This window comes from Molossus molossus, unplaced genomic scaffold (genome assembly GCF_014108415.1).
Source record: "Molossus molossus isolate mMolMol1 unplaced genomic scaffold, mMolMol1.p scaffold_m16_p_16, whole genome shotgun sequence".
In the NCBI taxonomy this organism is placed as follows: Eukaryota; Metazoa; Chordata; class Mammalia; order Chiroptera; family Molossidae; genus Molossus; species Molossus molossus.
This window is the reverse complement of record NW_023425351.1, coordinates 20,691,734-20,763,822: the sequence shown is the minus strand read 5'-3', so window position 1 is coordinate 20,763,822 and position 72,089 is coordinate 20,691,734. Positions and strand designations below refer to the sequence as shown.

General features: G+C 37.7%; 1 protein-coding gene across 12 annotated transcripts; it reads right to left on the bottom strand.

Annotated features, from left to right (window-relative positions):
- Positions 1-15,884: 15,884 nt before the first annotated feature.
- YTHDF3 (YTH N6-methyladenosine RNA binding protein 3) lies at positions 15,885-57,247 on the bottom strand. Of its 12 annotated transcripts, none has more exons than XM_036263637.1 (7): positions 56,899-57,247; positions 56,401-56,425; positions 50,131-50,216; positions 48,456-48,500; positions 37,892-39,490; positions 25,073-25,106; positions 15,887-18,983 (listed from the first exon to the last, which is right to left on the bottom strand). In XM_036263637.1, exons 1-7 carry the CDS (start codon positions 56,920-56,922, stop codon positions 18,973-18,975), a joined length of 1,824 nt encoding a protein of 607 aa, XP_036119530.1. In that variant the 5' UTR covers positions 56,923-57,247; the 3' UTR covers positions 15,887-18,972. The 12 variants fall into 12 exon arrangements, with proteins under 12 accessions (XP_036119536.1, XP_036119530.1, XP_036119528.1 ...); XM_036263635.1 differs by lacking the exon at positions 56,899-57,247 and adding an exon at positions 52,787-52,931 and having other exon boundaries at positions 56,401-56,418; XM_036263641.1 differs by lacking the exon at positions 48,456-48,500.
- Between the last annotated feature and the right edge of the window lie 14,842 nt (positions 57,248-72,089).

The window sequence follows — 72,089 nt, the reverse complement described above, 5'->3', positions numbered from 1 at the left end:
TTAAGACTATTTGATACTGATCAGAAACTCATTGTCCTGTGGGTTTAATGCTTAAGGGAGTGGTCGTGCAAGGGAGAAGGAGGCAGGTGAGTCAGGGTGCTCAGTGAGGCCAGGTTGAGTCAAAGGAAAGGAGAAAAGGTCATATTCAAGAAATAGTTTCGCCCTGGCCAGTTTGGCTCAGCGGTTGAGTGTCAGCCTGTGGACCAGAGAGTCCCGGGTTCGGTTCCTGCTAGGGGCACGTACCACAAAAAAAAAAAAAAAAAGAAAAGAAAAGAAAGAAATAGTTTCTAAGAGGTTACAAAGCAGAGAAAAGGAAGTGAGAGAAGCTGACTGGGAGTGTGGATTAGGGCAGACAAGGAAGACCAACAATAAAAGCAAACATTTCCCTTCAGATGCACAAAAAACTCTTACAAATAGAAATTAAAAACTAATCTCGAGTGTTAAACCATTCGTGTTCTTATTTTTATAGGCAATAAAGCACCAGATGAGGTAAGGAAATGATACAAAGTTTTTAAAAAGTTCAGTGACAACTAAAAGCTTTGAATCAATGGGTCCCTTGAAATGAATGTTACTCGAGATGTGTACTCGATTTTATGTGAATAGTGCAAGAAAGAAAGGATCTGGGTGGTCTGCAGGAAGGTGAGGGGCCGGCTGTGCGTATAGTGGAGAGTTGCTGAGCAGGACTGACTGCTCGTTCAAGAAGTGGCTCGAAACATCCCCTGGAGGACATCCCCTCACACAGCGTGCGCACCCAGCAGTCCGTGAGCAGCGCGTCCAGGGGAGAAGCCCCCGGCAGTCTGCAATGCCAAGTTTATATCGTAGTCGCACTAGGTCTAGGACTTCACTCACATTCTCCCCTGAGTGTGCAGTCCAGTTTTCCAGAGGATTACATGACAAGTGACATTGCAACAGATTGAACGAGAAGCATGAAAATCCAACTGCTCCTAAACGAAACCACAGGGCTTTACATTTTTAGTTTCCAATATGATAAATATAACTAAATTTAACCCACATGAATGAAAGCTCTTTGGGTTCCTGAATAATTTCTGTGGAACTGGGTCCTGAGAATTAAAAGCTTGAGAACCACAGCCCAACCTAATAAATTTGAGATTTTAATAGTACACATGTAATATTATATGTATATGTTAGGGGCGGGAGGGAGAAATAGAATAGTGGGGACTAGCTACCGTCATAAGACCTATTAACCATGATCTCTCTGTTCTGATTAAAGAAAGCACATTCTGCCCGGCTGATGTGGCTCACTGATTGAGCGTCGACCCATGCACTAAGAGGTCACCAGTTCGATTCCCAGTCAGGGCACATGCCCAGGTGGTGGGCCTGATCCCCAGTTGGGGGCATGCAGGAGGTGGCCAATCGATGTTCTCTCTCATCGATGTTTCTATCTCTCTCTCTTCCTCTCTCTCTAAAATCAATAAAGGCAAAATATTTTAAAAAATAAAATAAAGAAAGCACATTCTGGCCTGGGTGGAAATTGTACGCCCCGGGACCTGGGAGTTAACCTAGAAAAGCAGCCCACTCTCCTAACCCGAGAACTGCCCCCTTGTCATGGAAAGACTACCAACCTTGGCGTCCTGGAGGGGTGCCCTGGAGACAGCTAGGGCTTCATAGCTCCCAGGCTCAGGACTTCCCAGGCCTGTAATCTGTAGCGGGTTTACCCACTGCTATTCCTTTTGCCTACTTCCCCATGTAATCTTTGTCCTTCTAACCAATATTAGCAGTTGGCTGATGGGGAGGGGGGAGCAGATTTTTCAGGAATGACTCGTTGCTCTCCCACACTGCCAGCAATATTGGAATAAACACTTATACAATTCAACCTTGTTTCTGCTTAATTGGCTCAAGTAGTGACAGGCAGACCCATTTGTTGTCTGGTTTGTAACTACAGAACCAGTTCAAAATGGTCTTATCTGTTTAAAGAGATACTGAGTTAATTTTGAGAGACAGAGACAACAGACCAAAACCTCACATCATGCAGTTGAAGTACGTGCAGAGGAGAGAACTTTGACCTCCGGCTGTATCTGAAACCACCCACCCCCCGCCACACCCCAAACCAAAGGACCAGGACATAAACAGAACTTAAACATGAGAATCCTTTCAGAAGCCAAGGGTCCAGTGTCCAGGAAGATCAAGTGTTAACACCCTTTACCATAAAAGGCCAAATTCCAAGGTCTTCTCGTCAAAACTTTACCCACCAGCACTTCTGCAAACCTGTCCCCCTCCCCTAACCAGTTAAAAACCCTACCCTAGTCCAGCAAGCAAGATGGATTTGAGGTGCCCCGTAAAGTCCCCCATCTTCTTAGTTGGTACCTTCTCAATCAATAAACCTTTCCTTTCTCCAAACTCTGATGTTTTGAGTTTTGGCCTTTCAAAGCATCAGGCACTAGCATTTTGGTTCGGTAACAAATAAAACTTGATACTAATGTGTGTGTTTTTTAATTTGAGTCTTTTTTAGAAAGCTGTTCATAATCCTGTGAATTTTTTAAATCCAGCTGAAAATAAATACTGATACAAATAGTTTATGCCTACATATTTATGTTCGTATGCATTCCATTGGTTTTTCGTTCATTTTTAATGTGACCTTTCAAATATTGTCTGGAAAGCAGTAGAAAAAAAATTTTTTTTGTATTGATTTTAGAGAGAGGGAGAGAGAGAGAGAAACATCGATGAGAGAGAACATTCGATTGACTACCTCCTGCATGTCCCACACTGGGTATCGGGCCCACAACCTGGGCATGTGTCCTGACTGGGAATCAAACCGGCGACTTCTTGGTGCATGGGTCGATGCTCAACCACTGAGCCACACGGGCCGGACAGTAGAAAAATTTTTTTAAAGAAAAAAGCAAATGAAACAACCCAAAACCTATCTGTAAAGCTAGGCTAGTTAATTCCAAGATAGGGATTTAATAGCTAACTTCCCCTTTCTAGCACATTTTTTCCTTGTTAAAGGAAGTAACGGGGGGAGTTCACACAAGCTCAGGGAAGTGAGATATGTGCCTTTCCCAAAGAGGAAAGGTCGACTCAGAGCAATTCCCAAGACTTGACATGATTTCAGTGGCTTTAAATTTAGAAACCAGGAATTTATTACTGGGTACATTTCTTCTCTCCAACATTTTATACAGAAGACATTTTTTCCATAAGTTTAGATATTTGAAATATATATGTAAGTGCTAGCATTTTAGATTTTCTAAGTAGCTAAGGGGAGCAGAGGTAGTCACCCCAAAATATGCTTCTTTGTGATGTAATTTTAGGCTGGTTAATAAACAGCAGGACCTGGGAGAAACCCTGAAAACCAAGTGGAAGTTAACACTTGTAAAGGACACATACACTTGTAAGGGGAATCTCCATTTTTAGATTGTTTTCCTCACTGTACTGGCCTGCTCTCACTATCAACGGGAAAAGCAAGGGCTTAAATCCCCATAACCCTACCCTTGTTCACTGTCCTTTGTCTGGTAACCTCCCACACTGACTCTCCACCCCATCTTCAGCTGAAGGATTTATTTAAGGTGATGGCTTCCACCGTTTTGGTGAAGTACTCATTTCCTGAGTCTCTTCCATGTACACAGGAGCTATGCATGTTCTTAAAATTTAATTTTTCTCCTGCTAATCTGTCTTGTGTTAATTTGACTATTAGTGCAGCCAGAAGAACTTGAAGGGTAGAAGATAATTCTTCCTCCCCGACAGTGCCATGAATACCTCTCTTTATTACACATGGACACCCACAACCAATGCAGAAAATAGTTCATTTCTTTAATGCAGAGGGAGAACAATTTTTGGATTTGAGACTCATTTATGTTAAAATTTGAAAAATGAACAATGTTCAATAGTGGAGTAGTTGTTAGTTAAGCAGTAGACTTATAAAAAGTGATCTAAACAAAGCTTATACATTTTCATTGAAAATAGACATATAGCCCGGCCAATGCGGCGCAGTGGTTGAGCATCAATCCATGTACTAAGAGGTCACTGGTTCTGTTCCTGTGTCAGGGCACATGCCCAGGTTGTGGGCCGAGTCCCCAGTAGGGGGCATGCCAAAGGCGGCCAATTGGATGTTTTCTCTCATTGATGTTTCTATCTCTCTCTCCTTCTCCCTTCCTCTCTCTCTAAAATCAATAAAGAAATTAAAAAAAAAAAAAAATAGACGTATTTTCGTTCACCAGTTATTTGAGATAGGTCCACGACTTTATCTTTGAATAGGAATCTGTTGATTCTGTTGCTGGTGAAAATGGGTTCTTGCAATGTCACAAGAAAGGAATTTCAAAGGACACATGCATGGGAGAAGTTTAAGTGCACTGGCAGGATTTATTGGGGTGAAGAGAAATAATACACCCCAGGCGTGTAGAGGGCAGGCAGGCTCTGGTGGTAACTGCTCCAAGATCCCTGATAATCCTTCACCTATCGCCTTGGTTTTCAGGAATGAGCAGGCTTTCTTTCCAACTATCCAACCTACTTCCCGAGTTTTCCCAGACTGCTGCTGGGCCCTCCCCCTATTCCAATCTCTTTCTTGGATCTTCTGGAGTTCAGCACCTTCATCCAACATGATCCTTTTCCCAGGCTAGATTCCACCCCTTTTTGTCACCATTTTGGTTCCTACCAAAAAATTCTGCTGCACCATCTGGTTTCTACTGTGCATGTGCTTACCACCCCCCACCCACCCCACCCCCACACCACCTTGCTTCTCCTGCACATGTGCCTAGCACAAGGATTTCCCCTGTTCACACACACACACACACACACACACACACGGTAATCCCGGCTAATGGCCGTTTGTCTCCCTGGAGATTAGAAAACCATTCTCACTGCCCTTTTAGGGGATTAAGTTCCCTCTGCGAAGGATGCAGCTGTCCCCGGGGAGCCTGTAAACGCTGTGGCTTCCTAGTGAATGAGGCGTAATGCCCGATTCAGCTCCCTAGTTTATTAGGCTTAATGTCTGATTCCATTTGTTCCTTTTCTTTATTAATAACTAGCTAGCTACCTACGCTGACACTTCGAGTTCCCTGATGTCTTTATTCTACGAACCACACCTCATTTCTAATGTATCATCTGATTTCCCAGAGAGCTGAAAATTCACTTGCAAAGTATGTGCAAATGTCTATATTTTTATGGTTTTCCTGCCATATTTTTAGTTTTATGATCTATACATAATTAGAAAACTCACCTTTATTAGATCTTTCCAAAGCATTCAATTTAGTTTTCATAGAAACAGCTCTCACATGTAACCAGTTTAGGTATTTAAATCTCATAAGAGAAACAAGTACAACTGGAATAAACAGGTTTAGGAAGCACAGATGAATCTTGGTAAACATACAAACAAAGTAGAAAACAACTATGAGATGCTGCACTAATTGTGCCCTCAGCACTGAGTGCTTCACATAGGAAACCAGGCATTCGACACAGCAAGCCCAGGCAGAAGTAATGAGCTTAATAGTTGAGATGAAGACAAGTTTTAATGTTAGCATGCAACAATATATTGAAGTTTTGTTATTTTTATAAATATGTTTTCATTGACTTTAGAGAGAAAGGAAGGGAGAGGGAGAGAGAGAAACATCAATCAGCTGCCTCCTGAACGCCCCCTGCTGGAGATTGAGCCAGAAACCCGGGCATGTGCCTTGAATGGGAATTGAATCAGTGACATCTTGATTTGAGACTCAACCACTGAGCCACAGCAGTTGGGCAAAGCTATATTTGTAAACTTTTAACCTCAAGATATAACATTCCTTTTGAATATATACTAGAGAAGTTAGAACTGCCGTCTTCTTTTTATTTTATTTTATTTTATTTTTTTATCCTCACTCGAAGACATTTTTCCATTTTTTTGCTCAGATAGAGTGGGAGGGAGAGAGAGAAAAAGAGAAAGAGAGAGAAACATCGATGTGAAAGGGACACACCGAGTGGCTGCCACCCGCACGACCAACCAGGGCCGGGGACAAACTGCAACCGAGGTACGCGCCCTTAGCGGGAATCGAACCTGGGTCTCTCTGGACCGCAGGCCGTCTCTCTAACCACTGAGCAAAACTGGCCAGGGCTTCTTTTTAAAATGTTATTTATTGATTTGAGAGAGAGGAGAAAGGGAAAAGGAGAGAGAGAGAGAGAGAGAGAGAGAGAGAGATCAATTTGTTATTCCATACACATAAGCTTTCATTGGTTGATTCTTGTATGTGCCCTGACCGGAGATCACACTTGGCATGTTGGGACGACGCTCTAATCAACTGAGCTACCCGTCCAGGGCTACCAACTTCTTTTATGACAAATATCCTTTCCTTATAAAGTTGTACAGTATCACCGATGAAATATGGAGGTAACATTGGTGTTTCCATTTGTATTGTTACTAAATATTCATAATGGAGCTCTTACAATTTACTAATAATATACTTAAATGAAATCCCATCAACGGGCATTTGTAACCAACAAAACAAAAACATTTCTTCTTGACCTAATTTTTATCTTTTACTTGTTTTCCATTGTTTATATATTTTCTTAGTATTCCATTTTTGCTTTCCTTTTGGTCTAATTTGCCTTTAGTTCTGCCATCTGCTCTGCTCTAGTAGGATAAACTAACTGCATGTTGTTACATTTTACTTAACAAAAACATGGCTGACAATCACTGAAAACCCTGGAAATCAAATGTTGCAAAAACAAAGGTAAATAATAATTTAACTAAGCTTTATTCGGGCAGTGACTAGTCTCAGGATCTAAATGATGTAACATGAACTGAAAGAAGTCAACTTTCTACAACATTTAAACTGCATCAAAACAGTAAAGATTACCCTAAGAAATCTTCGATAGCCATGAATAAATTCCAAATTCTCCATAAGAAACGAGAGGATAGTTAACATTTAGGGCAGTGAACGCTGAAGGCCTTGCTTGCCACAGGGCCAGGGTTGTGCTAAGAACTTAATACTAGTTCATTTAATCTTTCTAAAATAGGCTCTATTATAATTCTTTTGTTATTATTATTACTATTTTTTAATCCTCATCTGTGAATATTTTTCCATCCATCATCAGATAGAGTGGGAGAAAGGGAAAGAGAAGAAGAGAGAGAGAGAGAGAGAGAGAGAGAGAGAGAAACATCGATGTGACAGACACATCGACTGGCTGCCTCCAGCATGACCTGACCAGGGCGGGGACGAAATGCAACTGAGGTGCGTGCCCTTGACCAGAATTGAACCCAGGACTCCTTGGTCCATGGGCCAACACGCTAACCGCTGAGCCAGACCAGCCACGACTATTATTATTTTTTAACCCATGAGGAAACCAAGGCTTCAAGCTGGACCAAGGCTTCCAAGACAGGTCCATAGGACTCCAAAATCTATGCTCTTGCCCAGAGCCTATGACATGTTTCCAAAGCATTCCATTAAAAGAAGTATGCCAAGCTATTTATTTTTGTTGTTGTTGTTAATCCTCATCAGAGGATATTTTTTTCATTGATTTTTTTTTTTTTTTTTAGAGAGATTGGGAAGGAGGGAGAAGGGAGAAGGAGAGAGAGTGAAAGAGAAACATCAATGTGATACACACTGATTGGTTGCCTCCCACACATCCCCCAACCCCCAACCTGGGCTGGGGATCAAACCTGAAATCCAGGTACATGCTCTTGACCAGGAATCAAACCTGTAACCCTTCAGTGCCTGCTCTAACCACTGAGAACACTGGCCAGGGCTATACCAAACTATTTAAATCACCTTTCTTTATAAAGGAATGCACCATTCTAACAATAATATACTGTTGAACTACTACCTCAGGTTTTTCATCCCAACCAAATTTGAATGACTATCCATTCTTACCTCTACACATTAAGATCCAGATATTTTGAAATAATCTACAATAGCCAAGGTCTGGGAGCAGCCCAGAAATCTTACCTCTTGCAACAGCATGAGTGGACCTGGAGAGTATTATGCTAAGTGAAATAAGACAGTCAGAGAAAGTCAAATACCATATGATCTCACTTATATGTGGAATCTAATGAACAAAATAAAATGACAAATGAAATAGAAACAGAGGCATATCGGATACATGGAACAGACTGACAGCTGTCAGAAGGGAGGGAGGTTGGGGCCTGGATGAAAGAAAAGTGAAGGGATTAAGCCAAAAAAAACCATATATATATATATATATATATATATATATATATATATAGAGAGAGAGAGAGAGAGAGAGAGAGAGAGAGAGACAAGAGTGCGGTGATAGCCAAAGGAAAGTGGGGTGGGAAGCAGGTGGAGGTTGGCCAAGGGGCGGGATGAGGACAGAAAGAGACTTTGCTTTGGGCAAAGGCACACGCTGCAGTGTGTAGATGACGTTTCGTTGAGTTGTACACTTGAAACCTGTATGGTTTTGTGAACCAATGTTACCCCCATAAATTCAATTAGAAAAATAAGACATCCCTGGATTATTAAAAAAAACAAATAAGATAAAAAAAGATGTTCAATTTTCTTTTTAATACATCTTCAATCCTTTATTAAAATAATCGCTCCACTATGCACACAATTAGAATTCAGGGAGTAGGTGTGAGTATCCATTACAATTCTTCCAATATACAATTGTTTTGCTAAAAAATGAGGAAGGGGAGAGTGGGTGGGAGTTCTAAAAAGACATAAAAGGAAAACGAGTTCACAGCAAGCCTTTGGAGACAAGGCCTAGTAGTAAAACAGATTCCCAGTTTCTCTTTAAAAATACAAGGATATGTGGGAGCACAATTATCCTCTCAGCTTGGACGGGGATTTCCTTCCAAAGAGTAGAGTATGAAGAGGAGGAGGGGAAAAAAGTAACTGTAGAATGGAGAATATGCTGCTATCTCAGCCAGGTGATCAAGGTCAATATCAACAGGCACATGACATGGTGGGATATAACCTTGATAATGATGTGATGGAAATGGCACTTTACTTATGTGATCTTCCTCCCCAAAACTCGTAATCAGTGTAAACTTAAGGAAAACACAATGTCCCTGGCAGGTAGCTCAGTCGATTAGAGTGTTGTCCCGATAAGCCAAGGTTTCAGGTTCAATCCCCATTAGGGCACATAAAGAATCAACCAATGAATATATAAATAAGTGGAATAATAAATCGATGTTTCTCTCTTTCTCACAACCATAGATATTTTTTAAATTAAAAAACAAAACAAAACAAGATAAATTCCAAAGGAGGAACAATCTATAAAATACCTAAACGGTACCCCTCAATACTGCCTTGGACATCAAAAACAAGTCTGAGAAACCATCAAAGCAAAGAACCCAACGAAACAACAACTAAAAGGAATGTGGCCTTCTTGATGGCATCCGGACCAGAAAAAGGACATTGGGTAAAAACTTTAAAAATCTTTATAAAGTGGTGATAACAGCCCGGCTGATGTGGCAAGAGGTTGTTGGTTTGATTCCCAGTCAGAGCACATGCCCAGGTGGTGGGCCTGATACCCAGTTGGGGACATGCAGGAGGCGACCAATCCATGTTCTCTCGCTGATGTTTCTCCCTCTCTCTCTAAAATCAATAAAGAAAAATTATTTCTTAAAAGAAAGTGGCGATGCCCTGGCCGATTTGGCTCAGCAGTTAGAGCGTTGGCCTGTGGTCCAGAGAGACCCGGGTTCGGTTCCCACTAAGGTCATGTACCTCGGTTGCAGTTTTTCCCCGGCCTTGGTTGGTTTGTGCGGGTGGCAGCCACTCAATGTGTCCCTTCACATCAATGTTTCTCTCTCTCTCCCTCCCACTCTATCTGAACAAAATATCAAAAAATGTCCTCTGGTGAGGATAAAAAAAAACAAAAAAGAAAGTGGTGATAACATATCAATATTGGTCCAATAATTATAACAAATGTAGAATACAAATGTAAGATGCTAATAATAGGGGAAGCTGGGTGCAAGGTATATAAAACTTCTGTACTGTTTTCCCAAATTTCTGTCAATCTGTTCTAAAAAATAGTTCATTTTTTAAAAATATGAGTATAGCCCTGGCCGGTTTGGCTAAGCAGTTAGAGCGTCAGCCCACGGACCAAAAAATTGCAGGTTCGATTCCTAGTCAAGGTCAAGTACCTTGGCTGTAGGTGATCCCCGGCCCCAGTTGGGGTCGTGCAGGAGGCAACCAATCGATGCATCTCTCTCACATCGATGTGTGTCTCTCCCTCCCTCCCTCCCTCCCATTCTTTCTACAGTAAAATAAAATAAATCAATGGAAAAATATCCTCTGTTGAGAATTTTAAAAAAGTACAGCCCTGGCCAGTTTGGCTCAGCAGTTAGAGCGTCGGCCCGTGGACCAGAGAGTCCAGGGTTCGGTTCCCACTAAGGGCACATGCCTCGGTTGCAGTTTGTCCCCGGCCCTGGTTGGGGTCGTGTGGGTGGCGACCACTTGATGTGTCTCTCTCACATGGATGTTTTTCTCTCTCTCTTCCTCCCTCTCTCCCTCCTGCTCTATCTGAAGATAAATGCAAAAATCTCCTTTGGTGAGGATAAAAAAAAAAAAAAAAAAAAAGACAAAAATAAAAAACAAAACAAAAAATACAAGTATAGTGTAAAATGGCAGAAGATAAAAAAGCTTGGGTTTTTGGGGACACATATACTCTTCTTTTTACCAGCACTGTGGGAAAAAATGGAGATTTTGTACTACTAAACTTCAAAATTCATTTAAGGAAAGTAGTGATCCTATTTTCTCAGATTCAATGAATAAAATACAATTTAAGGTATTCATTACTTACATTCTAAAAATAAACAACGGATGAATATTAAAAATTATATTGCCTTCCAAATTTACTTTCAAAAGATCAAGCATCTGCCATTGCTGGAGTAGGCCGTCGTCTTTCCAAACGTCAAGGACCTTACCTGCATTCTGTGCCAGCCTCCTCGAATTTACTCACCGCACTGACACAGGAGATGGTCAGTACATTCTACCAGTTAGAAGTAAACGAAAGTCTGGTCTTTCTACTCCCAATTCTAAGATTGCCCCCTACGCAGTAATTCCATTCTGGTTACTGATGTATCAGCAATAGCCATTTTTAAATTGTTTAAATTTATTTTTTATTATTTTTTAACTTTATTGTTGAATGCATTACAGATGTCCCCCCTTTTCCACCACTGACCCCTCCTCCCAAAACCCATCCCCCTCCCACTTTTCCCACACCATTGTCTGTGTCCACTGGTTATGCATATATGCATAGAAATTCTTTGGTTTACAGTGATTCCTCGGTTCTCGAACATAATTCGTTCCAGGAGGACGGTCGAGAACCAAATTGTTCGAGAACCGAAGCAATGAAACCCAATAGGAAATAATGGAAACTGGATTAATTCGTTCCAAGCCCCAGAGAATGCCTATTTACTGGCCTAATTTGTATATAATATGTAGAAAAACATAAGTCTCAACAAGAAATAAAAGTGTACAGTATGTCTAAGGGTTAAATTCAGTGTAAAGCGTGACTCTCTCCACAAAGCGTGACTCTCTCTCTGCACTCACACTGATGACGCGAGCAAGGCGCGCTGGGCCGAATGAACGCCATTCGGCTCAACTCGGCTCATCTCGGAAGTTCGCGTTCCAAATATTTGTTCGGATTCCAAGACAAAAGTTTCTCGAATCTCCTGGTCGAATACCGATTTGGTCGAAATCCGAGGCGTTCGAGAACCGAGGTATCACTGTATCTCTTCCTGCCCTCCCTCCCCCCTTCCCTTTGAGGTTCAGCAGTCTAACAACCAATTTGTAATTCTTATTTCCTTCATTGTTTTCACCCCCCCACCCAGTGCCCAACCATCCAGCATGCAACCAAAAGTTCTCTGTATCTGTGAGTTTGTTTCTGTTCTGCTTGCTCATTTGTTTGTAGATTCAATTGTTGAAAGATATGTATTAATTGCCATTTTATTGTTCATATTTTTATTCTATTCCTTTAAGAAGACCCTTCAACATTTTATATAATACTGGTTTGGGGGTGATGAATTCCTTTAGCTTTTTCTTGTCTGGGAAATTCTTGATATGTCCATCGATTCTAAATGATAGCTTTGCAGGATAGAGTAATCTTGGTTGTAGGTTGTTGCTTTTCATCACTTTGAATATCTCTTGCCACTCCCTTCTGGCCTGCAAAGTTTCTTTTGAGAAATCAGCTGACAGTCTTACGGGAGCTCCTTTGTAGGTAACAAACTGCTTTTAAGATTCTCCCTTTTTGTCTTTAACCTTTGGCATTTTGATGATGATGTGCCTTGGTATGGACCTCTTTGGGTTCATCTTGTTTGGAACTCTCTGTGCTTCCTGGACTTGTCTGTTTCCTTCACCAAGTTAAGAAAGTTTTCTATCATTCTTTTTTCCTTTAAATTTTGTTGTTGTTGTTTATTTATTTTTAGAGAGAGAGGAAGAGAGAAGGGGAGAGAGACAGAAACATCGATGAGAGATCCACTGGGGATCGGGCCCACAACCTAGGCGTGTGCCCTGACTGGGAATCAAACCAGCGATCTCCTTGTGCATGGATCGACACTCAACCACTGAGCCACATTGGCCAGGCTGCCATTATTTTTCAAATAGGTTTTCAATTTCTTGCTCTCTCTTCTCCTTCTGGCACCTCATGATGTGAATGTTGGTATGCTTGAAGTTGTCCCAGAGGCTCCTTACATTATTCTTATTTTTTTGGATTCTTTTTTCTTTTTGTTGTTCTGATTGGGTGTTTTTTGCTTCCTTATTTTTCAAATCAATGGTTTGCTTCTTGGCTGTACCTACTCTACTATTTATTCTCTGCAAATTATTCTTTATTTCAGTTAGTACAGCCTTTATTTCTGACTGGTTTTTTCTTACGTTGCTGATGTTCTCACTAAATTCCTTGGAGTTCTCCTTTAGTTCCTTTCAGTTCTCACCAAGTTTCTTGAGCATCCTTATAACCAGTGTTTTGAACTCTGCATCAGATTGACTGCTTATCTCCATTTTGTTTAGTTCTTTTCCTGGAGTTTTGTTCTTTTGTTTCATTTGGGACACAGTTGTCTCTTCATTTTGGCTGCTTCCCTGTGTTTGTTTCTGTATACTAGGTAGAGTTGCTACGTCTCATAGGCTTCCTAGAGTGGCCTAGTTTTGTAGGTGTCCTGTAGGATCCAGTGGCACAGCCTCCCTGATCACCCCAGCTGCGCCTTTGAGGTGCACCCCTAGAGTGGAGTGTACATCCTTCTGAGTCTTGATTGCTGTTGGCATGTCAATGGGAAGGAGAAGGGATTTACTCAGGCTGATGAGCTGCAAGGACTGGCTGTGGCCACTGACCACTGGCCTCTGACTACCTTGGAGGATCACCTGTGCAGGGGCCCACCACACAGAGCAAGACTTACTTCAGCAGGGCTCTGGTACCCACTGAGTCCACTCATTGAGTGTGTCACTTGTGGAGGTGGTTGGCTAGTGGTGCTTTGACGTGGTCTGAAGCTGTCCACTGGGTGTGCTGGCTCTGGGGCAAGGTCAGCCACTGCCTGTGTTCTACCCAGGGCCACCCAGCATAAGCTACAAATTGATCTGCAGATGGCTGCTTCTTGCACTCTGCTTGGAGGTGCCCAGGAAAAGCCAAAGTTGTGAACCAAGGCTGGTTGCTTCTAGTGCCAGGCCTGGGGCCACTTAACGAGAGGTATGGGGCTCGCTGAGACCAGATGCTGCTTGTTTGAGAGATTTTAGAAAAATCTGAAGCAGGATCCAAGACAGGCCAATCCTATGGTAAAGCCACTGGAAACAGCTTGGGTGGGCCCAAAAGTTGGATGCTGAAGGGCCTCAGGGAATCACCAGGGCAGGACAAACAGTGTAAGCCAGGTTACTGGGGTCCCAGATATGTGGCTGTCACCCCAGGGAAGGGCTCACCAAAGAATCAACAGCCTCTGACAGCACGTCTGTCCTGGAGAGAGCTGCCTCTCCAGCTCTCGCCCCAGTGCCAAACTCAGTTCTTCCCTGTACGTCTCTGATGCCTTTCAAGCTGCCTCCCCCACGTTGGAGCCTGGAGGGAGCAGGTCCAAGTAAGTGCTAGTGGGGGCCCTTTAAGAGGAACTGCCTGGCCCTGGCCGGTTTGGCTCAGCGGTTAGAGCGTCGGCCTGCGGTCCGGAGAGACCCGGGTTCGGTTCCCGCTAAGGGCATGTACCTCCATTGCGGTTTGTCCCCGGCCCTGGTTGGTCGTGAGGGTGGCAGCCACTCGATGTGTCCCTTCACATCGATGTTTCTCTCTCTCTCTGTTCCTCTCTCCCTCCCACTCTACCTGAACAAAAAATGGAAAAATGTCCTCGAGTGAGGATTAAAAAAAAAAAGAGGAACTGCCTGGGGCTCCAGCAGCTTCAGACTGTTCCTGCTGGTTTTTACAGCTAGACGTTAGGGGGGACTTCAATTTCCAGCCCTGGAACTCTGTGCTGGGCACCTAGTGTGGGATCGGGACCCCTCACTCCTCAGAGAGGACCTTCACAGCTGGCATAGCCCCCCCTGGTTTTTATCCTCCACCCGTGGGTGTGGGACCAGCCCATCCGTGCCTCTGCCCCTCCTACCAGTCTTAATGTGACTTCTTTATTTTCATAGTTGCGGGACTCCATTCATCTCGATTTCAGGTGGTTCTGAAAGAGTTCCTGTAGTTTAGTTGTAATTTTGATGTGGTTGTGGGAGATGAGGACCGGTTTATCTATGTGCCATATTGACTGGAAGTGTCCCTTTGTTTTTTTTTCAAATATAAATTTTTAAATTCTCACCTGAGGATGTTTTTATTGAGTTTGAGAGAGCACAAGATATACCAATGTTTCCTTCGTATGACCCCGACCAGGGATTAGACCCCCGACCTTTTGATGCATAGGATGATGCTCCACCAGCGGGCTAGGACTCTAATTGTTATAAAATGGCATTTGAGTATCTAAACCTCTAAGTGTATCCTATGTATTCCTTGGAAGTGGGGTAGTAGCAGGAAGGGATGGGGAACCCACACCAGTTATAAACTCTGAACCTGTCTTCCTTGCATACTAAGTTTTACAAAAACAATTTCCATTTCCATTTAGTCCTAATGTTGTACAGGTAATAAATTACAGAGTAGACAAATTATGAATTTAGTGTACTATTTATAAACAAACTGTACTTAAAGGGCCACTATTGGGTGATATATAGGCAGAGTTCTGCTTCTGTCCATTGAACCAAGAGGACTGAGGAAAGCATACATACATTAAGATTATGCAATGGCAAGTACTGTGGTTTGAAAGCAAACAACCTTGATTTCGACAGCTAAGTACTAAATCTAGTATCCCTAATCAAAATAAAGCCAAGTCAGTAAGAAGTAGGGTGCCAACTACAAAAGGTCTGATGAGATGCAAACCTTTCCATTAGCTGACCAATAAAACAGAGGCTTCTGATGATACAGCCTGGAGCCCGTGGTGTAGTTCCAGAGTACTTGGCCTTGGACACAAGCCAACAGTATTGTATGCATCTGGCAGGTTTGACATCACAGACCAGTTAAACTCTGTCCCCCCCCCCCCCCATTGGAACAAGTACCTCAGAGAACCCAGAAATGATCAGCATCCAGTCACCATGATCCTATCTACATAAGCTCTATCTATCCCAAAGGATAATGTACAGATCGTTAGGAAAGCACCCCTTGGTACCAAGAATGGGGGATCAGGGTTATCAGACAGCTGTGACATTACTTCTTCCTATTACATGAAAACAAACAGGCCTCTTTCTCTTTTGCTCTAAGTTTAGTATTAAGAGGATGTAATTAAAAAAAAAAATCACTTAAATGGGTAATGATTAGAATAAACTGTAATCTTTTCTTTCTTTAATTCCCTCACTTAATTTAAGTGGCCAACTAAAATGAGTGCTAAATCTGTGCTTGAAAGATATGTCAATCAGGAAACCCCAAAGAGTGCCGACAACAATGTTGTGTTTTCCAGCAGACAGTACATATTTACAAGGATAAAATAAAAAGAACACAGATATGAGTGAACAATTTTTATTGAAACCCTCAAAGATTAAAGAGGACCAATGGTGAGTGTGGGTACCATAACAGAAAATCTCACCTACCTGTACCATCATTCACAGGAATGAACAAACCCAAACACGACAAAATTCAAATTCTCATGTAACTGCTAAAAGTGAAAGTAAATGAACTAATAATCATTTTATCATAACCTTTCTGTAATCATATGAAAAAGGGAATTTACATGGCATAACAAAAGATATGCAAAACTCAATGAAAACACAATTCTCTTAAATTTCTCAAAACTTATTTTTATAGGATGCAGAAAGCACTTGAAATGATTAAATGACTTAAGCTGATTCTTTTTTATTGCAAACTGTTTTAACATCAGCTTAACCTCCATGCGTGGTATTCAAAAAGAACACAGCTTTTGAACTAGAAAGATCACAAGTTAAAATGAGGAAGTACTGAAATTAGGAAAAGGATGGGGTTTCTTCTGAAAGGAATCTTCAAGTACCAGTAAGTATAGAGACAGAATACTAATTTTGGTTACATTTTCCCCCTTACTGTTAAATATACCAACTATTATACTTTTCAAAATAAAATACCCACATAAAATAACTTTAATAAGAAACATTCAAACCAGATCTTGGAAAAACACTAAGCAAGAAATGTACTGGGCCAATCATGTCTTAATTTATGATTATTCAAACATTTGATTACATGTTTCCTGTTGTAGAGCCCAGGTTCTCTCCCTTTTGGTTGCTACAGTTAAGAAACATTCAGTGAGTTGTGCTATCGAGACAACCTGTGATCATTTCATTTAGAGGGAAAACATTTTGCAATATATTGACAGACCCAGAGGAAGAGAAAGTAGGTGCTCTGAAAAAATTGTAAATGGGAAAAAAAAAAAAAAAACAATTGAAAGGATGAAGTTTTTATTTCCAAAGGAATGCTGCACCCATTTCACTTAATGTTAGAAATCCAGGTTAAAGGCACAGGGATGTACTCCTCATGATGAACAGACTACTCAATTACATTTGATGTTTCTGAGCCTGCTGTTGCAATCAGCCTGCTTGCTGAGTGTTTTTGTGACACTTCTTACATAGAAACCAAATGGAAATCAAACAAGTTTCAATCCATTTATAATGTAACTAGTTTTATAAAAATATTCAGAGTTGCTAATAAAGCACCAAGAAAAAGTGAACCTCAGAGCGAGGACTCAGATCCTTCCTATGAGGTCACCCCTTTACAGTTTTCTGTAATAGGACCTCCAGAGTAACAACAGTCATCTTTGACATGTCCTACCTATACAATCTTAGGGACGTAGGACATTGCTGTGATTACTATACCCAAATGCCACTATTCATTACAAATAGTTAAGAGACATGTTACAAGATAAGATTTCATGGCTTACTCTTAAAAAGATAAAATAGGTGCAACTTTCCTTTAAGAAAGTCTTTATTTTATAATATACCATTAATATTTTAATGTTCCCTTCAGTAAACACTGATATAACTACAATGGGACTACCAAAGACCTGTGAAGTAGCTACAATTATCTACAAATACTGTATTTTATTTCACTTGAATACAGCATTTGTACATTTTAAGAAAACATTGTACAAAAAATTATACAAATGAAAGCCTCAAAAAAAGGTCACTAAATTTTTGAATTGAAGTGATCAAATATGTAAATGTAAAAGGTTTCTAAACATGATGTAAACATAAATGGAGTAATGCAAAACACCAAGGTATTCAAATCTACTGTATTGCTATTTTCACTCTTCTCATGTCTTTCAACATAGCTTTCTCCTTTTTGAACGGTAATATAAGGGGCAGTACATTATCTTCATAACCGTATGCCATCAGATCGGTTAATACAGATGCTTGACACATTTAATTATACAAAATCAATTGGTTTCAAGATACAAAATTAATGTTGATATGTAACTAATGAAAAAAATAAGATGTTAGAAAGATAACTATAAGAATACCCAGATATATGCTGTATTCCCATTTATATAGATCTGATCAATAAAACATCAACACATTCACTTAGATACTGATTTAATCCATGGATCAAGGCCATATTTTCAGAGTATTTTAAGGATGCCAGGACACTGCAAAAGCTGAAGAAAAGAGTTGAGGAACAGTATATGCTTGCTAAACAAGAACTATGTTTATTTAGCTAGTGAATACCTAGAGTAATAAATTTTTACTTCATGATAGCAATCAGGCTCGCAAACACCCAGAAATAGGAATTAAGGGTTTTAAATGTAGTTATAAAGGTCATAAAAAGTCTGATTAGACTGAGGTACATTTACTCAAAATTTTGAGATTCATTAAGTGGTAGCAAACAAAATAATTCCTCAGACAAATGCACATTTTTCAGTATACATATTATTGGGAAGAGGAAGGGAGAAGAATGTGCATTAACTGGTGAAATCCACCAAGCTGCATATCAATATTCTGTTACACCAAACAGTTTAAAGACAAGGGAAATGTTCTAATATAATCTCAGATTATGTTTCATTTGGCTAAAATAGAGCTTAAGGTTGCTTTGCCATATTAAAAGTTTACTACAATAATTCTTCACATAAACATTTAGACTTGAACTCCAGGACTAAATATGGCATGATTATTTTGCTTTTAATCTGTCAAATAGCTAAAAATCGACAATTTAAAAACTACAACAAAGAAAAGTTGAAGCAGTGTGACTCTTACATCATTGAACCACTTCTAATGGTTAACTGTTAGTATTTAACAAATTCAAAGAGTTAATGAATCCTTGCATTCATTCAGTCTTCTGTGCCTTAGCTAGGATGCATAATTACAAAAGACAGCAGATACTGGTAAAAGCTTCAGGACAGAAAGTGCTTGACGAAGTTACAGTTCTCAAGTGTGTTTGGTGAGAGTATAAGGGCAGATGCGCTGATGAAAACCATTACAAGAGTCAATTCTGTGTTAAAGAGTTCAAAGATGTCACCTTAAGCAGAAAAAAAAGCTTTAATAACGTCTTCTTTGACTTATTAGGCATTTCCAGAGTCTACATCATTAGTGTTGTAATTCTAAGAGGACATCTTCATATGGTTATTGTTTGTTTCTATTTCTCTCCTGAAAGAAAAACACACACAAAAAAATTAACAAAATGTAATCATTTATATAAGATTTAAATTATGTGCTCATATAATGTAAACTATCTCCATAAAAAGTTTTTCAAATAATTAGTTAAATCTAATTTACTATTACCTATACACACCATAGTGGGATGATTACCAGAAAATATTTCAAAACAAAACACCTCTGAACATTTATTTCAGGAGAGTAATGTCCTCTACACAGCCCTATTTTCCCACAGCATTTTGGTTAAGGTGAGAATACTACAACGTCTTTCTAGCCCTTTCAAAGAGTTTTTGATGGTGAGGCATTTAAAGAAACTAAAACGAGACTCTGTAGCAATTTCAAAACTATTGGCTCAGACAGAATTAGGAGAAAAGTTAAGTCCCATTAAATTGAGTTAAATTTTCAGTGTTAATAATAAAAATAAATATTTTGAATCACCAACTTCTTCCATATCATATTCTCACATTCAGCATAACTTTCTATATCAAGAAACATTAATATTTATTATTAATTTCTTCTAAGAAAGCAGAAACCCCTTGAACAAAATTTTAAGTGAAGTTTTCATGTTTATTAAACAAATATATTTACCTGTAAAATGTGTCTTTCAATTGAATGCACCCTAGTCTATTTGTACCATCTTGTTTTAATGTGTAACTCAATGGTTCTCAAACTTCAGCAAGCATCAGAATTACCTGGATGGCTTGTGGAAACACTATTGGTCCCCCAATCTCAGAAGCTGAACCTGTGAGCTTGCCGTTCTAAGTTCACAGGTGACCCTAATACTGCTGGTCCAAGAACCACACTCTAAAACAAACTTGTGTTTAAAAACATTATAACTCTTTGTTTTCATTACTCCCATTTTATTTTTCATATTCCATAATAAATAAGAATATACTTTGCAAATGGTCAAATTAGCTTCCCATATTTTGTGACACCACCAGAAAATTAGAGAACTTGAAGTTGTTACTAAGTTCCTTTCTTTTTTCATTTTAATATAATCCTAGAACTTCAATAACAGTATTTAATATAGAAAGCTAATAATTAAATGTCCTACATAACTACAAATAAAATCATTTCATAGACACATGTATCAGCGAGATATTCTGAAATTAAAGAATAAAACAAAAATAAAAAAGACACAGAGCTAGCAATTAATCATGTTTCAAAAAGATAAGCAAAAACAAAACTCAAACAACAAAAAGAAAAAGAATGCCACACGATATTTGGTACTATGAAACTTAGTACCACGAAACCTTAGTAACTTTACAAAGGCCCTAAAGCTTTTAAAAAATCCAGCCTAAACATAAGATTTAGTTCTCACAAGACTAAACAGATTTGTATGAGAAATACTGAAGCCTGCTTTTAATAGCTAGATATAAAACATAGTATTATAGATAAAGCAAGAAGATGTAATAGCGCACTGCTCATTCTTCCTCATAAAATGATTGATCAAAGTTAGAGAAATTCATCAACTCCATGAAAAGCCCCAAAACTACAGAAACAAGGGCAACACTACTTAAGGGTAAGTTAGACAAAGGAGAGAGGTTTAATTCCAGGGAGAAGATCAGTTATATCAATGAAGATCATGGATTATTCAAATAAAAGTTAAGAGATGCTGTTTCAGTTTGAACTATAATCAACTACACACTCTAACCGAATCAATAAAACATATAGATTTTAAAATATAAAAAGGAGAAACATCTGTAACAAAAATTAATTAAAATTGAAAAAAAAGAAATAAAATATATAAGACATCTATGTATGTAATACATAACTTCTAAGTCACTGAACAGGAAAAAAACTTCAAATAAAACAAAAGTGGAGAGTTTGAAAGATCTAGATGAATAAGAAAGCACAAAATTAGATGGCAGAAATGTACACTTATATCAAGCAATAAAAAAATGTGGACTCAATGAAAATACAATAGCTCAGATTTTTAAAAATTTAAATCCAGTTATGCATGATTTGTAAGAAATAAATTTAAAACATAAGAACACAGAAAATTTAAAAGTAATAAAAGTAAACCAGATGAAGACTGATACCACTATATTACTACAAGACAAATGGATTTCAAGGCCAAAACCATTGTTGGAGATAAAATGATCACTACATACTGAGTAAGAAACATTTCTTAAAAGCTATAATATTAAATTAAAATTAGAACTTTACATATATTAAAAGTTGTCAGAGTTACAAAGAAAACTTGACAGGTCCTAATTATAACAAGAGAATTTAACACATTTCTCTTAATAATTGGTAGAGCAGACAAGTTAGTAAAAATATAGATTAAATATAAGAATACAGAAAACAGCTAAATAATGACAGAGCACACATTGAACCACCACAAAAAGTGACAATGTGCCAAAGTCAGTATCATGCAGATCACATTTTCTGACATAAAATTTTAGAAGCAAATAGATAATCCCAACCAAAAAAAACCTTACCCACATCTGGAAATTCTAAAACACACTGTTGATAACTGACTTTAAAAAAAAACAGAATAGAAATCTGAAATATTTCTATGTTAGTACAATAATAAAAATGCTACACCTAAACCCACAACATATATCTATACATGTAGAGTTAAAAAAAAAAGGAAAAAAAAAAAGCTGAAAGGTAATGAGCTCATCATCATCCAACTCAATGTTAGAAAATGTCTAACAGTAAACCTCCCAAAGTAGAAGAAATATAGTAAGATCGCAGCAGAAAAAACATGAAACTGGAAACAAAAATACAGGAGAACCATAGAACTAAAATTTAAAGCTGGTATGTGTGGGGGTGGGGAGAGGAACCCAACAATAGGAAAAAAAAAAATCTCTGGAAGAATTATTTTTAAAACAATTAAGCATAAATAATATCATGAAAACAGATACAGCTAAAAAATAAAAATAGTATTAATGTGAATATGCCAATATGCAAAACAGCTTAAGACAAAATGAACAATTTCCTAAAAATACAATTTACCAAAACAAACTCAAGAACAGAAAACCTGAAGATATTTACAATAAATAAGTTCAATCAACAATTAAAAATCCACCCCAAACAAAAAAGCTGCCAGGCTCATATGGTTTTACAGGGGCATCTGATTAATTGTCCAAGACTTGATAACTAATTCTAAACTTACACCAAACTTTCCAGAAACCAGAAAGAGACTATTTCCTGATGTATTTTGAGGTTAGCAATACTTTGATACTAATGCTGTCAAGAAAAGCATGAGAAAACAGTCCTGTCTCACTTGCCACCAAGGAGCTCTAAGGGGCTGTTGTGCTGATTACAGAATGTAGGAGAGCAAAGGTGGGAGCAGGGGGCCAGTAAGGTGACCAGCACAATAATCCTAGCTCTTAGACGGGGTGAAAGATGCAGTTTGTAAAAAGTGCTTGGATTTGGGATATATTTTTAAAGCAGAGCCAATAAAACTTACTGACAGATGGATTAAATATGGGGCAAGAAAGAGAAATATCAAGAATGAGTCCAGTAGTCCTGGCCTGAAAAAGTAGAACAGTGGGGTCCTGTATATGATGGAGGCTGTTTGGCACAGCAGGCAAAGAAATGAGTTCTATTAAATTTAAGATGCTTATTAGACAACTAAAGTGAAAATATCAAGTAGGCAATTGGACATGAGTCTGGAGGTAAGAGGAAAGGTCCAGGATGGGCCCACAAATTTGATAGTCCTCAGTATGGTAAACGTCCATCAATAAAACCCAAGTCCTCCTGAAGTCTATACTTGATACTGCTGCCTTTTTTTTTTTAAATCCTCACCTGAGGATATTTTTCCATTTATCTTTAGATAGAGTGGGAGGGAGGAAGAGAGAGATAGAGAAACATCGATGTGAAAGAGACACATTGATTGGCTGCCTCCCACACGACCCCGACCAGGGCCGGGGACCAAACCGCAACCAAGGTATGTGCCCTTGACCGAAATTGAACCCAACACTCTTTGGTCCGCAGGCTGATGCTCCAACCGCTGAGCCAAACCGGCCAGGGCCATACCGTTGCTTTAAGACAGGTACATATTACACAGCCAACTTCATCATTACACCTACCAACGTGTTGTTGGGAGGTAACACAGGGAAACCAGGAACATGAATTACACAAAAGGAGGCATGGGCCCGTATACCTGGAGGACTAAGCTCTAGTCATAGTTCAGATGATAGTACTTCAAACATATACAATTCTTTCAGATAAAAATTTTTCCAAAGTGATTCAAAGAACTCACTTTTTACTTTTAATAATGTTTGACAACTCAAAAAGGAATCATTTTTCACTAATAGAGCTAGGCTTCAACCAGGCAGATTGAAATCTGAATGCTTTTGAGTCTGTGCCATAGGGCTTTTCCCCCACTCCAAGTTGAGCAAAGGCCCTGGAGATCACACATGATCTGAAGGCTAAGACCCAGAAATTAGTCTATGGAGGTGAACTCTGGAAGAAAGTTTACTTGCCAATCCATGTTTTTTGACAGAGCTTATTAACTGATGAGTAAACAAGGGAAGAGCCAGAAAACAATATTTTTCTCAGTGCCCTCAGAGGGGCCAACAGCTTAATATTACAGGCAAATAACTCATGTCCTTTAATTAGTGGTAGGTTATCACCATTAGTAAGATTTCAGTTTTCATTAACCAGACCTGAGCAAAAATGAGTCACCAGGAAAAAAGTAACTGTGTTTCTAAGTAGCCAGACCATTCAGAAAGAAAATGAGACTAAGCACTCAGAACACAACTACAATAAAATAGAACCGCTGAAGGAGGAAGTAAACACCCAGGAGGGAAAAAATAAGAATAGAAAAAAAGTTGGCAAGCAGGCACTTGAGATCCAAATGCCAATAAAACAAAGACCCTGGCTTAAAAATCTGATTTTTAAATTAAAAATGTCTGTAGATGAATTAAAGAGGGGAATGGTCACTGCCTCATTTGGAACAAGTACAAGAATGATCTCAGATTACAGAGCAGAAAAAAAAAGTGGAAATCACAAAGAAAAAAGTAAGAGAACTAAAGACTAGATCCAAGACAAAATGAATGTTCTAGAAGTAGGAAAAAGAACAAATGGACAAGCTAAATAAAAACAAAAAAAATTTCACAAATCCCTTGATACTCCTCCCTGTATGAGGTGGGGCTTAATTTTCCCACTCTAGAGTGTGGGCTGGACATACTAACTTACTTTAAAAAACAGAGTATGCAAAGGGGAGAAAAAGCCATTTACTTTGGAGAATCCTAGCAGAGACAACCTGAACCAAGTAATCAAAGTTATTTTCACCAGCAGTAAGTTATATATGATCAGATGAAGACACATCACTTATGTGGTATTCTTCCCCAAATCCCATAACTTAAGTCTAACAAGGAATGACAAAGAAACTGTCATGGCATGAAGGAGACCAAGGAGACATGATAAGTGCAAAGTGTAAAAATGGTCCAAATCTTGAACATTTACCTAATTTTTAAATTATATAAATGTCTAATCACTATGTCCTACACCTGAAACTAATATATTATTGTATGTCATTGTAATTAAAAAATTAAAAAATACAGAAACTCATTACATTATCTTTGCAACAAAATAATTTAATAAAGCTTTTAAAAATTTTAATAAAATTTAGAAAAACATAACTCCCAAATTAACATAGTGCTACAGAAATATAAACTATGTATGTTCAACAAGGTATTGGTATTTTATTTTTCTTTATTGATTTTAGAGAGAGGGAGAAGGGGAGAGAGATAGAAACATAGATGAAAGAGAACATTGACTAACTGCCTCCTGCAAGCCCCGCAGTGGGGATCAGGCTCACAACCTGGGCATGTGCCCTTATCGGGAATTGAACCGGTGGCCTCTTGGTGCATGGTCGATGATAACCACCGAGCAACACCAGCCAGGTGGGTATTTGATGGCTGTCCTGCTTCTCTTTTTATTGTTCATGATAAAAGTGTTAAATTCTGCTCAAGTTAAAACCAGAGAAGTATCAGACTGTATTTTTAAAGTTTAAAAGAAAAAAAGCGTGCGTGTTTCAAGAAAAGAAAAAGTTTATAGATGAACAGACTAAAGTTTAAATATATAATAGATTCAATTCTTCAGGAAAATTAATGACTTACCATAAATGAAATCTGCATAGGTTGGCTGACAGGACTGGAAAAATTCATGCAACAGAGCAGAACAAGGGCAGTTAACAGATGGATAAAACCCCCAGCTGTTCAAAAGCCTGTACATTTGTCCAAAGCCATTAAAGTGCTATAATACTGAGATAAACTTGACATGCACTGTCCCAACAACATGATGGATTCTCTAGCATTAAGAGAGCAAAAGATAAAAAGAAATGTAAAGAAAACAGACCAATTCTGCACTGTAAAATTGAAACCAAAAAAATCATCAAGGGAAAGGACAACAATTATACTTTGGAGGTTCTGTTTTTGAAAGTCAATTTTTCAGACTTTAAACTTATGCTTCCATTTAACTGAGATGGTCACATTCTTGATCCTCAGCGTAAGCACATTATAATAAAGAACTGCTTTAAAAGAGTCTAGTGCCCAAGTGTGCATTTATAAAATAAAGTAGTACTTCAGGTTTGAGAAAACAGATGCAGTCTAATATATAATATGAACCAAAGATGAAATAACCTCAAAGCATAACACAAAATGGGAGAGTTGGAAAAAGTTCAAATGGTAAAAAATGGTGGAGAACAGTCATAACATGTAAGTTTAAGTGGTCCAAATTAGAATAAGAATATGGTTCTAAGACTTAGGACTAATTCATGTTTTGGGCTGTTCTTTAGTTTCCACAAAATGGTCTCTCTCAACATACTAAATTTTTTTTAAATGTCTAGTCTTATTTTGGTTTTAGAGTTTTCACTTACTATCATGTTTAAGTAATTCTATCTTAAAAATAAAATCGCTAGAAAAAAACAAAAAAGCACAAAGGTTAAAAAGAAATACAGTGGTCTCTATTTGCAGAAGACGTGACTTAGCAATATTCAGCAAGAGATATGCTGCCCCTCAACACTGAAAACTACAAAACTGAGAACCTGTGTGTCTCTCTCCAAGCAGACTTGAGTTTAAAAAAGGGGGTGGGGGGCATTATTCTTTAGTGGTTTACTGGTAACCTTTCATATTTATCTGATGAATGAATAAAAAAAAACAGTTTAAATAAACTGCATCTATTTATCAATCTAATCTAATCTATTCTAAATATATGGTGATATAGCCCTCCCTGGTGTGGCCCAGGTCACCCTGTGTACCAGAGGGTCACCAGTTTGATTCCCAGTCAGGGCACATACCAGGATTTTGGCTTCAATTCCAGGTCAGGTGTGGTATGAGAAGCAACCCATAGACATTTCTCTCTCTCCCTTTATAAAAATAAAAAAGATTTTTAGCCCGGCCAGTGTAACTCAGTGAATTGAGCGTCATCCCATGGACTGAGAGGTCCCCATTTGAATCCTAGTCAGGGCACATGCCTAGATTGCAGGCTCAATCCCCAGGGGGTGGTGTGCAGGAGGCAGCCAACTGATGTTTCTCTCCACACTGATGTTTCCATTTCTCTTCCTTAATAAAAAAATATATATATCAATAAAAAAACTTTTTAAATAAATGGTGATCTAGGTTGACTAGAGATGTGTGCTAGAATTCTCAGGAGAAAAAAAAATGTAAACTGGGATCTGGTACCAGAGGCACTTAGAGCCAAAGCAAAGGAATCCATATGCAATTATATTTCAAAGTAAGATTCTAAACTCTACAATAAAATGAAAATGATAAAATGATTACATTCCAGACTGTTGTTCACAAGTAAAACTGTCCACTAGTAGCTTTTTATATCCTAATTCTTTATTGTGTATTCGATCTTTTTGCATTCCCTTGTTATTTCAAATGCAAAACAGAACTGATTGTCAAATGTGTAAGACACTACAGTCAAATGTGTAAGACACTACAGTTAAAATACCTTTCAAGTTTTCTGCCAAGAGACAGTAAAGTCAGTTTCACTCAGAAATTAGAGTGTAATGCATAATCACACATCACTTAATGACAGGGATATAGCATCACTTAACAACAGGGATATATTCTGAGAAATGTGCCATTAGCTGATTTTATCATTTGTCATTGTGAGAACATTATAGAGTGCACTTACACAAACCTAGATGGTATAGCCTACTACAGCTAGGCTTTGTGGTGTAGCCTACTGCTTCTAGGCTACAAACCTGTCCAGCATGTCACTGTTCTGAATATTGCAGGCAATTATTACACAATGGTATGTATTTGTATACCTAAACATAGGAAAGGTATGGTATAAAAGATAAGGTATGGTATGGTATAAAAGGTATGGTATAAAAGTAAATATATGGTATAAAAGATAAAAAATGGTCCACCTGTATAGGGCACTTACTATGAATGGAGCTTGTAGGACTGGAACCTGCCCTGGGTGAGTGAGTGAGTGAATGTGAAGGCCTAGAACATTACTGTATACCACTGTAGACACTATAAATACTGTCTCACAAGCCCTCCCCCTGCTTCCTTCTGGATCAGAAATCAAACACTGAAGCTGCCAATGCTACTCCATGAACAGGGATATGAACTGGATTGATCGGCAACATCGAGAAATCAACTAAGTCATACATCACCATAACGGTGACCATCAGGAGAGAGTAAAAGGTGGCCTGAAAGTTAGTAACAACAAGAAATCAAAATAGAGAGATAAAGGAACACAGGGGATTACCATGGCAACGTGGTTTTGGGTACTGCATGTTGGAGCAGTGGTCAGATTAAGGAACTTTGTGGTCTTTGTTTAAAAAAAAGGAGGGGGGTGTCTAACATAGAGAAGGTGTAGAACTGAGAACTCAATATTCTGACTTTGGAAATTTGTTTTTGGTTCCACTGACCCTTTCTGGCACAAAAGAATTTCTCTAGAACTGAATTGATAGAAAAAATAAAACTTATCTGTGCTTTGTATCATCACAACCTGAAAATATTTCCAAAATACAGGGACAGGCTGGCTCTACACTATCTACAGCAAAATCAGCTCTATTATAACTTATACCATCATTATATATGTGGTTCGCTGGTGACTGAAACATTGTTATATAGCACATAATTGTAGCTAGTAAACTTCTAAATAAAAAATTGAATGTCAAACTTCTAAAATTAACTATTAAGTAAATAGGAATGATAATTCAATAATTGAAATTACTTCCTGAAACTTAAAGTATTTAATATTCACTTACAGTTAAATATATATACGTATGTTCCTGAAGTAATCATGTATTTGCTGCTGAAGAAAAATAAATGAAATAATTGAAACATCATTCAGTTTAATGACTGTTCATAACATAATAGGCATGAAAAAATATCTACCAAAAATATACAATTAACCAAGAAACTATCAGTAGTTCACTTAGTAAAAACTCATAAAATTCTTTATCAGCATTGGAACATAACAGAGACACCACTAACTCTCCTATGGGGCAACAAAATTAATGAGAAAAAAATAAAAACAAATCAATATTATAAAATGTTAATCGAAGCACCTCCTTTCCCACATCTGGTTTATCAAGAATATTTACAAAGTTCAGAATAGAGTATTACTGAAATAAAAACAGAATCATCTTGATTATTCAAAATATCACTCAATGTTTTATCAAAAAATTACTTACTTAAATATGTAATATAAAAGTTCATGGTATCAAGGGTGATACATCCTAAACCAAAAACAATTTTCCAGAGAAGCATACTTCAAATTTTACAGTAAAGATGAAAAGAAGACCATGATTTTATATTCTAAATTTGTTTCTGTAAATCATGATCAAGTCACTAACAGAGAACTATAGCCATAGAAAAGTTTACCGAAAAAAAATCGAATAGACTTCAATCCATTCCTGATCCTAAGAACTATAATTTGATTAATAGAAAAGCATTAAATTACATGTTCTACTTGAGAAAAAAGAAGTACAGATGGTGTCCAACTTACAATGGTTTGAATCACATATTTTTGACTTTACAATGGTGCAAAAGCAGTATGCATACTAAATTACATTAAATGATATTTATTGTTATAAAATAGTCTTTTTGTTAGATGATTTTGCTGAATCCTAGGCTAATGGTAAGTGTTCTGAGTACGTTTAAGGCAGACTAGACTAAGCTATGATGTTCAGTAGGTCAAGTGCATTAAATGCATTTTCAACTAACATTAGGTTTACTGGGATGTGAAATCTGATTGTAACTCAGGAAGCACCTGTACATATAGAACTGTCAGAAAAATTCCTAGTAGTGTCACAGGTATAATTATTGTTGAAGTAATCTCTTGCGTATCAATACAAACTTGGTTATTTTGGTAGACCTAGTATCATCTCATCTCAGAATCAGTTATTACAAATGTAAAAAAATTTCTATCAGATACTCTTTGAAAATATTCAACAATATAAAATAGCATACATGATTAAAATACTTAGAAGATTCTAGAATTAAAACTATTTAATAGGAATTTTATTGTAATTATGCCTTGCTTGTTTCTATAAGGCAAGAGCTTCCTCTCTTTCTGAGGAAATAGGTAAATGCCATATTTAAAAATGCTTTAAATAATTTTTCTTTATTGATTTTTAGAGAGACAGGAAGGGAGTGGGAGAGAGAGAGACATCGATGAGAGAGAACATTGATTGGTCACCTCCTGCACTGGGGATCAGGCCCACAACCTAGGCATGTACCCTGACCAGGAATCAAACTGGTGACCTCTTGCTGCATGGGTTGATGCTCAACCACTGAGCCACACCAGCCAGGCTAAATGCCATATTTTAAAAGTTCATCTCAAAGGTACAGGCAACTAAAAACTGTAAATACTGCTATATGGAATTAAAAAAGCTAAAAAATCTCACCTCAGATTTTATTTTCTGAATAAGGATTCATGAGAATCAATATAGTAGAATCTAATTACATTCAATATAACAAAAAGTCAAATTTCAATGAAAGAATTATCAGTCAAAATTAGACTCTAATGCTTGGTAGATTACTTGAATTTATACTGGACAAACACACACAGGACATTATCAGTTTTTTGTTTTTCCTTCTTCTATTTTCCAATTAAACCAGCTTTATTAGTAGAAGCAATACATACAAACATCAAGCTGAACTAAAAAATAAAGCCCCCCCCCATTCTATTTTAAGTTCCTCTGATAGGTTGCAACTAAGTTTTAGTATACTATACAAAAATTCCTCAATTTAAAAATTCAGACACTATCAATTCCCGCTGTATATGGTAATTCATTTTAGTTGAATGTTATATTCTCCTCTTCCCCTTCTCTACATTAGAAATCACACTATTTTTAATTGTAATGACTGTTCTTATAACTTTAAATAACATGATTAAGGCATATTTGCTTGATATATCATCTCTATAAACAATAACCTGTTAACCTTCAGAAAGATGACCAAGTTAGTGCATTAATTTACCTTTCTTTAAACCTTTCCTTCCTGTTCCATCTCATAACATTTTGTCTAACTGTAATTAAATCTTTTATATATTATTGCTCACTTCTACAAATGGAAAAACCAATAGGTAACATTATTTAACTTAAATGACCAAGTACATAGCTCCTAAATAAAAAAGCAGAGTAATTAAACCAATAAAGAAAAATTCTATGACATTCAAACTTCCTCCCTCCAAAAAGATTTTTCAAAGCATTCACTTATTTAACAAATGTTTATTAAACACCTACTATGTACCAAGCATTGGATGCTAGGGCTTCAGAAGAGAACAAGGCAAGTCCTGCTCTCACAGAGCTAGCTTATGGTCCAATGAAAACAAACATCAGCTAGAATTGTTTTCTTTTTAGCTTCCTTCACATCCCCAAGGTCAGTGGTTCCCAAGTGAGGGCCCATTTCATTTGTCAGGCTTCAAAGACCCTAGTGCCATTTAACAAAAAGAATGGAGAAATGCTTATAGTTCTGATACACACTATATACGATGAAGACCAGTCTGATTAAAAATGCACAGCTGTCGAGAGAGATTGTTTTAGCATAACCAGCTACCAGGTCTTACCTTTCTTCAATTCCTTTTTCATTCTGCTGAAATAACTGTTCAAGTAACTTTCTCATGTAGGACATTTGGCTAACCTCTTACACACCTGCAATCTTTATTTTGCAATCCCCCCTCACTGACAGAATTCGCCACTCATCTTTAAAAACATAACGTACCCCGTGTTCCCCTCCACTCCCAAATAGATTTTACATGTGAGTATCTAGAGCTGTAGATAAGAATTGCCACGATAATTTGATTCTCCTTTCTTAGTAATTAGGTAATTTGTTTTTGCTTGGAAAGCTTTGAAAATACCTTTATCCTATCCTTTTTTTTTTTTTTTTTTAAATTTTAAATAATCCTATTGGTCATTCAGGAGCCCATCCTTCTGAAAATATGTATCTTTGAGTATGGAAATTTTTCTTTAATCATTCTTCCCACTGTATTTTCCTGTACTCTTTTAAGCACTCTTAGAGATGTTGAAACTCCTCCTTCCACCACATCTTTCACACTTTATATTTTTCATCTCTATTGCTCTACATTTAGAAATTTCTTTGATTCAAAATTTCAGATCATCAACTGGATCTAAAACACGAACTTTTTTTTTTTTTCCCTCACCCGAGGACATTTTTCCATTTTTTGTTCAGGTAGAGTGGGAGGGAGAGAGAGGAACAGAGAGAGAAACATCGATGTGAAAGGAACACATCGAGTGGCTGCCAGTCGCACAACCGACCAGGGGCAGGGACAAACTGCAACGCAGGCACGCGCCCCTAGCGGGAAGCGAACCCGGGTCTCTCAGGACCGCAGGCCGACGCTCCAACCGCTGAGCCAAACCGGCCAGGGCTAAAACACGAACATTTTTATTAATCTGCTTGCTCACTGCCTTTTTACATTGAGAATCACGTTTCTCATTCCCAAGAACATTTTCTGGCTTTCTTCTCTTTTTACATATGAATCCTCTCTAACAACAAATCAAATTTTGTTTTATATTTTAAATTATCTTCTGCTCTCTGAATTAAATACTTCTGTTAGTGGGTTTGTCTTGGTTGTTCTTTCATCAAGCTTGGTAAGTTTTTTTAAAATCAAACATCAAAATTCTATGTTCAAATCTAAGAATGAGTAACTATACAAATACTACAATAATTGGTATGGATTTCTCCTATGTTTTAAGTTTCACCAAATACCCCTCATTCTAAAATAGAAAGCTTGACTTTATAAGTTTCATGTAACAAGACAGGATGTGTCTGGTGGGCACCTCTACAGGGTGCTCTCCTGGCAAGGCAAAGTGGGGAATTCCTCCATTGCCAAAATAACCAGAATAGAATAAAACAAAACATAACAAAAAACCTAGTCAATAAAAAAAGAACCAGTAATGACAAGACAAAATTAATTTTTTAAAGTCCTTGTCTATCACAAGTAGAGTCAAGAATTTAAAGAAAGGTATCACCTCACACCTGTCAGAATGGCCGCCAACAACAAATCATCAAACAAGTGTTGGCGAGGGTGTGGAGAAAGGAGGACTCTAGTGCTGGTGGGAATGCAGACTGGTGCAGCCACTATGGAAAACAATATGGTGTTACCTCAAAAAATTAAAAGTTGAACTGCCATTTGACCCAGTGATTCCACTTCTAGGAATATACCCTAAGAAGCCTGAAACACCAATCAGAAAGAATATATGTACCCCTATATTTATAGCAGCACTATTTACAATAGCTAAGATCTGGAAACAGCCCAAGTGTCCATCAGTAGATGAATGGATAAAACAGCAGTGGTACATATACACAATGGAGTACTACGCAGCTGTAAGAAAGATCTCTTATCCTTTGAGACTACATGGAGGGACCTGGAAAGTATCATCCTAAGTGAAACAAGCCAAACAGAGAAAGACAAGTTTCATATGATCTCATTTATTTGTGGAATATAATGAACATAACAGTCTGAGGAATGGGGTAGTCCCAGAGACATGGGAGTGGGGTACAGACTGACAATCCCCAGAAGAGAGGGTGGTGGGGGAGAGATAAACCACAGAACTTATATGCATGTATGCATGAACAGTGGACATGGACAACAAACTGGGGAAAGGGAAGGGAGGGAGAGGGAGGGGGAAATCAGTGGGGGAAAAAGGAGAAACATCTGTGACAAAAATTAATAAAAAAAATTAAAAAAAAAAAAGAATTTAAAGAAAAACATGAACACAGTAAGAAGAGAAATGTGAGAAAGCTACAGCAAATATAGACCTAAATGTAAAATGTTAAAGCACAGAACTTCTTAAAAAGCATAGGAAAAAAATCTTTGTAAATTTGGAGAAAGCAAAGATTTGAAGTCAGATCAACATAACCCTTCTAAAATTTATTATTCAAAATTGTTTTGGCTATTATTCTAGGGCCTCTACCTGACCTTAACCTGGATCTTATACTAAAAAGGGGGGGGGGGGGCTTAAACTGACAGAATATTGCAGTTCTTATGGATCAACTGGATCTTATGGATCAACTGACAGAATATTGCAGTTATATAGGAGAATGTCCTTATTCTTAGGAAATATACACTATACTCTTTTGGGATAAAGAGCCATGATATAAGAAACTCTCAAATTGTTTAAAAAAAAAAATCAAAGAGGAAAGATTATTAACAGGTGAATCTGGATAAAAGGCATTTGAGTATTCTACATACTATTCTTGTACTTCCAAATAGATTACAAATAATTTCCAAATAAAAAGGTGAAGAAAAAAAAGAGATTCACTCATATTGTTGCATGTAGGTCTAGTTCAATCATTCCACCTCATTACAATAGCACCAACTGTGTTTTGGCCATTTTCCTGCTGATGGACATTTGGGTTGTTCCCTGTTTTTTAACCATTATCATGTGTTCTTCTAAGAACTTTCTTGTGTCTTCTGGGGTATGTGGGAAGTTTCTCTTAGATATCTATGCTGAAGGACAACTGCTGAACTATAAGGCATATGAAATGTTCAGCTTTATAAGATAACGCAAAACTGCTTCCCCGCATGGCTTTATCAATTTAAGGCTCTGGTCTACAATTTAATTTTTTATTTTTAAAAATTATTATAATTTTTTGTTAATCCTCACCCAAGGATATTTTTCCACTGATCTTCTAGAAAGAGTGGAAGGGAGGGAGATAAGAGACATCAATTTGAGAGACACATCAGGCACATCGATTGGATGTCTTCCATACAACCCCAACCAGGGCAGGGGCCAGGATTGAACCTGAGGACACATGAGACCCCGAGTGTTAAACAGTTAATATGCAGGGAACACTTTCCTGAAATAGTGGTTTCAAACTCAAAGGAAAGTCAAATTTCACCTTCCAGCTTATCCATTATACTAGCTTTGCCTTATTACTCTTTCTTATTTTATTTTTCTTTATTAATTTTTAGAGAGAGAGGAAGGGAGAGGCAGAGAGAGATAGAAACATCGATGAGAGACAACATCAATTGGCCACCTCCCGCATGTCCCGCACTAAGGATTGGAATCGAACTGGTGACCTCTTGGTGCATGGGTCGACGCTCAACCACTGAGCAACACCGGCCAGGCACCTTCACAGGCTGATGAACTGTTTAACTGGTAAAGTCAACTCACATCATGCCTTTCCCAACTCCACATTTGCAATGGGAAGAGAATATGCAACAGCAAGCATTAAAGTGCAAAACAAAGAAACACCAAGATCACCACCACCACCACCAACAAAAACCCAAAATGATTCAAAATATCTTTTCACAAAAAAGGATACTAACAAAAATATAACAAGTCCAGATAATGGCTGCCAGAGGTTAGACTTGGGGGAGGAATATAAATACAAAGAAATAATACAAGGTAGTTTTTGGAGGGATAATGGAATTATTCTGTATCCAGACTGTGGTGGTTACATAAATCTACAAATGTGTTAAAATTCAAAGAACTGTACAGGCCAAAAAAATAAATTTTAGTGATTCAAAATTTTTTTTAAAGGATTTGTATACAAATATTTACATTCATCAAACACTGGAAACAATCAGATGTCCTTCAAATAAAGAACAGATGGATAAACTGGTAAATCCATACAGTGAAAACAGCACTTAGTAATATTTACAAGGAACAAAGAATCAATATAAAAAAATAACAAATAAATTGCAAAGATATCATGGCTGAGTGAAAGAAGCCAGTCTTAAAATATTACACATTGTAATTTCATTTATCTGATGTTATGGCAAATGCTTTCTAGAGACAGAACAAATCAGTGAATTAGGGGAAAGGGAGAGGAGAACGCTTGACTACAAAAAGGAATTAACAATTTTATTGTAGGTAAATTTAATAAAAGAAACAAATTTAAAATGGTATGGAAGAGAAGGGAGTTTCTAAAAATGATCATTATAGAAAACAAAAAATAAGCTATCAACAGTCATTTCTGTGTCCACAAAAATCAAATGGACTATGGATCAAGAAATCAGGTAAGAAAACAATCAACAGATGTAAAATGGGACATAGATGTGATAATGTAAGCAAACATGTCATTGAAGAATTCAAAACCTCACAAATCACAAAGAAAATCATACCAATACCATGGAAATTCAAATTTGAGAAATTCTCCGAATGCGGGGGGGGGGGGGGGGGGGGGGGGGATGGATGGATAACAGACAAGAACCATTTGCATAACCAATGGACACAGACAACAATGCTGGGGGGGAGGGTGGGATCAGGAAGAGGGTGTCAATGGGGGAAAAAGGAGAAACATCTAATGAAAATAAATTAAAAAAAAAGAACCAATGGCGTTGAAGTATACAGATTTAACATATTTTGACAGTGTTATGAAAAATAAAATAAAATAAAAACCTTGCCTTTAGACAAAGAATTAAGGAAAATTATAATAGAGACCCATACTGCATTCTACATACAGGTGCACAATGCAAGAATAAGAAAAATCTTTTATGCACACAGACAAAAATAGCTATTTCCAAAGAAAGAAAATTTAGGCTGGCCTCAGACATCTCCATAATGTAAAACTATAAATACATTTATATGTAATAGAAATATAAAAATATAAAGCAAAGCCTAAAAAGACTGTGACCCAAAAATTCTATATCCAAGTAAACTGCTGTTCACATATGGCCAAAGAAAGACATTTATTATTATTATTATTTTTTGCATTTAGGTCTTAATATATTATCAAATTACTCTATCTAAAAATAATAAGATTCAAAACAAATATGTCAAAGGTGGGTTAGACATAAAAAGACTGGCTGTAAACAATAAAACCATTTAAATGTAAAATTTTAAAGTTTAAATCACTGTTGAATGTATGATTACCAAACAGTATATAATGGTCATAATTCCCAGTTATATAATAATAATAATAATAATAAACTACGATTAAATTCTCAGACAGGGTAGAGAAGAAATGTGGGGAGACAAAAAGGGTGACCACTCTTTAGCATAACTATTTCCCCGCCTTGCATCTTTCTCCCTGAGTAATCTCATCCCATTTCCCTAGAATTATCTGTTTAAGAACCAAGAAGGTCCTAATCCAGTAACTCCCACATCTTAATACCTAATCAAGGAGATTTCACTACCTATACTTCTCAAAGCACATTCAAAATCAGTATCTTCACCTGCATCCCACCTTTCAAACCGAGTCAAATAATTTCTCCTGATTCACTGTTATGGCAGTTACAAAAGGTTGAGCAGGGCCTTAACTAATCATTTGTACTATTCCAAAGCAAAGTTTCTAATAATTCATTTCAGGAATCACTAGCAGCAAAATCACCAGGGTGCTTGATTAAAAATGTACTCTACCAGATCCCTTATCAAATATATCAGACTCTCCTGGGTGGTCTCAAGAATCTGCATTTTCAACAACATCCCCATTGATTCTTATGTGCCCTAAAATATGAACTACTGCTTTAGGATCATTATTTCAACATTATTTACCAATAAGAATAGTTCATTGACATAGTTCCCTCTTCAGCAAATATCAAGAAGCCACAAGATGCTTATGTTCACACACAGACAGGAATCAACTTAAATTCCTGTTTTATCTTAATTTCTATGTACAAGCTTTCCATAGTAACCACCATAATTGATTGGAGAAGCTTCTAACTTTATCCCTAATTCATCTGAAAATTAAATGTACTGTTTATGGAAAAATCTACTACTTGCCTACTCCATCCATTCTGTCTTTCCCCTAAAAATAGCACCCTCCCCCACACCAATTTTCTTTTGCAGTTTGAAACAGAAAACATTCCCCAGCCTGTCTTGCTATGTGCCCTATGATAAAATCTGGCCAATATGATGCAAGCATGAACAGTGAGTAACTTCTTGAGAAATCTCTCTTAGAGTTTCACAGAAGTAAATAAGGAAAGAAATCAAATTCTACAGTCTTTATCTAAAGCCCATCTCTTCTCAATTCTTAACTGCCTTTCTAAAGCCAAATCCTTACTATATTTTGTACAAGTGCTCCAACTGCCCAATTATAAAAATACTTCAGGAGTTTTAGGGGAAAATATTTTATTTCTCATAAATACAAAATAAATAATATTCAAACATTTACTTAAAAGCTGTTTCAAACTTAGGACACATTTCCCCACAAAATAACATTTGAGATTAGAGTCCCTTGCCAGTTCTTAAGCCGGCTTAATTATAAATTCAGAATTCACTGAGCACTGATGAACATGACTCAATCACCTGAAGAGTATGAAGAATAGACAGGAAGCAAATTTAGAATAAAGGTTACCCTCGGGAAGTAAACAGTAAATGTTTCATATGTGGCCTCACAGGCCTTCAAGGATGTTTATAAAGTTGTTTTAAGTGGTTGGTTTCGTTCAGAGTAAAGGTCTTAAACTCAAAATGTAATATTAAAAGGCATTAAAAAATACCCATCCATGCACAGCACCCCAACAAAAGACCCTACACATAAAAATTACTTTACTCTTACCCTACGCATGGCTTCCTCCTCTTCTTGACGCTTTTCATAATGTGCAAAGTCATCAAAGATTGAGGTGGTATGCTTGAAAGTAGCAATTATTTTAAGCACTTGCTTAGCTTTTTCTAGGGGTACCTCTTGAGTGTCCCTTGAATTGGTGACTGGTTTGTTGTCATTATTTTCTAAGCGAATATGCCGTAATTGGTTATTGGGAACATCTTTGACAAAGATCCACTTAACTTCAAATTTGCCCTTCCACTTATCCTGAGACCAGACACCAGCATATGCATTATAGTCCACAACAGACTTCATTTCAGCCACTCCACAAAAATGTCCACTGCCATTCACACTGAAGAGTAAATAGAGTGGGCCTTTCCCATTCAGGGAACGGTAAGCTGCATCCAAACGCTTATTACCATGCTCAGTACTACACCAGATAGAGTACTTAATGGAACGGTGAATGTCATCCTCAGAATAGCTTTTAATTATAAACACACGTCCATTCTTCAGGTTCCAGTCAAAGTCTTTGGGATTATAGTTGTTTATGGCCTTTAGCTTTTCCAGCACTGGATGCACTTCTACACTAGAAGGTGAAGCACTGACAGGAACAACACCTAAACCAAAGTTTTCACCGCCCGCTCCATTGTTCTGGTTGAAGCCACCTCCCCTATTCCGAGGAGCTACCCAACGGTTCTGCAGCTGTTGCTGTTGGGGCTGCACTTGGTGAGGCTGGGCCTGTGGCTGAGGTCCTTGTTGCTGCTGTGGTTGTGGTGGCTGAGGCTGCTGTTGAGGCAGTTGGCTTTGCACCAATGGTGGTGGTTGAATTAATGGCTGAGGCTGCTGAATTATAGTTTGAGGAGGCAGAACTGGTTGGGTTGGTGGAACCTTTACCACAGACCCCTTTTCATCCCAAGTTCCAATATTCATGTTGTGTTTTATAGGAGGTGGTGGCACAGCAGAACCCCCAATTCCCACATTGCCCTTGGGTTTAAGTTTCGGTTGAGGTTTGGCAGGCTTTCTGGCAATGGCGGCCCAGGAGGTTGGTTTAGGTGCTGCACTGCTAACTGGGGGTACACTATTGGTTGCAATGCTAGTCATACCACTGCTGCTCAAAGCTGTACCTACAGTTTTTGTCACTGCAGCTGTCAGGTCACCACCAATTTTCAGTCCAGTCATGCCTTGCTCAATACTGCTAATGCCAGGCACCTTACTCAAAGTATCACTGCCAAATCCAGCCTGTCCATCAGTAATAGCTCTCCCGAGAGAACTAGGTGGATAGCCATAACTGCTACTATAAGCAGAACTTTGCGTTGATTGTCCCTGAGATCCACTTGTCCCCCACGTAGAGAAATCAGCATTACCAGGAAAAAAGTTAAATCCATGCTGACCAAGAAATGGAGGGGTATTTCCTAATGCCCCAGGTTGACTAAATACACCATCTGGTATATAATGATGTTCTCCATTACTCATTTGTCCATAGGTTGTCAGATATGGCATAGGTTGGTCTCCAGCCGTGGACCATGCTGCTTCCCCAAGAGAATATGGAAATCCAATGGATGGAGCATAGTAACTAGGCATGTATGGATCTGACATTGGTGGATAGCTGTTACTCTGGAAAACAAAAGATCATAATCAAGAGCGAAATTTCCTCCGAAGGGAAGGGGAAAAAATGTGAAAGATTAAAATCAAATAGTCTTAGGTCAATGAAAAACAAATCTATCTGTTCCAGATAAGCAAAATTAAAATTTCAAATCCAATTTTTTCAATAGAAAAATTTGCTGATGAGTAGTTTTACTTTAAGCTATTATTTATAAAACTGTAGGGTTTTTGTTTCAGGGTGGGGGTAGGGTAGGAGATAATTATTTTTGTTTAAAGAACCTGGCTTTCTACCACAATTTTAAAATACTTTAATTTCTACAAAAACTTGATTTATAAATTTTGCCAACACAAATCGATCATCTATAACCAGCTTTATTTTAAGTAACTGATGTCTTCAAAACTTTATAAGCAAGAATTAAACAAACCTAGAAACTATGACAATAGAGAAATTAAATTATATCTGTATTATGGAAATTTTGTACTGTCATTAAGGAAAAATAGAGAAATACACTCTGAGAAGCAAAGATTCAAGATTATACCTATAGCATGACCCAAATCTGTTTTTGTTTTGCCTTGTTCATTTTGAGAAAGAAAACCAAATCCTATGATTTCTTAATAGTGGAACAACAGGTGCCTCTCCTCTTTATACTAGATTTTTCAAATTTTACACAATAAACATCACCTTCCTGATCAGAATTTTCACTTATAAATTGAGTTTCTCTAATTTCCCCCCAAAATTACTGCAATTATATCAACTTTTATTTTGAATATTAACTAATCATTCATTTAGTGATTTGCCAAAATCAAGGCACCAAATTTTATTCTTAAGAACTCAGATTTGGAAGCTCCAGTGGCGCAATCGGTTAGCGCGCGGTACTTATAAGAACTCAGATTTGTTACTACACAATGTAAAAAATATTTTAAGTATTTCTTTTACACAAGTGTTTCTTATGCCAAAAACAGATCTGATATTAGATTTTCACTCTTTGATGTAGGTGTGATTTTTAAAGGCTTGAACAGAGCTTTGAAATTTGTAGAATAAGCAAGGCAAAAAAATTAAGGTAATATCTAGTCAGGACAACTAGTATTCCTTTTGCAAGGGTCAAATGATGAAGGCAGATTATTCAATTTCCATAGATATTCTAAGTTCCCCAGAGCAAAATATGTAACCCATTTTTGGGGGCAGGGGGACATTCCTCTCTTGGAACTATTCTAAAACATTGCTTTCCCCACTCAAGAAAGTACATCAATATAAATATGTGACAAACATCACAGTCATACTATCTGGAATTCATTTAAAATTATTTTTTTATAAAGGCCAATCACTGAAAATCCAGATGCTTTATTGTCACGATTATGTAACAATAAAAAGTGTGACAAACTTTTCAACTGTTACAACTGTCCAGTGTCTATGAGAAAGCTCATATTGATTTTTGAAATCTGATATAACTAAAAAAAAAAATACCATATGATCTCACTTATATGTGGAATCCAATAAACAAAATAAACTGGTGAACAAAATTAAAACAGAGGCATGGATTCATGGAACAGACTTACAGCTGTCAGAGGGGAGGGGGATGGAGGGGAAAGGATGAAAGAAGGTGAAGGGATTAGCCTAAGAACATAGATGCATTATCCACAGACAGAGAAAATAGCGAGGTGATGGCCAGAGGGAAGGGGGGAGGGATGGATGGAGGTGGGCAAAGCAGGGAGGGGGCAGCGACATTTGTAATCATGTCGACAATAAAAATAAAGTTTAAAAAACCTTGAGATTCAAAAATAAAGGTTGCATTTAAATTAATAATTATGATATAGTATTACTGAGTATTTCCAGTAAAGCTTGGGCTTTAAAAAAAAAACAACTCTCACTTCATACTATTTAAATAAGACTTTAAATACAGTTGATATTAAGTACACTTTACTGCATTCAAAACTGGAAATATATGCGTTACTACTTACTAATTTACTTGAACATACTCTTTAACTATAATGGATAATTATTAACTATATTTGAGAATATATTCCAACAGTGTTCACAGTATTAGTAAAAAAGAAATGAAGAGAATCTTTGGAACCATCACAGTAGTGCCATCACTGCAGAGATCAACAGTGGAAATACGGACTGTTATATTTAAAGATAAAAATAAGAGCTTCTTGAGAGTTCAAAATCACCAACAATGGTTTTCAACAAAAAATTCTTTTTTTTTTTGTCCATGCTCCTAGCGGGAACCGAACCTGGAACTCTCTGGTCTGCAGGCTGATGCTCCAACCGCTGAGCCAAACTGGCCAGGGCAACAAAAAATTTATTGAAGAAATTAGTAAGTAAACTTTACTAGCCATGAAGATGACACACACTCACAAGCATAACAGATCACTAAATTATTTGTTAAAAATAAAAATACTAGCCCTGGTTGGTTTGGCTCAGCAGTTAAGAGCATCGACTTGTTCCTGGCCCTGGTGGGGTCAGGTGGTAGACAACCAATCGATGTTTCTCTCTTTCCACCCTCACCCCACCTTCCAATCTCAAAAAAAAAAAAAACACCTCAAAAAACTCAATAGGGTTTCATATTGACAAAGAAGTCACTATAATATAAAACTCTAAAAAGCTTAATAAAAATGTACAGGAGGTCAGCCAGTATAAGTGAACATACATAATATATTAAATATTTTTAAAAGTCTTTTTTAAGTTTAAAGTTACTAAAGTATCTATTTATTTATTATTAATTTTAACCAAACACTTACTGAATGCCTACACTGTGAAAAACACTGATATAAGACACCTACTGTAAAAGAAAACCTACAGCTAAAGACACATAACACAAGGAAAGTGAACAAATTCCACAAGAGGGAAGAGTAGGAGAGCTGGGCTAAATATGGAGGTAGGTAATCAGTTTCAAAGTTTTAATTTAGAATGTTGGCACTGAAACCTAGACTCAGTAAATCCTTATCTGGACGTGGGAGTGGAAGAGCAGAATAGGTAGAAAGTTTTTAAGTTCATTTTTCAAAATAAAGTGTTTGCAAAATTATACTCATAACTTATTTTGAATACTGTTGTTTCACCCTCACAAATGCTGAATTTTGCACAACAGTTACACATCAAGTTCCTAATTTATCTATACCCACAGTGTAGTCCAGGGCTAAAGAACAAATACATATTTTAAGCTTTGCAAACTAAGCTGCCACATAATCATCTTTTTAAAAAAAATCTTTTGTAAAAGGCTGCTAACTCAAGGGTTTTCTCAAAGAAAACAGCATGGACTGAATTTGGTCCCTGGGCCACTGTGTGTCAACTCTGTTTTAACTGATTCTGTAACCTGTACTAATGAGAGAGACAGACAGACAGAAAGGAGAAAGCAAGTCCCAAACCTCTACTATTATTTTATTTTATTTTATTTTTTTGTTCAGGTAGAGTGGGAGGGAGAGAGAGGAACAGAGAGAGAAACATCGATGTGAAAGGAACACATCGAGTGGCTGCCACCCGCACAACCGACCAGGGCCGGGGACAAAATGCAACTGAGGTACGCGCCCTTAGCGGGAACCGAACCCGGGTCTCTCAGGACCGCAGGCCGACGCTCTAACAGCTGAGCCAAACCGGCCAGGGCTCTACTATTATTTTAATAGGGAACAAAGTTTTGCCAATCCTGTCACCTCTGGAGCTGGAATAGGCCCAAACCTTTTTGGGTGTGAAAGTCTTTGATTAGATATCTTTTTAATTATTTTTTTAAATTATTATATTTACTACTCCCTACATTAGTAATTTTGTCAAAGTACTAAGTTTAAATTACTTAAAAAATGTGCTCCATTAGTTATCTCTGCCTATCAAACAGCTCAGGCTAATAGGCAGAGATGCATTATTGTCCCTGTGTGACAACAGAGCTATCCACAGTACTATTACTACCACCTACAGTCCTAAAGGATACAGGATAAAAGGCCTGCTTCCTCCAGTTTATGAAACTGTTAACCATTTATTTCCCTATTCTCTCAGTAGTTTTAGCTGAATGAGATGTTTTTTTCCTTAGCTCTATCTATGACAGTAACTTAAGCAATCTACTTTCAAAAGGCAAAGCTTCAGTTTGGATTCTAGTAAAAAACAAAGTTGTAGGAAACTCTTCAAAGTTAGAAAAAAATAAAAAAAGATATGGCCAACACAGTTTAAACTAATAGAGCTTTGATAATGGAAATATTTCTAAATGTTTTTCTAAATATAAAATAAATTTCTAATTGCTAAGTGGAATATCAATTAGATGAATGCACCTTGGTAGTGGAAAAAACAAAATTTTCCACTTCCTGATGATGGAAAATAACTCAAAACTTACTTTCACCTGTTACTTAAAACATTGTTATAATGAAACAATCAATTTCAGTTTATGTAAAATAGTTTTAAATAGTTTATTTAAAAATATTAATATTTTGGAAAGTAGTAATAGTGAAATTTTACTATATTCTTTAACATACAATCTTTAAACAAAGTGATGTAAAATTTTTGGTATTTCCCTTATACTAAAAAAAACTAACTGGAAGAAAAAAATAGTAATATATACATATAAAGAGTGATATAATAATCAATGGCTATAATAAACATAGTGGTGAGAACAGATGCACAAACCCTTTACCTACAGCATAAATTTAGAACCACTGAAGAAGCCATTTAAGGTTGAAGTTAAACCATGAGGCAACAAAATTCTAATCCCAGCCGAGGTACTACTTATCAGCTACGTGAAAGTAGCCAAGTTACAACTCTGAACTGTTTTCTTCTCTATTAAACGGAAACAAAGATACAGTGCCAAGGCACATTAAGTATTCAATCAACAATAGTTATATATTTATTAACACAACTTAACCTGCCTCTTTAAAACATAACTTAATTATCAAGCACATTTGTATAATACCAAAGCTAGTGCAGATCTTAAGAGTATAAAGTCATGGCCCTGGCTGAGTTGCTCAGATGGCTAGAGCATCACCCCATACATCAAAAGGTTTCAAGTTCGATTCCGAGCCAGGGCACATACCTAGGTTGCGGGTTCGATCACTGGTGGGGGCAAGCTCAGGAGGCAACTGATTAAAGTTTCTTTCTCACATCGATATTTCTCTATCTCTCTCTTCCTCTCTAAAATCAATAAAAGCAGATACTTGGGGAAGGATTAAAAACACACACAGACACACACACGCACGCTCTCAGAGTATAAAGTCATAATGTGACGTAGTAGGCAAGGATTGGGCTCAATTCTGTACTCTTCCACTTTCCATGTCAGTGATCTCCTCAGATCATTTAATTTCTCTAACATTGTTAATTCATTGATAAAATGAGAATACTACCTGCTGCTCTAATCAATTGTAAAGATTTTTTAAAAATGCTTTTTTAAAATGATTTTTTAAAAATGCAAAATGCTACATGAAAATAGTTAACCTTTAACTAGTTTTTTATTTGAAAAACTAAACTACGGAAAATTAAAAGTCCTTCCTTAGAATTTTAAAATCGTTTATAGTTATTATCCCACAGCTTGCAGATCAACTGTTTTTCTATTACCTCAAAGAAAACCTGAATAAGAAAAAGTTTATATTCTGAGCTGAGGACATTTTAATACAACTCAATTATAACAAAGTCTTTCAGCTCTGGCCGGTTTGGCTTTCAGCTCTGGCCGGTTTGGCTCAGCAGTTAAGAGCATTGGCCAGCGGACCAAAGGGTCTCAGGTTTGATTCCGGTCAATGGCATGCACCTGAGTTGCAGCTTTGATCCCAGGCCCAGTCTGAGGCAACCAATCAATGTGTCTCTCTCATATATTGATGTTTCTGTTTCTCTCTCTTTCTCCCCTTCCCTTTCACTCTATCTAAAATTCAATGGAAAAATATCCTCGGGTGAGGATTAACAAACAGTCTTTCAGTTTTATTTTGTTTTGAGTTAAGGTAACTTAATACCCATTTTTGCTTCATAAATATCCAAACTCCCAAGAAAGAACACCATATACAATGTTTCAGAAGTTCAATAAAAAAATAAAAAAAGCCCTGGCTGGTTTGGCTCAGCGGTTAGAGCGTCGGCCTGCGGTCCGGAGAGACCCGGGTTCGGTTCCCGCTAAGGGCACGTACCTCGGTTGCAGTTTGTCCCCGGCCCTGGTTGGTCGTGCGGGTGGCAGCCACTCGATGTGTCCCTTTCACATCGATGTTTCTCTCTCTCTCTCTTCCTCTCTCTCCCTCCCACTCTATCTGTACAAAAAATGGAAAAATGTCCTCGGATGAGGATTAAAATAAATAAATAAAAAAAAAAGACTGAGGCATTATTCCACCAATTACAGCACTTTTGCACAGTGAAAAACAATACTGCTTTCCTTTAAGAACCTGAGGTACTTCAATCCCCAGATTTCACTTCTGAATTAACAAAAAGTAGAGTTTAGTCTACTTTTAATGCTTACCTATATTTTCCTTAATATTAAAAAATATTGTACTTGAACAAAAGTATGATACACATTTAAATCATAAAAATATCCTAAGAAAAATGTATTCTAGATCATACTCAATTAAACTGACTTTTCATTAACCATAATTTTTCACTCCCTAATTCTAGAAGATAACCTAATCCATTCATTCAATAAGTATTCAATGAATGGCTGCTATAAAACAGAGTAAAGTGCCAGTTACTGGAGACAAAAAGATGAAAAACATGGTCTCTGATCTATAGGACTTCACATCTAGTGGGGAAGACATATTTACCCTACAGTTTGATAAGTACTGTAATGGAAGTACAAGCAAAGCAAACAAACGCTCTAGCACAAAGAGAAGGGTGCAAGTAACTGGAGGGAATCAGAAAAGACCAGAAGTAATAGATGTAAGAGTCAGTGTGTGGATGTGTGCAAATAATACATATTGAGATCATGAAAGAAAACATTTATATTTTCAGAAAATAAGAATAACTATTTCCCTGAATAAGTTAAAGAAAGTTGATCAAAGATGAAGCAGGAAGGGATGTGCTGTGAAGTTGAGGTAAATTCTTTAATGACAATGGCACAATCAAGCTTCGACTTTAAGAAGACTCCAAGTGGTGATACAGAATTACCATTTAGAAAATCATTTGAACAGGCAGAGATAATGAAAACCTTAACTAAGGACAGGAACAGAAAATAACAAAATTCAAAATATTAAAATACTTTTAGCTCTCTATACCTCCTCCCTGATAAACATGGTTAGGAATATATTTACCCACATATAAAACAGACAAACTCAAACTTCATTTTTCCAATTTATTCTTAAAATTGATATGGCACCTTTAATGGTACCAATTAAACCTGAATTTTCTGATCAATATAATTGTGTGATTATTCTGAGAAATTATAGAGAACTGTTTTTTTGACATTCATTTTTACTTAAATAGTGATGTCTTGAGAACAACAAAAAAACCTACATAGCAAATATTTTACATAAATGTAACATGCACATCCACTTCATAATTAAGTAAAATATTTAAGCATAAAATTGTAAACATCATTAAAAAATGAAAGAAATAAACACAAGACAGAATTAACAAAAGCAACAAAAACACATTTCACAAAGCTTAAATGCATCTTGTCTTCCAAAGTACTGGTTAAGGCTTGAGTTTCAAAATCCTACCTTCCTTACCAAACAGAAACCTCCCATTTGGCTGCACCTGATATATCCACAACAGAGAACTAATTTTAAGACCTGCAGGACATTCATTCATTTGTAAATTAATATAAAAATTATTCCCTAACAAAGTAAACCCTAGAAAATAGAAGCAATATGCTGCCACAGAGGGCCAAAAGTCTGGTTTAAAGTATTCCTGGGTTTGATGTGAATTAGATCTAAGTATACAAAACAATTTCAATTACCGAAAAACATTAAACACCTTTCCAGAAAAAAAATCCATTTTTCTTATTTATAATATTAAAATCAGATGACAGGATTTAATTTTAAAGTCATTGTATATTTAATTGAACATTAAAAAAATTAAACAATTTCTTCAGCTAGGTTAGTACAAGGACCTATAAATACTTGCAGAAATTTAAACTTGCAAATTACTTGCTATATTTTACCAATAAATCAAGTTTTCACTAATGCGCTCTAAAAGGTCAATTTTTATTGTCTGGTTCATCTAAGTAGTTAAGATAGTCTAGTTCAGCTAAGTAATTTAAACTCTTATAGAACTTACTTTCAGATTTCAGATAATTTTTCATTTTTCTCTCCAAAAGACCCAGAGTTCAATATTCTATAATTGTAGTGCACTTTATTTAAAAAAAAAAAAAAAAAGTTTTTCTCTTTATTGATTTCAGAGAGAGAGGATTTTAGAGAGAAAGAGGAAGTGAGAGGGAGAAAGATAGAAAGATCAATGAGAGAGAACTTCGACTTGCTGCCTCCTGCATGCCCCTTACTGGGGATTTGGCCCACAACCTGGGTATGTGTCCTGATCACGAATCAAACCAGCACCTCTTGGTGCAGAGGTTGACGCTCAACCACTGAGCCACACCAGCCGAACTATAGTGCACTTTAAAAAGTATGTATCCTGACTACACATAATTATTTTTAGTATTACAGAGAAAGACAACTGCTGTAAACCTATTCATGAGTACTGGCAAGGAGAGGGAAGTAAAATACATCCTTACTAGTACCAAACTGTAAAACCTCTCTTGAAATAGCACATGACTATATTAATTCAAATATCATGAATTAAAATGATTTAATTAACATAAAGCATAAGACCTTCCATTTAAACACATTAAAACAAATCTTTCATAGACATCTTGCCAACATAAGGAAGCTTTTATAATACAATTTAAAAATTGGGTTTATTAAGATAAGTGTGTTTATAGTCTTAAAAATTAATTTTCTAACACTTAAAACAATTATTTTTTTTAACAAGTGAAATCTTACACAAAATTCCAATATAATAGCAGATAAAAAGCAAAGCAGAGCTCTGTTTGCCACAAGGGTAGGATCAAGGGCACCCTCCCCGAGTCTCCCCTAGGCAGACCTGAAGCACCTCTGTGGAATGCCAAATTACCAATCTTCTAAGCCCCTGTGACAAATGAATTATAAAATATTTGTTACCAAGTAAAGCGAGGATTCTTATGGTAGCATTTTCAAACACTTACAATACATTAAAATTCCTTGAAAACAGAGTTTGAACAATGAAGACAGAGGACCTGCATACTATATCCTTGTCTTAGAAATTCATTTTACATTTTAATAAAGTATAAAGTCAAGTAGCAAAAGCACCCCACAATTCAATTATTTAAACCAAATGAACTTCTCAAACTTATCTGATCATGAAGACCTTGGGGTGGGGGTATCTAATATACCTCTTTTATCAGAATTTCTCAAAAAAGTTAGAAAATACTGCCGTACGGAATATAAACTGAGGTTACTGGGTTACTGTGTAGCCCCAAATAGAACACTGTATGTTTCTTTTAAAACTTGCACTACATTGCACAACAAATGATCTTCCCTTATTTTCCAATGATACATTCTTTCACAACATTTAGGTGGAAAGTAAATTTATTGGGATCATAGAGTATATAAATATGAAATGAAAATTTTCATTTTTAAGAGTAGCCAAACTTTCATAGATTTTATCACCATTTTTCTTCTTTTCATTTATTTATTCCCTCCCAACATATGCTAGGAATGCAGATCAACAGATAGAAGGGGCAGTTAAAGAAATTACCAAGAAGTTAATCAGGTAAAACATAACCATGGCTCCTCACAGTCCTAAAAATAATTCTATGTACTACAAAACAGGAACTACTTTTTGCTTAAATTTGCTCTAAAACTGTAAAGTTGTGCAATAACACTTGGTTCCTTGTTCTTTTAGTTTTAAAAAACTAGAGGTTAAGATTTCAAGGTAGATTTTTTCATGTATCTTTTTTTTCCCTAAGCAAAGCAACAAAAGCAGCTTCATTCCAGAATGTTTTCCCTAAAGAAACTGGTTAAAACAAAAGTTTATTTTTACATTTATTTCTATTAGTGACATTTTTATTAACAAATGGATGAAGACAGAAATGGTATAGAGACTAAGAACACCATTTTTTAATGTTTAAATCTAAATTATTCTTGTATACAAATTCACAAGATTTTTGAACATTCCAAACACACAAGAACCTCAAAAGCCACCAATTATTTGATTTGATTAAATTCTCCATGCCTACAATATAGAAGTGTTTATAAAGTCTTAATTGTTTTATTTATTTATATATCCCCTACATTACCAGGTTAAATTAAAACTTTAATTTTCAGTGAAATTCAAATAGGAATGACTTATAAAGAAAATATCACATTTAACTAAAAGTTGCAAGAATAAACTAATCGGTCCTCTCCCACAAATTTCTAGTTAATTAAACCTTGTAATCTGCTTTGCCTGCGAGATGACAGTGACATTAAAAGATTAAATTCTTTCAACATTCAAACAAGCTATAATACATATATATAATGTTCATCTTAAAATCTTTATATTTCATAATGTAGTTTCAGTTGTGTATAATTTTTAAAGAACTCTTCTATGCCATAAACCTGCAACTGCTATTCACTATTATGCAGGTACATTAGATTGATTCATGTTATGGTTAGTCTCATTCTATTAAAATATCTATTTAGAAATCAATTAATACTAATATAAGCTAATTTGCTAAATATGGAACTGTCAGACTTACCTGATTTGTCTGGCTACTTAAGTATGGCTCAAAATCATCATCATTTACAGCATCTTTTTGATGAATGGAACCGTTTTGTACTGAAACTAAAAAATATGTTTGTATTAGATGTGTTGTAGTCATCATTATGACGATCACAGAATAGTATTTTTCACATTCTCAGTATTTTTCAAACCAAGTCACAAAAAATTATCCTTTTGTTCTTTTCACTTAAAAACTCTCTTAAGGTTAACTTAATTTTGGATATAAATATTTATGTGCCACCAAAAACTTATAAATATTGTATAGATAAGCCTAAAGTTAGAGAAATACAAATTATATATACACTTCCCATTACCAAAAACATAAAGCAAATACCCCAATTTCAACACTGTAGTAAGTAAGCAGTTAAATTAAAATGTTGGAATGGTTTGCTAATGCTATATTTGAATCTAAAATATCACTTCAAATGGTATTGTAGACAGATTTCTGAATGTTCTCTAACTTTGTTAAGTCTTTCTGTTACTTAGTCCAATAAAGGTAAAGAACTTTTCTTGTAACTAAAGTTACAATAAATATCTTAAATGTTTCTAGTTAAAGAAAGTAACTACAATTAACTTGAAGCAGTATCACAATGAGCATGAGAAAAATCTAAACAAAAAGGGCCCACGCCCTGGCCGGTTTGGCTCAGCGGTTAGAGCGTTGGCCTGCGGTCCGGAGAGACCCGGGTTCGGTTTCCGCTAAGGGCATGTACCTCGGTTGCAGTTTGTCCCCGGCCCTGGCTGGTCGTGCGGGTGGCAGCCACTCGGTGTGTCCCTTTCACGTCGATGTTTCTCTCTCTCTCTCTCTTCCTCTCTCTCCCTCCCACTCTATCTGAACAAAAAATGGAAAAATGTCCTCGGGTGAGGATAAAAAAACAAAACAAACAAACAAAAAAAAAAGGGACTTAGTTGTAAACCAAAAAATCATGAAGACTTTCACATGGAAGTACAAATAAAATTCAGACACTAAAGATAACCTTTACTTTTGCAATACACAAGAAAACCAATCAGAATAATTTATAATGCCTTATTTGTTCAGAGATCATTTCCATAAATGCTCTATAGTTATTATTCGCTTGACACTGTCTCAGTGTTTTTGAGCAGACTTGAGGTAAGAAGGTCCTGGGTCTGAATCCTAAATCCAACACTGAGAACCTGGGTGATCGATATCTAATTAGTGAACTAGCCTCTGTGACTGTACTTCTCTGTTCAAGGAGAATATCAATAGTACCTACGTACCTTACCTCATCAGAGTATTCAAAGACAGTATGCAATAATCTTGAATATTATTATATAAAATATTACAAATAGGACTAAAAATTACTTTAGAATCACAGAAGTTTTACCAGACCAAAACTTGATGTGCTGGCATAAATATACTGCTCTACACTACTTTTGAAACACACATGAAGATGTAAAAAGTTGAAACTTTCTAATGGATTTATTGACTAATCTGTTAGAAACAACAACAAAAAAACCCTAAATATCTGGGGATTCATTACTTAAAAATAGTGTCACAAAATATCATAAATTAAGTTTGGGGGCAATGGATTTAAGTTGTGTTTCTTTATAATAGCATACCATTTTTATTTTTCCTAATTTGAATTTAGATCACCTACAATATAATAGAGTTGACAATAATATAGGAGCAAAAATAGGCAGTATTCTTTAGTTCTTTGCCTCCAACTGAGTAGAAAGGATCACTCAAAGAAACGATGCTATATTATGAAGCCTTCAAAGTAAACCTACATTGCTCCTTAAAGAGTATAAGATAAACTTAATGGTCAACTTGATCCACTGAGGTGGTTTAACTCAGTATGATAAAAGATAGCATCAGAGCCAGGGTTGAGCTAAATGTGTTCCTCGGAAATTAAATAAGTTAACAGCCACTAGAAATGAAAATACAAAGGTAGGTACTTTAGGTTATTCCTGGTGGGCTAATCATGTCAGCCTAAGAGACTCTAACATACCTGTTCTCCTTTACCACTGTCTTTACTACTCCTTTATCAAAGGTAGCTATGCATAGTTTATCACTTCTTGAAAAACTACACTTTTGGACTATTACACTAGTAATATTAGTCAGTACATATTTGAAACAGCTACCCATTTCAAAACACAACTATCTACTTCTTTTATTTGTTAGATTCTCACAAATTTAATCCATACTGCTAATACAGTAAACAGTGCCTACTTAAACCTTACCTAAATACACATTACAATGCTATACTTATTTCCTCTGTTCTATCCTTTCTATTCTTTTAAGAGGCTGAGACTAAGAACAAAACATTCACACACACTAAATAGTCTACAATCATTTATAAGTGATGCATAAATGCCTAAGAAATCCTAAAAGATTATTCAAGGAGTCCATCAATCTAAGGAAATGTTTAATTGAAAGTATTTTATGCATACTGACAAGTAATTTGCATTCAATTAAAATCTGAATAAGAAGCTAACCCTTGAATTTCAGAGGAATACATTTAAGAAATTCAACTATCTTAAAGACTTTAGTTTTTGAACATTACTTAATGACAATTTAACGTCTCAGAGATTGAGAGCCATTAAACAGAAATGAAATCCAAGCTAGTTCCATAGTCTGTACAAGTTCTTCAGGGAATAAAGAACAGATGACTTACATGATTCTTCGCCTGTTTCCTCTGCTCTATGAAGCAGAGTCAAATCAAGATAGAACATGGGCCTTAGGAGCCAGGTGATTCTTTGCTCTGGTCTGACTACATCAAGTTAGGAAAGTCAACAGATCTGTGCATCATGTTTTCCCACCTACAAAAACAGCGACAATACCATATACCCTCTATCTCCTTACAAGAATGTTTTGAGGATTAATAATAAAATAAAGCCTAAAATGACAGTTAAGTGCTTTGCAATCATATCCAGATGGGAGATGGGGAGAGGTTACAAAAGAATATTGCCAAAATAAAAGGCATTTTCAACTACTTTTCTGGAGCACTAAAACACCGCCAAATTTCCTAATTTTTTGAAATTGCAGTTGTATCAAATAATGTTTGGAGGGGAAGAGAGAAGGGAGGAGCGAAAAAATAGATTTCTTTCTATATATCTATTTATAAACTTAAAAAATAGGAGGAAGCAAGCAATAAGGTCTGAGACTACTACACTTTTCTCTGTGGTGCCTGCAGGAAAAGGAACAATACACTTTGATTCCGGCAAGCAAAAATCCTTCTTGTTAATAAATAAAAGTGATATAAAGTCAGTTTTAAATTATGGACCAGTAGTTAATAATCATGCTTAAACTTCTACTACCCTTTAGTACTACACCTTGGCCAACAATAAAAACAATTCTAATATATGAGAGACAATAGATGAATATAAAGGATTAAAACTTATAAACAAGTAAACTTAGAACTGTTTATACTATAAAAGCATTTTTGCCTTACAAAAATATTGCTGTAGAATTCCCTTTAAATTTTAATTTCAGTTCCTTTAGCATATTCATACCATTAAAGATAAACAGGAAAACAGTAGAAAATCTAAGATGCTAAAGCCAGGTGTAAAGCCAACGCTGTTGACTAACAATATTTCAGGGAAGAAACACAGCATCTCTGAAATTATATGAACTGAAAAGGATCCTGCTTTCAAAACTCTGACAACTCCTCAGGGACATGTATTTTTCATAAGTTGGTAAGTTCTGAATTCAAGTTTAACACTCATGTACTTAGAATACTGAGGCTGGAGTTCAAGAAAAATAGCTTTGCTTTCTAAAGCTTCATAAAGGTAAACAGAATAACTGTAAAACAATTTCACTAGCTTGAAAACCAAGTCAACTAAGGCAGAGTAGTTTTTCTCAAACACACATATAGCTACTCATATCAGTTCACTGGAGGTGCTGCTTTCGCCTTGTAATTCTCCCTGCAGAGGCATAAAAATACAAATAATGCATATGTGTATTTGTGCTCTTATAGTATCTACCATTTTAAAGCACCTTAAATGACTACCAGTATTTTTAGGCCAGTAGAGTTTTCCCTCCTGCTGTATCTTAGGCAATAGTATTCCTGCATCTTAAAAATAGATGAGGTGAGGCCCTTGGCCAGTGTGGCTCATTTGGTTGAGCATGGTCCTCTGCAATGGAAGGTTGCTGGTTGATTCCGAGTCAGAGCACAAGCCCAGGTTATGGGTTCAATATCTGGGTCGGGTGTGTACAGGAGGCAACCGATTGATAGTTCTCTCTCACATCGAGGTTTCTCTCTCTCCCTCCCCTCTTCCTCTTTCTCTAAAATTAATAAAAACATATTTAAAAGAAGAGATGAGGTGAGGAACATGAAAAGAAACTCAACAAATATACTTCCAAGAGCAGTGGACTATTGTAATTACAACAATCTTCATAATATAAATAGGATTTATGGCTAGAATTATTAAGTTTTATTTTATAGAGGGAAAATTCTGATCAAAAGATGCACTGTGTTCAAGCTCACGTGGCAAGTCAGTGGCCACAAGCAGTATTAGAACACAGATCTCCTAGGAACCCCAGTCCATCATTCTATCCATGAATGAGATTATGAACTGAACAATAAGGGAGAAAGAAAATTTCTTGGAATAAAGAACTATCCAAATAAATACTTTGTATGTGTATCTAAATACATCTAACAAAGGTGATACTGGTAGATTAAAACATTTTAATAACCAAAAGTATTTATTTATAGTCAATATACAATATTATTTACATATAGTTTATATTTATAATGTCAAAGATGACACTAGAATATACCTAAGTGAAATGATTGTCAAAAATCAAGCTTACATTAATGACTTACTAAATACTGTGGATACTCTATTTTGTTTTGTCAAACAAGTACTTCACACAACTTGCTTACTTACCTTAAAGCAGATTAACACAAAACACTTAGCATTTCAAATAGCCTTACAAAGTGCCACCTCCCCACAGATCTAGGATAAAATAATTTACCCTAAGCAATAATGGGCACAAAATTCCAAGTCTACATACTTCCTAATAGGAAGACTAGCAAAAAAAGGTAGTAGATAATTCTTTTTAAATTTACAAATGTTTTTTAAAAACTCACTTAAAATAAATCAACAATCTCAAATTCTGAGGTTTATGCGCACAACATTAAAAAAATGATCCTAAAATTAAAAAGTGCAGTCTAAAAATTAAATTCTAGAATTTAAAATTTCCAAATGTGTATATACTCCAAAAAAATACATCTTTAATCAAAACAAAGCAATAAATTTATGTTACTTAATATAGTACATTATATATGGTATACACAAATTCTCAAATTGTACAATTCAAAGAAAATTAAACTGTGTATACAGTACCTAATCCTTTCAAATTTGTAATAGCAAATAAAAATCTGAATATAAAGAAACTGAATTACATCTAAAAAGCTATTGTAGACCTTATTTTCTAGGTAATATTTTGCTACTGAAATAAAAAACAGGAAGCCTAATTCTATTTAGTCTAATTTCAAGCCCTATTACAAACTGTCATAAATATATAATTCACTGTAATGTTATTTAATTGGCACTGTCCCAAGAAAGCAGTTATTGTTCTATGCTCACTCATGTCACATGATCATGTTCATGTTTCAGTCAACTGACTGTATTACTCTATTTTAATAAATACAAAATACATTTATTTTTTTTAAATGCTTTACTTTCAGTAGTACTTTCTTTTTAAAAAATTAAATAGTGAACCACATAATCCTGGCAGGAAATTATATCCTTCAGTTGGTCCTGTCTAGAATACCAAGTTGAGCCTCACCTTGCAATCAGGACTATCAGAGTTGACATGCCTGTTCAGTTTTGATCTCTAACATAGCCAACTAACTTCAGTAGAATGAGTGATTAACAGTACAATTTGTACTCATGTGACTATGGGGTGGCATGTTCCAATGTAACCCAAACATGTCAAACAAAATCTCCACTTAACTACACAGACATAAAAATTCCTTGTGGCATAAAGTTACATAATACAGATACATTGTAACATTTTTACATTCATAATGATAACTCCTGAACTGAAATATAACTAAGTAGAAAACTGTTTCTTGTACCACTTTGCTTTCTACAAAAGTGGCAAGGAAATACCAAAGGTTTGGATAACATTTGGCTGCCTTAACCGTGATGAATGCTTCTCAAATCCTACATTAAAAAAAAAAAAAAAAAATGAGCAAAAACAAACAGAAAGGCCCTCACAGAGTTTAAAAAGTAACATCGAACCAACATTGGTGAATAAGATAAAAACACCCAAACTCACCTTTATTTCCTTGCCCTTTAGGTCTCTGTGTAGCAAGACGAAAGGTGTCGTAATGAGAAGGAAAAGAAAAAGAAAAAAGGAAAAGTGTTAATCAGAGCCGTTATTAAATATAAGTTATTCTAAAACAGTCCGCGTGGGAGTCAAAGCCACCATATCCCCATGGCCACCGATTTCCCAACCACCCCGTCTTTAACCCGACTACCGCCACCCGGGGTCCGTCCCCCGAGCTCGCCGGGGCTCAGCACCATGTCTGCCGCCCTCGGGATGCGTCCTGAGGCCGAGGAGCAGTGCTTCCCCACCCCCGCGGCCTCCCGCCTCCACCGCAGACTCGGAGCCGGGGCGCACGCCCCGGCCCGGGCGGCAGGACCGCAGCAACTTGCGCCCGGGGCACCGTTATGGGGCCGGCAGCGGCGGCGACGGGGAGGAGCCGAAGCCCCACGCGAGGGTGGGACTCCGGGGCTCGGGCCTTTGCCGAGCCTGAGGCCTCGGCTCCCTCACCTGATCCACGCTAGTGGCTGACATTCTTCACCGCAACCCGAGAGCTGCCGCCGCCGCCGCCGCCTGGGCCTCTCCCCGTGCACTCACAGCAGTTGGAAGCCGCCCTCAGCCGAGTAGACTGTTCCAGCCGCCGCCGCAGCCGCCGCTCGCTGAGAAGCCAGAAACAGGGCCTTGCGCTCGGGAGTCGGTGGAAGGGGCCCGTCTCTTCCGCTTGCACGCTCGTCTTCCCCTCTCGCTCTCCGCTTCTTGGGTCCACAATGGCGGACAGACTCCCTAGTCTCACTTCCGCTCCGAGCCTCCCTGACCTTCCGCTCTCCACTCTGACGTCCGCGCTCACCTCGCTCTTCCTCCCCCACCCTCCCGCCAGCAGCCTGGGCTCCGCCCCCGCACGCCACGTCACCGGCAACCGGAGCCGCGCGGCCGGCCCCTGGGCGCATGCGCCACGGAGGAAGCGCGCCTCTGCGGCTGCGCGCGCCAACTTCCAGGGTTGCTTCGGTAGCTTCCTTCTTTCCAGCCACAGAGGCTGCTGGCCTCGCGTGGGGCGGTGGCAGCAGGATCCCGGGCCAGAGCGGGATTCCGGGGCATTCTTGGGCAGAAGTGGGTCTAGGCGGGAGGCGGCTGCCGGGGTGTGTAGTGGAGCCGGCCGGCGACGCCCTTCTGATGGCGGAATGAACGTTGGCCGGTTGGGACGTTGCCGCCGCAGCCGCGCCCGCCGGGGTGAGCGAGCAGCGGTGGCCGGGCCTCCACGGGAGCCTCCCGAGTGTATCCAAAGCCACTTTTGTGGCTGGGTGAGTCAGCCGCCCTCCGGACAGACTTCCAGGGCGGTCTGGGACGAGTCCGCACGTGCAGCGAACGTGGCTGAGTTGGAGCCCTGGGCCCTGACACCTAAACACAAATAGGAGGTGAGCCGTCCTCTCCAAACGCCGGCAACCTGATAGGTATATCTCACAATTCAACCGCCACTCTGGAGCCCAATCATGGACTTGTGGTCCCCTCCTGCGATGTTGTTGATTTTGATGAATGCATAAAGTTAACTTTGGTAAAGAGAAGCGTAGTTGGTGAACGTTGTTTTGATCCCTAAGAGGAGATGTTTAAAGTAACTGGTAAAGTTACTTTTCTGCAAATTGGTAAAACCAGAGCGCCGATGTGCAACATTTTGAAATTTGTTGCACTAGTATCTTTGCAATAAAGGCAAAGATTCCTTGCCTAATAGGTGTGATGTGGACTCTATGTAAAGAAATAGTTTTAAACGACTAAGTTTTTACAAAGTCATAAAATAGGTGATAGTTTACAAAGTATAAACATTCTGAATTACAGGATTAGTTTTGTGGTTTACAATGCAAGATTTTAGAAGCACTGAGTAATAGAACTGGAACTTACCTTGAGAGTCCCTATTTCATATCACTCACAAAGACGCACTTTTCAGGTCTGGTCAGCTTCCCATGCACTCCCATTTTGCCACGTATCCCAGGGCAGAACTAATTTTCAGATCAGGCTGAGAACCCTTGCCATTTCCCAAGACGTGTCCACTCTTCCAGTTGGTCTTAATCTCTCCAGTCTACCCTGCTCCACTCCGATACAGACCTTTTTATGTATTTATTTATTAATCCTCACATGAAGACATGTTTAGAGAGAGGAAGGGGGAGAGAGAAACACTGATGTGAGAAACATCAATTGGCTGCCTTCCTTATGTGCCCTGACCAGGAATTGAACTGGCAACATCTCCATGCACAGGAAGACACTCAACCAACTGAGACACTCTGGCCAGGGCCACGCAGACCTTTTCGGTTTGAGAGAATTTGCTACTATTGTACATATTATAAGTGCAGAAATTGAGATTATACAAAAGGAAGCTTGTAAAATTTTTCAGACCTCGTCTTTGAGCTTTAATTATCTAAGTTAAAAAGCATGGCTTTAGAATCCAACCAGTTTTTGAATTCTGGCTGGACTAGACTTGGTTGTAAACCTTGGGAAAGGCAATGAAATTTTCTAAGCCTCATGAGTAAAATAAGGTCAGATATGTATACTTTCTGGCACAGAGTAAGCTTTCAACCAGCAGTGGCTATACAGGACTAGCATCCTTGTGGGTTAAGTGCTATTATAGAAAAGTGACACAGAGTGAGGTTAAGAAACGTGCCCAAAATAACAGATAGTCACCATGAGAGTAGGGATTTGAACACAGGCAGTCTGGTTCCAGAGCTTGTACTCCAGCCACTACATAATGGTGGCTTTCATTCCTGCCCCTCAACATATTCTTTTCTTATTGTCCTTCCTAGCATTGAGGTCTGACTTGCACAATGGAGTGCTAATCACCATGACATATAAACCCATTTAACTTAATAGTAAGTACTTTTCAGAGTATATCTGGGAACTACCTAAAATCATTACTGCTTCCAGAAGTATACAAGTGATATTTTGAAAAATGTTGATCTAAGAGTCTAGGCAAAATTTCACTATTTTTATTTTTATTTTCTTCTTAACTCTCAAGATATTTTTTTCCAGTGATTTTTAGAGAGCCTGGAAAGGAGGGAGAGAAACATCAATGTGGGAGAGACACATCAACTGGTTGTCTTCTGCACATGCCCAGACTAGGTCTGGGGATTGAACCTGTCACTTAGGTATGTGTCCTTGACCTGGGAATTGAACCCGAGACCCTTCAGTGCACAGGCTGATGCTGTAACTCCTGAGACACACCAGCCAGGGCCAAAATTTTATTCTTTTACAGGGCCACTGGTATATCAGCCTCCTGGTATGCACAGCATTGTTCAAAGCTTGGAAAGGAAAGGGCAGGCTGAATTTCAGCCCCCATTTACCCTTCAATCACCTTGGTGCCTTTACCCAATGAACTTCCACTCTGTACAACTCAACACAATGGCCCTATACTTCTGCATGACTCCTCCTGTCAGTTCAAATTAGGTTCAGCTGCAGGTGACATCAAATTCAAAATAGTAGGAATTTAAGGTAGAGGTCTGTTTTTTCTCATGCAAAAGAAGTCTGGAGGTAGGTAGTCCAAAGCCCAGGCCACTGTCACACTATCAGATACTGGGCTTCTAGCCTCTTGCTCCACCATCCTCATGGTAACACTTCCCCCAGTACAAGGTGACTGCCCAACTTCCAGCCGTCATAATCACATTCCTACATGCAAAAAGAAAGGTGAAGAGAGGTATGTCGCTTCCCTTTAAGGACATTTATAGAAATTGCATTTTCTGTGTCTGTCTACTTCCCACTAACTAGAGCAGTCTTAAGAAAATACCTAGGCCCTGGCCAGTTTAGCTCAGCGGTTAAAGCGTCGGCCTGCGGTCCGGAGAGACCCGGGTTCGGTTCCCGCTAAGGGCACGTACTTCGGTTGCAGTTTGTCCCCGGCCCTGGTTGGTCGTGTGGGTGGCAGCCACTCGATGTGTCCCTTCACGTCGATGTTTCTCTCTCTCTCTCCCTTCCTCTCTCTCCCTCCCACTCTAGCTGTACAAAAAATGAAAAAATATCCTCGGGTGAGGATAAAAAAAAAAAAAAAGAAAAGAAAATACCTAGGCAAGAGCATACAGTGGAGTAAAGACAGCCTCTTTAATAAATGGTGTTGGGAAAATTGGACAGCTACATGCAAAAAAATGAAACTAGACCATCAACTTACACCATACACAAGAATAAACTCAAAATGGATAAAAGACTTAAATGTGACTCATGAGTCAATAAAATCCTAGAAGAAAATGTAGGCAACAAAGTTTCGGACATCATACGCAGCAGAATTTTCACTGATACATCACCTAAAGCAACAGAAACAAAGGAAAAAATGAACACATGGGACTACATCAAACTCAAAAGCTTCTACACAGTAAAAGATACAATCATCAAAATGGAAAGGCAACCCACTGTTTGGGAGAGCATAACTGCCAATGATATATCAGATAAGGGGTTAATTTCCAATATATATAGAGTGCTCCTACAACTCAATAAAAGGAAAACAACCCAATTAAAAAATGGGCAGAGGAGCTGAGTAGACACCTCTCCAAACAGGACATACAAATGGCTAAGAGACATATGAAGAAATGCTCAACTAATCATCAGAGAGATGCAAATTAAAACAACAGTGAGGTATCACCTCACGCCTGTCAGAATGGCCACCATCAACAAATCATCAAACAACAAGTGTTGGCGAGGGTGTGGAGAAAAGGGGACTCTATTACACTGCTGGTGGGAATGCAGACTGGTGCAGCCACTGTGGAAAACACTATAGTGTTACCTCAAAAAGTTAAAAATTGAACTTCCATTTGACCCAGTGATCCCACTTCTAGGAATATACCCTAAGAAGCCTGAAACACCAATCAGAAAGAATATATGTACCCCCATGTTTGTAGCAACAATATTTACAATAGCTAAGATCTTGAAACAGCCCAAGTGTCCATTAGTAGACAAATGGATAAAAAAGCAGTGGTACATACACACAATGGAGTACTATGCAGCGGTAAGAAAGAAAGATCTCTCATCTTTGAGATGACATGGAGGAACCTGGAAGGTATTATCCTAAGCGAAATAAGTCAAACAGAGAAAGACAGGTATCATATGATCTCACTTATTTGTGAAATATAATGAACATAACAGTCTGAGGAATGGGGTAGTCCCAGAGACGTGGAAGTGGGGTACAGACTGACAATCCCCAGAAGAGGGGGTGGTGGGGGAGAGAAACACAGAACTTATATGCATGTATGCATGAACAATGAACATGGACAACAAAGCTAGGGACAGGGCAGGGAGGGGGGAGGGGGTAATCAGGGGGGAAAAGGAGAAATATCTAACAAAAATAAATTAATAAAAAAATAAATTACTATTACACTAAATTAAAAAAAAAATACCTAGTTGAAGGAAACTTGAAAAATATATCCTGGTATATTCTAGGTTGTCATGTGCTCAACTGAAAATCAGAACGTTTTCCACTAAGGAAGAACTGGAATAATGCATGGTGAGAGAGCAATATTAAAGTCTTGTTTTCTCACGACATGGACTAGCGTAAAGGATTTTGGAAAGGTACAAGTGAGGTGCCTTTCTCATCACATCATATCAGGGGGCACATGACATCAATATGGCTTATCATTGGTGATGTTAATCTTGGTCATTTGGTTAAGCTGGTGCCTGCCACGTTTCTCCATGGCAAAGTTACAATTTTCCACTTTTCCGTATGCTAGTCTTGGGAGATGAGTCATTAAATTGATCTCACAAGAAAGGAGTGAAACTACACTTCCTGAGTAGCTACATGTACTTTTTTGGAATTCATGTGCAAGGAAGGTTTGTCCTTTCTCCCATATTTATATTATTCTTTGGGTTATATAATCCAGTACTGTCATCATTTACTGTGTTGCTCAAATTGTTCCAAGCTTAAGCTGTCAGGAGATCAGGTTATTTTTTCTGTCCTTTTGACATACCCCATTCTTTTTTTTTCTAGCACCCCACTTTAGAGCACAAATTTTCAAAGACTTGAAAAAGACAGCAGAAAACATCAAGTAGCCCTAAAGTTTCTGGAAAGCAATGTGTATCAAAGTGTGGTCCTAGGAGGAGAGTATCAGGGCTGCCTGGAGTTTGTTAGAAATGCAAATTCTCTAGGGCCCAACCCCATAGTTACAAAATCAGAAACTGCTGTTTTACAAGCCCAATATGTAATTCTGATGCACACTGAAGTTTTAGAACTACTCTACTTAAAGTTTCCTTAAAGATGCAGGTCAAAAAATTAACCAAAGAACTCATAAATTTTCGTTTTAGCCTTGAAAGCTTTTCCGAAGAACTGGTTATTTGCATTAAAAGTAAAACAGACAATACCCTGGCTGGTGTGGCTCTGTGGTTAAAGCATCAGCCTATGCACCAGAGGGTCTCAGGTTTGATTCCTGGTCAAGGACACATACCTGGGTTATACTTCATCCCCAGACCCGGTCTTTTGGGAGGCAACCAAATGATGTGTCTCTCTGGTCGATGTTTCTCTCTCTCTCTCTCTCTTCCCCTAACCCTCTCCCTTCCATTCTCTAAAAATCAATAGAAAAAATATCCACAGGTGAGAATTAACAAAAACAAAACAAAAAAAAGTAAAGCAGATAAGACATGGATATTGTAAATAAACACTGATATTGTATGTTCAACATCTTTAGCGATTAGAGAAGTGCAAATTAAAGCCACAATGAGATATCATTACACATCTATTAGAATGGCTAAAATAAAATGACAGCCCCAAATGTTATTGAGGTTGAAGAGAAACTGCATCACTGATACATTGCTGGTGGGATGGAAAACAGTTGGGCAATTTCCTACAATCTTAAATATGCTGCTACCAAGGGTTGTTGCACTTTTGGGCATTTATCCCACAATATCCACAATATCCACATCTGAATCTTCAGAACTTGTGAGTGTGTTACCTGACATGGCACAAGGAAGGGTCTTTGCAGTTGTGATTAGATAAAAGATCTTGAGATTGTTAACTTAAAAATTAAAAAGCCCAAATGAGAGGCAATAAGTGTTTATTTGGGATCAACGAATTACAATTGGAGAAGCACATATTCAGACAGAATCCTGAATAGTAATATAATTAGAGTGAAGGCATGGATTTTTATGAGAAAAGGGAAGAAATAATCACATAAAAAGAAGAAAGAATTCTCATTGATGCTGACAAGCTGAGTTTCTCTTTAGCTGTCTCTGTTTACTGATTCTGTCTTCAGATAGAGTCCAGCATCACTAGTCCTTGTGATCAGGATGTCTGCTTTCCTGCTTGCTTTACAAATAAGTGTTTGTAAGACAATGTTCATTTGATCCAGTCAAAGGTCTAGTCCAATTCAAACAGTCCAAAGTTTCAAGGAGCAAAACATGCAATGCCATATTTAATAGTTCAGAGGGCAGGCTCCAGGCCCTGGCCGGGTGGTTTAGTTGATTGAAGCATCGTCTCATACACCAAAAGGTTGTAGACTTGATTCCCGATCAGGATACATACCTAGGTAGTGGTTCCATCCCCATTCAGGGCCCATACGAGAGGCAGCCAATCAATGTTTCTCTCTCTCTTTCTCTAAGAAAAAAAAAAATCAATTAAAAAAAAAAATACAACATTTCTTTGGGTGAGGCAAGCTCCAGAGTAGGACCACCTGAGTGTGCATCCTGGCTCTAGTGTTACTGCCTATGTGCTTCAGGGTGGCACACTTGCCTCTTAGGATTTCTGCAAAGATTAAGGGAAAGATAATTATGTGAAGTGCTTGGTACTCTCCTTGGCAAATAGTAAATATTCAATAAAAATGAGCAGTTATTATCATCATTTCATCATCATCAAGTATTAAAATGTACGAAGATGTGTGACCAAAGCTCCAGAATATTACTAAAAAATCTGGGTTTATGTCCCAAGTCTGCCTCTTCAGAAGGAATGTCTTGAACAAGTATTTGGCACTCTTAATTTCAGTTTCTGAATTTTTAAAATAGATTTAAAAAATATTGATTGTTCTGAGGGTTAAGTGAGAAATCACATCAAAAATACTTTGTGAAACTATTAACTGCTTTACAAATATGCTGTATGAAGTGACTAAGGAGACACATGACATTGAGGAAAAATGAGCTTCATCTCAATATCTTGGCTTTATATAAATTATTAGAGGAAAAGAGGAGAAAACACTAAATTGACCAAGACAGAAATTCTGCCATCCTTGTAAAATGCTGTCTTGAAATAGAGTTGAATTTTAGAAGTTAAATTATGTTTCTTGCATATGATTTTATAGTTGGAGAGTCTACCCTAATGTACCTGATTTAGAGGTTTGGCCTTAAAAGCTCAATGTAATCCACTGAATATTTGTTGAGTGCCAATCAAGTAACAAGCGGTGTTCTTGCCCACATGCTTACTGTCCAGTGAGGTGGTAGCTGCTAAAAAATAATTGTAAGTTGTCCGGTCAGTGTGGCTCAGTGGTTGCCAGTTCGATTCCCAGTCAGGGCACATGCCCTGGTTGTGGGCCTGATCCCCAGTGGGGGGCATGCAGGAGGCAGCCAATCAATGCTCTCTCTCACTGATGTTTCTTTTTTTTTTCAATTCTCACCAGAGGACATTTTTGCATTTATCTTCAGATAGAGCGGGGGGAAGAGAGAGAGAAGCATCAATGTGAGAGAGACACATTGAGTGGTTGCCACCTACACGACCCCAACCAGGGACAAACTGCAACCGAGGTACGTGCCCTTAGCAGGAACCAAACCCAGGTCTCTCTGGTCCGCAGGCCATCAGTCGAACCGCTGAGCCAAACCGGCCAGGGCTCTCATTGATGTTTCTATCTCTCTTAAATCAATAAAAAATATAAAAATGAAAGAAAGAAAAAGAAAGAAAGAAAGAAAGAAAGAAAGAAAGAAAGAAAGAAAGAAAGAAAGAAAGAAAGAAAGAAAGAAAGAAAGAGGAAGGAAGGAAGGAAGGAAGGAAGGAAGGAAGGAAGGAAGGAAGGAAGGAAGGAAGGAAGGGATCAGTTAAATAAATGTTACCAAAAGAGAAGTACATGGGATCATATAGCAAAGTATTTAATCTATATAGTGGTGCAGTAAAGGCCTTCTTGAGAAAATTAAGAAAAATAAGAAGAAATGTACCATAGCAAAATGTAGTTAGAAGAAGAGTAGAAGAAGGAAAAGGGTGGAAGAGCATGTTTCAGAATTGACAGAGTGAAAGCCAGTAAAATTAGAGTTTACAGGGCAAGAATATTGGTGCCTAGGGCTTGAAAAGTTTTAGAGTTATATTTATATAATTTTGGCTAGGTAAATTGGATGGGAAATAAAGTAATGTAGCATATGTAGGTCTAAAATGGAGAAAAGTCTATTTAAAATAGCATTCTATCACAATTTTCCCAATTAACTTACAATGACTGATAGCTTTAGACTACAATTATTTCCACTCTGTGCCTAATTCTGGACATTGTCTATATGTAGCTTTATATAGTGTCCAGATGGGAGTTCACATAACATTTTTGAGACTAAAGCACACTTAAAACTATATTATCATCTCTCACAGAATTTTATGATGTTTGCAACTATAAATGAATTCAGAACTTTAAACGACTTCTATTATTCAACTATACTTTTTTAAAATAAATCCACTTCAACATCGAAATTATAACTGAATTACAGAACAACCATCATTCAGAACCACCTGACATCGAACTGAATGGAAGTCCAACATCTATGAAATTAAAGAAAAAGGAATTAAGAAGTACAAATTGGTTGTTAGACTGGTGAACCACAAAGGGAAGGGGAGAGGGAGGGCAGGAAGAGATTAACCAAAGAACTTCTATTCATATGTACATAACCAATGGACACAGACAATAGTGTGGGGAAGGCAGGAGGGGGACAGGATTGGGGAGAAGGGGGGTCAATGGGGGAAAAAGAGGGGACATCTGTAATACATTCAACAATAAAGTTTTTTTAAAAACACTTCTATTGGAGGTCATTACATGTCAGATGATCTTTTGATCAGAATACTATGATAATTTATTTTATTTCTGGGTTGGCAGTCTCCAACTTACACATTTGCTGTGTAGTATATGTGTGCACTGGACAGCTGGAACCGAAAATGCATTCTTGCATTAAATGAATATACTAAACAGTGGCTTACACAGGGATGTACATCCTGAAATATTGCTGATTTAATTCATTCTGCATTTGACTTTTGATTTGGCCCACCAGTTGTCATTGCATCACAAGGCATCCATCCTCTTCTTTCTGTTTCCATCCTCTTATTTCTATTCATTTTTCCTCTGCGTTCCACAAAGTGTCAGTTGACCAAGTCTTATTTTACCTTCCAAATATTCCTTTCTCACCATTCTCATAGCTATTTCTAGTCCAGCCTGTTATCTAATACCTCTGACCTGCTTGCATGATCCCTCCAGTCAACCATCCACCACCCTGCTGCAAAGATTAGTTCTTGTTGCCATACCTCCCTCCTTAAAATCCCATAAATTTCCCTTCACCTAGAGCAGTTGTATCCAAATGTCATCGAACCCCTACCCTTAACCAGAAAGGATTTTTTTTTAATATTTAAGTCTATGCTTTTTTAAAATTTTTAAACTTATCTTTTTTTTTTTTTTTCACATAGAGTGGAAGGAAGAGAGAGAGAGAGAGAGAAACATTGATGTGAGAAAGACACATGAAGTGGTTGCCACCCACACAACCCCAACCAGGGTGGGGGACAGACTGAAACTGAGGTATGTGCCCTTAACAGGGACTGAACCCAGGACTCTCCAGTCCACGGGCTGAACACTCTAATGGCTGAGCCAAACTGGCCAGGGCTTAAACTTATCTTTATTGTTGAATGTATTACAGATATCCCCCCATTTTTCCCCCATTGACTCCCTCCTCCCCAATTCCTCCCCCCTCCTGCCTTCCCCAGACTATTGTCTATGTCCATTGGTTATGTATATATGCATAGAAGTTCTTTGATTTATCTTATTATCCTGCCTTCCCTCCCCCTTCCCTTTGAGGCTCACCAGTCCAACAACAAATTTGTGCTTCTTAATTCCTTTACCTTTTTCACCCATCTCCCCAGCCCCCTCCCATTTGGAAACCAACAAAAGTTCTCTGTATCTATGAGTCTGTTTCTGTTCTGCTTGTTCATTTTGTTTGTAGATTCAATTGTTGATAGATATGTATTAATTGCCATTTTATTGTTCATATTTTTGTTCTTCTTCAAGAAGACCCTTCTACATTTCATATAATACTGGTTTGGTGGTGATGAACTCCTTTAGCTTTTTCTTGTTTGGGAAATTCTTGATATCTCCATTGAGTTTAAATGATAGCTTTGCAGGACAGAGTGATCTTGGTTGTATGTTGTTGCTTTTCATCATTTTGAATATCTCTTGCCACTCCCTTCTGGCCTGCAAAGTTTATTTTGAGAAGTCAACTGACTTATGGGAGTTCCCTTGTAGGTAACAAATTAAACTTTTCTCTTCGGCCCTGGCTGGTTTGGTTCAGTGGTTAGAGCATCAGCCTGTAATCCAGAGAGACCTGGGTTTGGTTCCCGCTAAGGGCATGTACCTCAGTTGTAGTTTGTCCTGGCCCTGGTGGCAGCCACTCAATGTGTCCCTTTCACGTCAATGTTTCTCTCTCTCTCTTCCTCTCTCCCTCCCTCCCACTCTATCTGAACAAAAAACAAAAGAAAAAAAAAATGTCCTCGGATGAGGATAAGATTCTCTCTTTGTCTTTAACCTTTGGCATTTTGATGATGATGTGTCTTGGTGTGGGCCTCTTTGGGTTCATCTTGTTTGGGACTCTCTGTGCTTTCTGGACTTGTATGTCTGATTCCTTCACCAAATTAGGGAAGTTTTTAGTCATTATTTTTTTAAATAGGTTTTCAATTTCTTGCGCTCTCTCTTCTTCTTCTGGCACCCCCATGATGTGAATGTTGGTACACTTGAAGTTGTCCCAGAAGCTCCTTACACTATCCTCATTTTTTTTTTTTTTTTTTGATTATTTGTTCTGAGTGGGTGTTTTTTGCTTCCATATATTCCAAATCAATGGTTTGCTTCTTGGCTTCACCTACTCTACTATTGATTTTTCTGTAAATTATTCTTTATTTCAGTTAGTGCACCCTTCATTTCTGACTGGTCCTTTTTTATGTTCTTGAGGTTCTAATTAAGTTCCTTGACATTCTCACTAAGTTCATTGACTATCCTTATAACCAGTGTTTTGAACTCTGCATGTGTTAGATTACTATGTCCATTTCATTTAGTTCTTTTCCTGGAATTTTATTCTGTTCTTTCATTTGGGATATGTTTCTTTATCTCCTCATTTTGGCTGCTTCCCTGTGTTTGTTTCTATGTATTAGGTAGAATTGCTATGTCTCCTAGGCTTCATAGGGTGGCCTATTGTTGCAGGTAATCTGTAGGGTCCAGTAGCACTGCCTCTCTGGTCACCTCAGCTGGGCCTCAAGGTGCACCCGTCGTGTGGACTGTCCAGCCTTCTGCTGTAATTGAGTTTTGATTGCTGTTGGTACATCAATGAGAAGGATTTACTCAGGCTGATCAGCTGTAAGTATTGGCTGTGCCCACTGACCACCGACCTCTGACTACCTTGTAGGATCAGCTGTGCAGGGCCTACCACACAGAGCAAGACTTACTTCAGCAGGGCTCTGGTGCCCACTGAATCCACTCCTTGAGTGTGTCACTTGTAGAGGTGGTTGGGTGGTGGTGCTTTGACGTGATCTGAACCTGTCCACTGGGTGTGCTGGCTCTGGGGAAAGGTCAGCCACTGCCTGTGTTCTACCCAAAGCCACCCAGTATAAGCTACACATTGATCTGCAGATGGCTGCTTCTTGCACTGAGCTTGAAGGTGCCCAGGAAAATTCAAGTTGTGAACCAAGGCTGGCTGCTTCTAGTGCCAGACCTGTGGCCAGTCAGAGGTATGGGACTCACTGAGGCCAGGTGCTATTTGTTTGAGAGAATTCAGTAAAATCTGAAGCAAGAGCCAAGACAGGCCAATCCTATGGTAAAGCCACTGGAAACAGCTTGGGTGGGCTCAAAAGTTGGGTGGGGCAGGGCCTCAGGGAATCACCAAGGTCAGGCAAACAGTGTGAGCCAGGTTGCTGGAGTCCAGATATGGTGCCCATCTGACTGCCCTGTGGGGGAAGGGCTCACCGAGAGAACACCGGCCTCCACCAGCATGTCTCTCCAGGAGAAAGCTGCCTCTCAAGCTGTCGCTTTAATGTCAAACAACCCAGTTCTTCCCTGTATGTCCCTGGTGCCTTTCAAGCTGCCACCCCACCCTGAAGTTGGTCTCGATGTGGCTTCTTTTTAAATTTCATAGTTGTAGGACTTTTATTCAGCTCAATTTCAGGCGGTTCTGAATGATGGTTGTTCTGTAGTTTAGTTGTAATTTTCATGTGGTTGTGGGAGGCAAGTACCACATTTACCTACACTGCCATCTTGACCGGAAGTCACAGAAAAGCAATTTGACCATCACTCCCAATACAGCCAATTTTATTTTTTATAATTTATGATTTCCATTACTGTTCTTTTATTAGGTCAAGTATAAATTGTATCATCAGAAATTTACAAATATAAACTACACTAAACATAAAAATTACAAATTTTCATACACTACAGAGTACCATGTTGAGCACACTCACTTTGTAGACCTCTGTCTTCTCATGTTCTCCCCTCCAAATCTCCTACACTTATGTCCCTCTTGATAGCTGCAATATGTCATTCAGAATTCTCTCAACATACCAGACTCATTCTGGATTCTATCTTTGCATAGTCTGTTGCTTCTGCCTGGAAATCCTTTTACATTCCCATTCCCCCCAGCCCTTTCTTTTGCATAACTCATTCACCCTCCAGGGCTCTCTTAAATTATCGGCCTCAAGGATATCTGCCTGGCTCCTCTCAGACAGGGTCAGATACTGAATGTCATTTATGTTGCCTATGGCTCTTACTCTCTGGAAGCTCCTTGAGGATAAGGATCAGGTATTTCATTAGTACTCAGCACATAGTAACATTACTATTCAGCTGAAAATAACTTGACCAAAGGTAGTTTGGTGGAAAGCAAGCCAGACAACATGTCATTTTGGTTATGTGGGTTGGTTTGTACTGTCTTATGCATTTTTAAGAATTGTTGCCCCATCCCCTCACCTTAGGACAGGATTGCACTTGTTTTATACTAATTTATTTTAAGCTAATTTTAAAAATACATAGATTAATTTTTAATTGATTTTAGAGAGAGAGGAAAGGAGAGAGAGAGAGAGAGAGAGAGAGAGAGAGACAAACATTGATTTATTGTTCCACTTTTTTATACATTCATTGGTTGATTCTTGTATGTGCCCTGACTGGGGATCGAACCTGAAGCCTTGGTGTATTGGAATGATGCTCCAACCAACCAAGCTATATTTTCATCTAGTTTTAACTGCTCTTCATTACTCATCATTTAAAAAATTTGATATAACCTAGACGTCCAAAAATTGGTAAATTGCAAAAGTATGCATGATATTAGATTGTAGAAAAATAACATGGGCTTTATATAAAAGAATCTTGGAGAATTTTATCTAAGGTATCAATAAAGATTTTATTACACAAATAGGTTTGTATTAATAAAACACTTTCTTCTCATTATAGGAAATCAGGCTGGTATGGCTCAGTGGTTGAGTGTCACCCATGCATGAAGAGGTTGCTGGTTGGATTCTCAGTCAGGGCACATACCCAGATTGTGGGCCAAATCCCCAGTGGTGGGCATGCAGGTTGTGGTAAATCTATGTTCTCTCTAATTGATATTTCTATCTCTCTCTCCCTCTCCCTTCCTCTCTCTATAAAGTCAATAAAGAAAAAAAATTAAAAAAAGAAAAGAAAATCAGGAACCACAAACAGGGAAATAAATAAAAGAACAATAGAAATTTCACCATCCTAGAGACAACTTCTGTGTGGGAGAGAATGGAAGGAGAGAAAAAATGTGTTTGATGGAAACCCAGGAGAGACAGCTTCAAATAAATGAGGAATTCCTTTGAAATAGCTAAACTCAGATTAAGCCTCAGATTAAAGTACAATTCATTTAATTTGCTAGCCCCAAATATGGATAAATTAAGCATATATTCCTAAGGCTTTATTTTCTTCTACTGCTCTATTGCACCCAAATTGTACTCTTCATGTTTTCCCTAAATGTTTCTAACATTCTCTTGATTTTATGTCTATGCTCAAGTTATTTATTATAACAAGTGGTACCAAGCATTGTCTATTGAAATGTGTTCACCTTTCAAAGCTCACCTGAAATGCTTCCTTCTTTTGAAGTCTTTCCACCCCACTCTCCCTTTAAACCTCGATAGCACTTGGTATTTTGTTAGTGCTCTCTATATTCCGGTAGTGCAGCAAGGGGCAGAGCAGTGAATTTGCAATGTGTGACCATTCTTTGTAAACTGAAAAGTATTGTACAAATATATGATGTTACCTTTGTCTCATTCTCAGAACTAGATTGTAAGCTCCTTTAGGGTGGAGAAAATATCTTATTCAATTTTTTGTCCCCATTGTCTAATATGTTACCCAGCATATAGTTATTTAATAAATATTTATTAAATAGCATACAGTAATTCTTTTCTATTTTCCTTTGTGTTGATTCTTCAGGGGTGGCCATAGGTCTTAAAGAAAGATTTCTTGTCTTTGGTAACCTATCATCTACAAATTTTGCAAAAGCCTCTGTGCTGTTCATAGAGGAAGTTAAGATACACATTTCCCATT

Coding starts and splice junctions, on each gene's coding strand:
- YTHDF3 (XM_036263635.1), bottom strand. CDS start 52,844: ATGTTCTATCTTGATTTGACTCTGCTTCATAGAGCAGAGGAAACAGGC. Junction 48,501..50,130: donor TAAGTAGCCAGACAAATCAG/GTAAGTCTGACA, acceptor CATTTGTCACAG/GGGCTTAGAAGATTGGTAAT. Junction 39,491..48,455: donor ATTCCACAGAGGTGCTTCAG/GTCTGCCTAGGG, acceptor TTTGTTTTCCAG/AGTAACAGCTATCCACCAAT.